The following is a 72,089-nucleotide window of genomic DNA, read 5'->3' on the forward strand; positions in this document are numbered from 1 at the left end:
TAATAGTTCCCGACAATTCTGGTTGTTCTCGGCAGTTTCGACTTCTGCCCTCTCTGTCAACTTTCCCAGCTACTGTATTGATCCTCCAGCACTATCTCTACCTATCTGCTTCTGTATTCACTACCCCTCAGCTGGAACTCCAGATTGCTGTCTCAACTTTCTCAGCAAACCCAACCCTAGAAAGTCGAAATCTTAATCTCTTGGTGTGTTCTCCAGATCCTCAAGCCTCCTCTTATACTTTTCTCGTTGACAGATCAACGACTGAGATTAAGTCCCTAATAAATGGTTAATATTAGATCTGGCTTTATCCATGACTTTTGGACCATTCTAACTAATGGGACTAGCCCGTACTTCTGTTTATGACCCTTATTGATATCAGTCCGGTGTTTTGATTAACAATGTGTTTTGATAGTATTGCGGAATTATTTGACTTATGATTAAACACTAATCACACATTAATCAACTGATATTTTCTTGATGGTAGCTGGAAGCATTTATGGTAGCTCTTAATGTGGTGGTTGAGCTGTACTTACCTCGATTCTTGTTTCCCGCTCGTTGAACTTGGCAAAACCCTTGGCATTCGGCATTCGGTCATTTTGGTTTTTCGCTCTGCATGGTGAATACAGTGAGGGTTTGTTCTGGAAGTGGTTTTCTGTGCTATATATGGACGGAAATGAGCCACAGGCTCTGCCTGCGTCGGCTATGGGCTGTGCTACTTGCTAGTGTGGCTTTGTCGCTCATTCTGGTGACTTGTTTGCTCGGCTCCTTGGCACAGAGTGATGGTTTGCTCGTTCGTGTAAGAAAACGATCGCAATACTTGTTTTGTCTAGTCTCTCAACTCGATTTTGTTTTGTTGTTCTCTCGTTTTATTATGGTTTTGTTTGCTAAATTTGGTTAATGGCTTCGCATGCTTCAGGTTGCAGTCGTGGTGGCCTCCTTCTGCTCACAATGTCTCTTCAGGTAAGCTTTCTATCCATGTTTTATTTTTTCCCTCGTCTTTTTCTGGTTCTAACAATGATTGCTCCTCGGTCTCAGGTTGTCGTCGTGGACTGTGGCTCAATGGCTTGCGTTCTCTCCACGCAGATAAACCTCCAGGTAAATGCTTTTCTCACTATGTATAAAGTTCATTACCCTTCGTTTGTTTTCCTCTGCTTACAGTTGGCCTGACAGGATTGCCCTGTTTTGGTCTCGCAGGTCAGGGGTTTGCTCCTGGACGTGGTTGGTGTGAGCGCCTCGGCTCTTACCCGGTAGGCTCTGCCACTGTCATCAACTCGTGTTTAAGATTAGGGTCTGTTGGTTTTTGTTGGACTGAGTTCCCAATACTTGTTCGTTTATGCCCCTCTGTCGTCGCTATGTGACCTGGGTTAACTTGATACAATCCTTGTTTATATTTCACTCTTTTGTAACTGTAAATTTGTATTGAAGGGTGGCCATCCCAAAACCCTCGTCTAGGGTTTTGCTGGTTCGTTGGTTTTGTTTTCTTTTCACTCTGTCCGGTGGGTTAACCCTGGACTGTCATATGTAAACAAATGTATGCCTTTTTCGTTGGAATGAAAAGAAAATTACGATGGATTGAGTTTATACTTGTTACCTCTGTCTGGGTTTGATTACTTAGCATTCAGGTTCTCATTCTTGCTCAGACTGTTTGTAATGCACTTGACTCTTCCGGCCGTGGGCTTTATTTGTTGATTGCCAACCTTCGTGTTGGAAACTTGTGTGCAATTCTTGCTATCTACGTTCTGTTCTTTAGGAGAGAAAGCAAATGAAAGTATATGCATGCACCATATCTGCTATTCTGGTTTATTTAATGATTAGGGAAGAAAAATATAGATAAATGTTACAAGACTGTTACAGATGGATGGATTCGAAAATGAAAGAAAATTTCTCTGTCTTCTATTACTGTACTCGTATGCTGAACCCTCAGAATGATTTACAATTTTGTATTTGTACTTGTTTGTCCACAGTTATCTGAACTATGCGTAGTTACTTTTCAGTTGTTTATTCTATTAGTTACATAACTGTTAGTTCATTCAGTTCTTCTTGCACTGCAAGATTTTTACATTTTGACATGATTGTCTTTTTCTTTTCCAAAATGAAAGAAACAGTTAGAAGACCATTACTCACTAAAAGACAGATAGTTGTGATAGTGACCCTAACTAACTGTATTGTTCCCTAACTAATCATGAAATTAAAAAAAACAAAAAGTCCCTACATTTTGTTTTGAATAATTAAGCATAAAGAGACCAAACACTGATAAACTTTCCACCTTGGTGGAGACCAACACCCAGTCATGATGCCCTTAGCTAGATGCTCCTACATCACTAACATAGTTTTATATTAATTCACATTAATATTTTAATTTCCCTAAGTTTAGACTTAGGGACTCCATTAAAAATATTAATTATTTTAATATCTCCCACACTGTTTAGAATTTGCCCAAACCCTTTCTGGATATTGGAGATCTCATGTTCCTTAGCCTCTCCAACAATTTTTGTGGCTAGAGCACATTCGATACTACCCCAAATCAACACTAATAACTTCCTTGTGAGACCTATGGTGTAAATACAAGTATAACACTTGGATCTCAATATCTCTTTTAGGAAGCCTCTCCAAGAGAAACTTTTATGGTATTCATGGACTTTTTTAGTTCTTCCTTATTTTAAGTCATGTTTTCCATTTCATCCATCATTTGTATTTTAATATTTTCCTGAGAACATTATAAATCCACCTTTTTCAACAAACTATCATCCAATTCTTTAACTTTCCGCTCTAATTGGGAGAACGTAAATTCTAAACCTTCCCTTTCTTCATGAGTCATGAATGAGTAGTAGATTTCTTTAGACATATAGTAATAGTACTTTTGTTTATCGGAACTTTCAATCACCAAAAAAAGAAATTAGATCTTCTAATTAAACGTTATTTTACTTGTAAGTTATGTACCTTTAGAATCTTAAATTGGATAGTATTTGAATGGGTGACCTTTTTCTTGATATATATCTTTGCAACTTGAGCACTTGTGAATATGAAATTTCGACCTGTAATACTCTGATATGTCTTCTACACAATTTGATAGGTGTGATGAGAATTTGATGTGACAAGTTAAACTTATGGTAACTTTCCAAAAATGTGCTAATTTTTTGCCACTTCCCAAGAGAAAACTTAGATGGAATGTCATTTATCGAATTATTCATATGTAATTATGAAATTTTTATGTAAGGTACTTCATTATGTATTCTCATATCTCTTAATGTTTCATAGTTTAAGGTGTCCTAGGAAAGAAATATACCGAATATGCCATGATCACTCATTTGAAACTAATTTCAAGACCATTTACAATCCTCAACTTCCACAAGGCATATCTTAGAAATTATGGTGAAATAGAATCTAATTTTTTTACCAATAATACCTTATGATCCCTTCTCAATCACCTAAAATTTTCACATTTTGAAGAATCCCAAAAAAATTATTATAGTGAAAATGTTTAGATGTCTCATTTGACACAGATTTCAAGACTAATAACCAACCTTAACTTCCACAATGTATATCTAATAAAATCTAGCAAACCAAATTCTTAAATTTTAGCTAAATGTGCCTTGAGATCACTCCTCAATATCCTCCAAATTTCAACATCTCAAGCAAAACCCTAGTTTTGTATGCTCTCATACTAATTGTTATGAATTTTGTGCCTTAAAATGATAGGAAACCAATAATTACAATCCACTTCAATGGAACAACCTCCTTTTATAATGAATACAATGTATAATACAACATTTATAATCCTAAGAGTAGGCCTGCTTATTGTATATATATATATATATATATATATATATATATATATATATGACACATATGGTACAACGAAAGGTTCTAACCAAACTACCAATATGATAGTAGAAATGTAATAACTCAATATATAGTGATAAATAAGGGGTTTAAGGGCTAACATGGGGCTTGTATAAGGCTTAAAATCCGAAATGCTTTTGTGGGCTAAAAGGACAAGGGGGTAACAATTCCCAACATCATTCTCTCGCCAAAAAAACTTCATGTTTGCAGATTACCTAAGACACCCTACAGAATAATTGCAATAACAAACACTTTTTTATGTTTTTTAGGATAATTGGAAGGAATTTTTTTGACTTCTTGTGTAATTGGTAGGTGATTTTGTGTAATTGGAAGGCCTTTTTTTCCTTTTATATAATTGGAAGACAACTTTCAGAACATATTTCTTGTCTTCTTCTGTAATTGGGACGTAATTTTTCCCCTTAAACATGTACATTGTACATAATTGAGGTAGAAAGTCTTGGAGGAAAGAATATCCCATTGAAAATGTTATTGAGGAAAAAAATGAAAGGTTAGGTATGGCAAAATGTACGTTTCCAAAAGAGACCAATCCAAACTGTGACATAATATATGTCATTATTTTGCCATTATTTTTTCTCCTCCATCACCGTAAGTAATGCAAAAGGTTTTAGTAAAGACCAATTTAGTTTAGACCTAAACAAAACCCCATTTCTTGTTTCATCAAGACAAGTTGCACCAAATGACCAAATCCATCTTAAATATGGATCTAACATGAGCAGAGAGGGATCCAATTTCTTCCCTTGCAATTTTTTTTATGAGGAGACATTATTTAAATATTTTGTATAGTTATTTCATATTTTTATTTTATTTTTATTTTAAATTAGTCTCGTTGACATGAGAAAAAATTCAACGTTAATGATGAACGGACATGCTAACACATCATACTGAGTTGTAGAGTAAGCCTTTGGGCTTAACTAGGCTTCTATGGTCGTGGAGTTGATTATAGAGTTGATTATAACTAACACATCAAGCAAGTAGCCACAAAATTATAACTTAAATAAATAACCAAAACAAAACATTTGTTTAAATTAGCCAATACACACATAAATTTAATGAAAATATGAGAACCCTATGCAATAGTGCAAAAACACTTATTGCTCGAGGAAAAACGTTATATGTCAACATAATTTATAGAAGCAATGAAACTTTTAACATTAACTAAAATATCAAACTTACAATACAACATATAAGAATAATACATAAATTTGTGCCCTAAAAGTGTGTTTGCTACTAAGAGCTCATAACGGCCAAGACATTTCATAGGGGTCTTCTTCTCCCTTATGAATGACGAGCAAGTCATTCCAAGTGGCATGGTTTTCCGTGGATAATAATGAATAGCAACTAGAAACGGCAACAAATATACAACATGTTATAGGGCATTAAAGGAACCGCATGCCCACAGTTAAACATGTTATACATGCTACAGCCCTGCTCATTTAATGCCTTATAACAGAGTACTTATTCTTGAGTATTGATTTGACAATTAAATTATAATAAATTTTCCAACTTTTCAAAAAAATATACTTTATAAATTTAAAATTTCCTAAACTTCTAAGTAGTCAACCTAAACAGTCATAGTCAATGAAGCAATACGAATGATATCATAGTCAATGAAGCAATACGAATGATATTATAGGATATTTAATATATCCAAAAAAATTACAAATGTGTGTGAACAAAAGCATTGACTCCTGTAGTCTCGTCACCTGCGTGATCGTACAATTCTACTCGGGTAGACTAGATGAACAAAAATTTTGGTGTATAATAGAGGGTTACGTCATTGTCATTACCGTGAATGTGACTATTTTAAATCTAATTCTGAAGGGAGAAACGAGTCAGATTGTGGAAGATTAAACATGTCAACGACTGAGTTCATCGATGGCCTGAGATTCGGTGCAGATCGAGTGCAAAGTGTGGCAATCTCCATCATCTTCCTTATTTCATCCTTCTCATTTTTATAATCACTGCAACTTCTCAAATCCTTATCAATTATTTCATCCATTCTCCCTTCCTTCGCCTTCTTCGCAACCCATGCAGTTAGATGTACAAATTCCTGATTCTCCTCTTCTACCACAGGAGGTTTTCCGCTTACCATTTCTAACAATACCACTCCGAAACTATACACGTCTTGCTTCGTCGATGCCTTCACTCCATACCCACATTCTGCACATAACATTAATGAATTAGCGTGACATAGAATATGATGATCTCTACGATTACATTTCAAAACAAAAATAAAAGCGTGACGATCAAAGAGAAAATGCATGGAGATTTAGTACCCGGAGCAATGTAGCCATGCGTCCCTCCTAAAAGAGAACTTGATTCAGAATCTATTGACGAATTCTTCACTAGCCTTGCAAGTCCAAAGTCTGCGATGTGTGCTACGTATTCGTCATCCAGCAATACGTTGGCAGACTTTATGTCGCTGTGGATAATTGGAGGTTCGCAGTCGTGATGTAAATATTTGAGTCCCTCTGCCACGCCCAAGGCAATGTTACACCGGGTCCTCCAGTCCAGCATGTGATTGGGTTTCGATGCCCCGCCCAGAAATTCCCACAGTGATCCATTAACCATGTAGTCGCACAGAAGAACTATTAAATAATTCATCTCATCGTGTGCAGTTATCAGGTCCCGATGGCGTAAGATGTTTCTGTGACGGGCGTTCTTCAAAGTTTCGATCTCGCGCCTCACACTGCGATATTGAATATTGTCGTGATGATGATTTGCTAATTTTAAGCATTTGGCAGCAAGGATTTTGTCCTGTCCTGGAATCATCACCTTGTAGACCATGCCGGATGTGCCAGAGCCGATGACGTAATCATCACTGAAGTTGTCTGTCGCTTCCACTATATCTCTGTATTTGACTATACCGAGTTGTCCATCTCCTGAAAAAATAGTATACTTGTCGTGTCTATTACTGTTCAACTTCGGCTTTGACGCTTTTAAAACGTATAGCAACGCAAGCATGAGAATAGTTATGGTCCCAATACAGGCAACGGTAATCCCTGCCACTTCGGCTGAGCTTAATTCTTTCTTTTTACCTGCTACTTCAGAATCGGAACAATTGTTCCTTGTTGGCGGTCCACAAAGTCCTGGATTACCCTCAAATGCATTCTCCAGGCCTTTTGAAAAAGCCCTTAATGAAGGAATGGCCCCTGTGAATAGGTTGAAAGAGAAATTGAAATGATCCAGGCTTATCATATCTGTGAGGGATTGAGGGATATTACCAGACAGGCGGTTATGGGAGAGGTCCAAGGATTCAAGTAACTGCAAGTTTCCTATCTGAGGAGGAAGAGATCCCGATAGATTATTCCAGCTTAGATCTAACCCGTATCTGAGACTGGCCGCAAGCTTTCCCAACTCCGAAGGAATGCTCGTGCTTAATCTGTTTCTAGCCAGGTGCAGTTCGCTCAAACCCCTGCAATCTCCCAAGGAACTGGGTATTCCTCCCGTCAATGTGTTTACACTCAAATTCAATGTCGACAGCATCGCAAGATGGCCCAAAGCTGTGGGTATTCTGCCCCTTAAGGAGTTTCCGCTGAGATCTAAAACCTGCAAATTAGTTAAATTTCGTATTTCTGGAGGAATCGTTCCAGTGAGATTATTGCGGCTCAGAATGAGCTTTCCTAGTTTTCCCAACTCTCCTATTTCGGGAGGAATGGCACCAACGAGATTATTGTCCGCAAGGAGTAGATTGGTAAGATTATGCATCTGTCCCACGGAAGAAGGTATACTTCCATGGATGTTGTTTGAAGAAATGTCAAGGTAATCCAGTGCAGAAAGCTTAGAGATATTACCTGGTAAGAAACCCGTGAAGAGGTTGTTCTGCAGCCGGATGCGTTGAAGTGAGACGCAGTCTTGTAGAAGGTTGGTGATGTTCCCCTCTAATCGATTATCGAAGAGGGCAAGACGGATCAAAGAGTTACCGTTGCATAGCCCAGAGGGAATCGATCCGCTCAATCCACTGGAATATGAATTAAGCCTCTCCAGGTTCCCGAAGCTTCCAAGTCTTGCAGGCAGCGGACCTTTGAACATGTTTTCACTGAGATACAGCCTTATCAGATTGGGAAGAAGGCCGAGTCCTTCAGGCAAAGTGCCATCAAAATTATTGGAAGATAGGTCTAGCTCCTGCAGGTTTGTAAGATTGGGAAAGGATGAGGGGATCGACCCTGACATGTTATTGAATTCTAAGTGCAAGACTCTCAAATTCTTCAGATTGCCCATTTCATATGGTATAACCCCCCTCAGATTATTGGTGGATGCATCAAATGCCTCCAACTTCAGCAGTCTAGTGAAAAAGCCTCCGGGGATAGAGCCTGTAAGATGATTGTCATAAACCCACAAATATCTCAAATTTTCCATCACGGCTATCTCCCATGGTATCGTACCTTCTAAGGAGTTCTTATAAACTGCAATGGCTTCGAGACGGCTGCAGTTGGCGATGGAAGAAGGGATGGTACCGGTCAAATTGTTTTGGTACAGCGTCATCTCTACAATGTTTTTCAGATTCCCAATTTCCCGTGGAATCTTTCCTTGCAATCCCGCAGTGTCGAAATACAGAATTCGCAGCCGACTGCAATTTCCGATTTCAGGCGGCAGAGAGCCACTGAAATAGTTGGAATATGCGGTGATTGTGTCAACATTGGCAAGCTTTCCAATAGACGAGGGAATGATACCGTTGAGATTATTTGTATCCACGGCGAGCGTAGTCAGGCTTCTTAGATTACCCAGTGCAGGCGGAATTATACCTGATATATTGTTGGTACTGATATTCAGAACTGTAAGAAGGCTACAGTTCATGATTTCGGGAGGGATGAAGCCCGTGAAGAAATTGTTGGCGAGATTGAGTTCTCGAAGCTCTGTGCAGTTCCCTATCTGGCCAGGAACCGTGCCGGATAACCCATTGCCCGAAAGGTCGAGCTTCTCCAGGGCAGCAATCTTGCCTATTGCACTGGAAAGACGACCAGACAGCCCTTTGTTTGGGAGGGAAATTGATGTGACCCGCCTTCTATAACTGCTGCAGTGGACACCTTCCCAGCTACACGGGTTGACGCCAGAATAGCTGTCGTTTCTCCAACTTGAAAGAACATTAGGAGGAACCGCAAAATATGACTTTATTTCTAAAAGCGCCACTCCATCGGCCGAGTACAGATCGTTAGCACTGCAAATAAGTGCAGGTAATCGGCCAAAACAATTGATAATAAACAGTATTAAACACGGAAGATTACATAGTTTCATTCTCATAGTTTCATTCTCATCTTGCTTCCTCTGCTGCTTGGATATCTTGCTTCCTCTGCTGCTTGGATGAAGAAACTTGAAGAACATCATGAACCAATGTGGTTTGGTTTTTTTTTTTAATTGCATTTTAAAACTGTTTATATTGATAAAATAATTAGAAATTATTTAGATTTCAAAATGAATGAAAAGAAAATGGGCAAGAATCCAGTATGCATATCTAAATGTTATATGGTATGGAATTGAAAAAATTTCACCCAAATTTTTATGTTTATCGTATCAAATTCAAAGTCAAACTTAGTAATTATAAGGGAAATTATAATTATGTGATGGCGGTGACTCGGTGAGAATATCAACCAAAGTAATGCTAACCCTTTCGACCAAAGTACTTTCCACACAATTCACACCAGAATATTTCGTGGAGTCTGTTTTTATCCAGTAATTAAGCTTCACATAACATTCCTTCATATGGAAATTTGGGCTGTAACAGCACCTTGGTGACTTTAGTCGTCGGCAGTGTTACGTCCTACTACATCGGGTTATCTCGATCGCAACTTATTATTGGAAGAATTTCTCGAAGTCTTTGAGGAATTGTTATCTCGATCGCCGCCGGCCACCAAAATCAACGAGGTAGGTTGAATGTAACATATACATTTAATAAGCAGGATGTCAAATGTCACATGTTTGATTGGTGCGCCAACCCGCAGCAGAATGTCAAAGATCACATGGTTGGTTGGTACGCCAACGACTTTCGCAAGTGAGAAAGTTTGCGTGCAGCTTTTGAGCAATGAAAAGTCACACTGACGTAGAAATATCGGCAAATATTGAATTCGATGATGGTTTTACTCTTTTAAGAATATGATAAAAACAAGTTCATTAGTTTAGTTATTAATTTTAAAAGGTATAAAATAATTTACACATTTGAATAAGGGCTACATTGTAGATATTCTTGTTTAGTTTAAACATTGTTATCTTTAAGTTAGTGTCAAAGACATACATGAATGAGCAAATAAAGGGTTTTTTACAAGTCTTACAAAAATGCTAATGACCTAGGACTAGGAATAGTACCTCTAACAACTAGAGTGGTGTAGATCAGAAATAATACATCTAACAACTAGAGTAGTGTGGAAAAATTAACAATAACTAGAAACTCTTAATCATTTTGACCTTGGACAATTCACCTAGTAACTTATTTCCTTACAAGGAAAAAAGACTAACTCAAAAGGTTAACTCTAACTCCATGACCTAATACTTAATCATCTAACGAATACTTAGATCTGGTAATGGGCTAACGAAAACAACTATGATTCTAAACATCGAGCAGGTAGATACACTACTGAAGTAAATGGCAGCCAAGTTGTATAATTTTTTTGTGCAGATTATGCTTTATGTCCCATAAGGTCATGGATTTCCATGAAGTAAACAAAAATACTCTACTGTATCTAAGATGCATAGGTAAAAGATGGATATAGATATGCACCTGATTAATTGTGACCTCTGGGAGTCTCTTCGCACACTGCTCCATGGTATCCTTGTCCAAGGGTATTGCTCCACTAACAATCTCGTTCGAAGAAGACAGATCATATCGTGCCACAATATTTTGTTTTGCAATAGCATGGCATAATGGGTGGCACAGTTAAATAGGATATTTTGTATTCTTGAATTTCTTCCAGCATCCTTACAAAGGTAAATTTCCCCATTGGAACCACATCATTTTCTCTCTAGAGCTGCCCATATGTGACACATGCCAACCAATACACATGAAACATGGGAATAACACATAAGACAGTCCAATGCTTCACGCCTTTCATTTCTTGGTCACTGGTCACCATCAAGGCAGCCGCCATGAAATTCCTATGAGTTAATATCACCCCTTTATTTTTCCCAGTAGTCCTAGAAGAATAGAACAATGCAGCTGTGTCCGTCTGCTTCATAATAACATCAGGTGGATTCTTCTAGACACTTATGGTTAAGACCTTATAAAATAAAATAATGGTTAGTGATAGACTCTAAAGCACGGTTGAACATATATTTTTTCTTGCTGCAGTTCTTTTTAGATGCAGAGATAGACTTTGTCTCTCCATCTAAGAAGCACTCCTGAACTTTTTGTTTGTAATTTTATTTCTTTACTGCTGTGTCTGTGTAATAGATCCATGCATGCCTTGGGATTGTGATTTTTTTTTGTACAATGTATATATTGCAAGATACAGTAGTAAAGAAACATATGGAAAAACACAAACAGTTACAACAATAATTAATATATGTTTTGGAGTGCTTCTTAGATGCAGAAACAGTCTTTGTCACTGCATCTAAGAAGCACTATTGAACATATAATACTTCTTGTTGTAACTGTTTCTGTCTCTGCATATGTTTCTTTACTTCTGTGTTTGTGCAAGATAGACCATATACAAAAAAAAGCCAAAATCCCAACACAAGTTGACATCAAAGTTGAGAAGTCATGTTAAAATATCGATGAAAAATTATTGGAGTTACAAAGACCTACATGTCCAACTAGATTTTCTTCAATACGAGTGGGATCAACTACCAAATCAAGTCTAGAAAAATTTAAAGGGTTCTATTCAACAAAATCAATGAAAGAGAAGTTCTGTGAATTAAAAAGGAGTTGGTGTACCTTAATCCTCTCTCCTTTCTTGGCATTGAGGATTATTTTCCTATATTTTAAATTAGATGAATGTGGAAATTATTTTTTGAAGAGGGACTTAAAGCTATAGAACTAACCTTGATGAATTTAAAGGCATATTACGATGTATTTTTTGATAATTTGTGCTACTTTGGATATACATAATAAGTACTATATCTTTGCTTGCTTCTACAATTTTCCAAGTAAGGCATAGGAAAATTAACCTTCATGAATTTAAAGGCATATTACGATGTATTTTTTGATAATTTGTGCTACTTTGGATATACATAATAAGTACTATATCTTTGCTTGCTTCTACAATTTTCCAAGTAAGGCATAGGAAAATTTGCATGGTGAATTAAACTTGACATTAAGAAACATGCTCATCTTCTTAAGGGCATGGTGTTTTTCTTGACATGAATGTATCTACTACACTCAAACCTTTGCACTACTTGCAAAGACAAACTATGTTTCACTGATTATTTAAATAGTGACAATTTATCAGTGTATTTAAATAGCTTTTTAAAGCTCTGTCTTCGAGATGTTTCCGATATTTCCATGCCAACAACTTCTTCACTACTTGTACAAATCCACCAATCTGTCCAGTTCACAATTTTCTTCAAGCTATTCCTGCAAAAAGGTTATGATTTTGAACGGAGCAAGAACCTCTTACAACATTGATTACAAATCTGCCATACCTGTCAATGCTCAGCATTAATTATAAATCAGTCATATCTGTCAATGCTCCTGTATTATGCACATCTGCCTAACCCTCAAAGGATGGTGTGGCCGATCTTTTGAGTTCAAAAATAGATAGCATCCAATCATGCTCTTTTAAAAAAATAATAAGAAGTTGCTCCTGTATTATGCACATGTGCCTAACCCTCAAAGGATGGTTTGGCCGATATTTTGAGTTCAAAAATAGATAGCATCTAATCATGCTCTTTTAAAAATATAATAAGAAGTAAGAATTGGTAATAGCAATTCGAACACGTTGCATGACTGCTTATTTCTTCAACAACATTTTTCTTTGCAAATTACTTTCTGCTTACTATCTTCCATCTCTGGTATACCTCCTTGAAGTTTCAATAGAGAAGGATCTATAACAGTTGTCTAAGCTGGAATGGAAATCACAGTTGTTATATTTGGGGTTGTTTAACTATTTTATGTTTTGGAGTGTTTTGTCTAAATTTTGGAAAATAATTTCTTTGTCCGATCTTGATTTTTTGTTATTTTGCATGCATTTATAGATTCAGCACCCTAAAAAAAACCCTAGACACTTAGATTGTATAAAATTCGTTGCTCTGATTGTATAAAATTTACTGCTCAAACTTGTAGTTCTAGCACATCCTTCCCTAATTTCAAATAAATTTAACCAAAAAACATAAAACAATTAAACTACATTGTTTCTTTAAAAAAAAGCACAAATCTTGTCTGAGTCTTTATATGCGGTCTGGATCTCAGTCATGATAAGAAATCAATGGTTTACTACCCTTCTCTCAACCCAGAGATTTGTTATCTCAAGCAAACCTTTCTTTTTGTGTGATGATAACCAATCAATTGCAGCTACAACAGATCTGAAGTTCCAAAAATTGGTTTTCATCACAATGTTTTCTACTTGGGTCTTCTACACTGAGTAAATAGGAGATAAATACCATGTATATAGCCACTTATCATAGGCAATTTCAAATTCATGGATGGTAGGGACATTACCACTACAGTGGCACTTGTTTATTTATAATATGAGGATGGCAAAGAAAGCTATATACTAGTTTTTTAATAGCGAATAGGGAATCAAAGAAACCACTAGCAGAACCTAAAGAAGAAACTGAAAACCCAGTCTACAAAATTAGCAGTGGTTGGATTTTAAAACCCTATTTGAAAATGGAAAAGAGGGGCAAGGGTAATTGAGTTGAAGGGCCTGGAGATATATACTAAGAAGGCACACAGATGGGGGCACTGAAATTTGAACATGAGGAATTAAGCATTAATTTGTGAACAATATCTTTTCATTCAGTTAACTAGTAAACAAATCATTAAAAAGTCATGTGGGTTGTGATGTTGTGGTAACTTGTAAAATTGTCCTTCAATTTATGTGCTATATCAATTTATGACAACAGGGTATAATGCTGTGATATATATATATATATAATATATATATATATATATATATATATATATATATATATATATATATATATATAATGTTTTGGCCAAATTGAAAACGAAAATTATTCACACAAACAAGATTGTAACTGAAATAAGCCATTAAGAAATCATATATGTAGCGGAATAAACTGGGTTGGAAGTAATATTGAATAAAATTTACAAGAGGGGTGAGGGTTGGATATGGATGTTATTACCTACATTCAACCAATATGTTGGCATTATGATATTGGTTTTGTCCTTGATGGAAACTCTCTCAGATGACAGTTCATAGTGCAGCATGCTAACAACAGAGGATTACAGATCAGACTCCAAAGAATGAAGAAAGAGAGGTATACACTGGTTCACTTTGTCCAAGGGGCATATACACGCAGGTTAATAGAACAAAAGTAGTGTATAATGTATACACGCACTTTCACAGGAGGCAAAGTGCGTACATGTTGGAAAACCAAGTTTTTGGAAAAAGTTATTTGATCCAAGGTATTTCTTGTCCAATGTATTTGGTCCGAGGTATTTGGTCCAAGGTATTGACCCTAGGTATTTGGTCCAAGGTATTGGTCCTAAGTGGTTTTGGTCCAAGGTATTGAAAAAGGCCTAAGAGTATATAAGGAGGAGAAGATCATTAGGCCAAGAGTGCAAGCAATAAGATTCTAAGGAATACTTTTCTCTGAAGTATATTTTATGTTGCAGGGTTGTGTTTGGGACTAGATCTGAAATAATTATGTGCACATTGAGTTCAATGTTGGATAAGGATAATGTGACATGAAATGACTTATTCTTGAATGATCTGATATTGGTTGGAACTAGATTTGATGTTTGCGCCTGTTTTACTCATTATCCATCAAGATCTAGTTTGTCTAAAGTCAGGAATTGCAACAAAGTTCTAAGTCAATATTTACAGATCTCTATGCAGATTCGTCTTGTTCAAATAGCGTATACATGCAAGTTCGGTTCCTTCAAGTAGTGTATACAAAAGAAAAGCTTCTTTTCAAGATCTGACTGAACTATCTGATCAAATTCTGTTATTTTACTGTTGTCTGTCAATGAAGTCTTCTTAGATCTGGATGAAAAAAAATTGAATAGGTAAGGAGGATGGAATTTGATTGATTGATTGTATAAGTAAGAAGAAGTGATCTCTGTCCCTGCCTGTGTAAAGCTCTGAAAGTTGACAGCAGATATTCAGTATATTGAAACCAATATGAAACCAATGAAAACAATGCCAAAGCTGTCAATACTTTAGTGGGAAGTCTGTTGCAATCAGAGTTTGTCAACGTCATGCAGCTCAAATTAGCCAAAGAAATATGGCACAAAATTTTTCTGAGCTACGAAGGATATTCTCAGGTAAAACGCGCTAAGCTTCAAACTCTCAGAATTCAGTATGAAACTCTTAAGATGCATAGTGATGAAAGTATAGCTAGTTACTTCTTACGTATAGATGAGGTTGTTAATTGTATGAAGAATTTGGGTGAAGAAATAAAGGATTTTACCTTAGTTGAGAAAGTTTTGAGATCCTTGTCAGCAAAATTTGAATCCAAAGTTTTTGCAATGAAGAAAAATAGGATCTGCAGAATATCACTATGACACAGCTTCATGGAATCTTAACTGCCTTTGAGATGAGAAAAGGAGGACCATCATATATGAGAGAAGCCACATTTAAAGCTTCTGAGCAAAAGGAAAGGAAGAACACATTGAATCAGGACATATTTCAGAAGAAGCAAATGAGGTAAACTTTGTAAAGAAGCTTCAACGGGGTTCTGGAAGGTTTAGAGGTAAGCTACCCTTCAAATTCTTTGCTTGTGGTAGAGTCAGTCATTATGCTGCCAGATGTCCTCATAAAGATAAATATGAAAAAGGAAAGGAATATGTAAAGGGAATAGAAAACAAGTTGTGAATAAAAGGAGTTATTATATTCATGAATATAGCGATGGTTTATCTAATATTGATGAAGATGAAATGGGACAAGATTACAGACTTCTCATGGCTTATGACAATGATAATTTTTGGGATGCTTTAGAAGAAGAAGACCTTCATGAAGAAAGATCTAAGCTCCAAATCTATTTATAAGAAAAGAATATGATTATAGATACCTTGACATACCAACTTGCTGAAAAGAAAAAACATAATGAAAAACTAGAATGTGAAATTGTGGGTCTGAGAAAGGATCGTGAGAAAACAAAATTACTCAATCTTCGATTTGCTAAAGGATCAAAAACTTTAAATGGAATTATCAAAATTCAACATTCTCCTCTAATAAATACAAGTCTTGGATATACTGAAGAAGCATCTCAATCACAAAAGTCGTCAACTTCCACCAAAAGCTATCTCTATGTAGCAAAGACTAGTGAATAGTAAGACAATTGTCAGCAAAGGTATAAAGCAGATCACCAGGTAAATCATACTCAATTTACTCCAACGATAAATAGAAGACGCAACCAACCTTAGGCAAATCATATGCAATTTTCTCCAAAGATGAATATCAATAGAAACTATAATCACCAGGTTAATAGATTCGATAGTCGCAGGAACTTCTTTAGTGGGCAGTGTTTTTCATATTATAATTTTGGGCACAAAGCTGCTCAATGCGTTGCTTACAAAACCATCAAGACTAGAGAAGCATGAAATCAAAGGAATGTAACAGGAATCAATAGAAGTTCCTATAATAAATTTTCTCCTCTTGAAAATGAGATATAATGCTCAATCTGTAACAACTTTGGTCATGAAGAATCTAAATGCAGGAGCAAATTTCAGCAAACATCTCAAAAGGAGCAAACACCATTAAATCCCAAGATATGGAGAAGGAAAGAATCTCAAACAAAAATATGTGGTATAGCCTTGTATGCAGAAGGATAAGAAAATCAGTGGTACATCGACAGTGGATGCTCAAAACACATGATAGGTGACAAAAAAAAACTTCACTCATATAATGCCTTAGAAAAGGAAAAGAATGTCTCATTTGGAAATGGCACTCCTTCTGTCATAAAAGGTAAAGGCTCCATTTTCTTGAAAGAAAAGGTTAAAGCTGGACATGTTATGTATGTAGATGGTTTAAAGCATAACCTGTTGAGTGTCAGTCAAATGTGTGATCAAGGAAATGAAGTGGTGTTTCGATCAAACGAATGTGTTGTTCGTGAGCTTGATACAGGAGAGACCGTGATCAAAGTTAAAAGAACTCCGAACAACTTATACATACTCAAGGGAGGACAACAATAGTGCTATCTAAGAAAAAATGATGAAAATTGGTTGTGGCATAGATGATTGGGACATCTAAGATTTTCTCAAACAAGAAAAGCATGTAGACTCAAGGTTGTTTGTGATCCTCTAGATATCAACATCCCAGAAAATACAATATGAAAACCATGTAAAATCGGTAAGCAAACCAGAGTTCACTTCATGGAAAAGGAAGGGTCAACAAGTAAGCCTCTTGAACTTGTCCATACTAATCTATGTGGAACATCAAGGGAAAAGTCGCCTCGTGGAGAAGAATACTTTATTTTGTTCATTGATGATTTTTCCAAAATGTGTTGGATAGGTCTTCTAAAGCATAAAGATGAAGCATTTGAAAAGTTCCAAGTCTTCAAAGCCTTCAATGAAAATGAATCAGATCGAAAAATCAAATGCCTCAGATCTGATTGAGGAGGGGAATTTACATCCGATGAATTCTTTCACTTTTGTGAAAAACATGGAATAAAAAGGCAATTCTCCACTGCAAGGACTCCTCAACAAAATGGTGTGGTAGAAAGAATGAACATAATAGTTCAACAAATGGCTCGAGCTATGCTAGATGCATCTAGAACTCCTACAACCTTCTGGGGTGAAGCAGCATTCGTTGCCGTAACTATTCTCAACAAAGAAAATGTTCGGTTAAATAGCACTCAAACTCCACATGAACTTTGGTATGGCAAGACTCCTACTGTAAAGTACTTTAAAGTTTTTGGAAGCAAATGTTTTATCAAAAGGGCTGATGAAAAACTGGGTAAGTTTTAACCCAGAGCAGATGAAGGTATTCTTCTTGGTTATTCCTTCAAAAGTAAAGGATATAAATGTTATAATAAAATACGTGGGAAAGTTATTGAAAGCATTGATGTTGTAGTTGATGAAGCATGCAAAAATCCAAAACAGATGTAATCAACAGAAGATTATGACAATGAAGAAGATGGAGATTATTTTCCCTCATCAAATCAAAATGATATTGAAGAAGAAACCAATGAAGCACTAGAAGAAGAGACAATGGTAGAAGACAAAAATCCATCTAGGTATGTTCAGAAAAATCATCCAAAAACTCAAATTTTATGGGAAAAGAGGCAGGTGTACAGACATGAAGAACTATTATAGGGACCTCAAGATATTTAGAATTACTATCTTCCACCGAACCTCAAAATGTAAATGAAGCATGCAAAGATGAATATTGGGTAAAGGCCATGGATGAAGAACTTGAGAAAATTGAAAAGAATGATACTTGGAAATTAGTTCCTATACCTCATGACAAAAATATTATAGGAACTAAATGGATATTCAAAAACAAGCTGAATGAAAATGGAGAAGTCATTAGAAACAAGGTGAGACTTGTTTGTAAAGGATATGCTCAACAAGAAGGTATAGATTTTCAAGAAACCTTTGCACCTGTTTCTAGAATTGAAGCCATAAGGATGTTTCTTACTCTTTCTAGCTTTCAGAAATTCAAAGTATACCAAATGGATGTAAAATCAGCCTTCCTTAATGGAGATTTAGAGGAAGAAGTTTATATTGAACAGCCAGAAGGATTCATTCTTAGAAATGATGCAAAACTTGTATGTAGACTCAAAAAGGCTCTCTATGGTCTGAAACAGGCTCCAAGGGCTTGGTATTACTGCCTTGACAAATATCTACACCAACAAGTTTTTACAAAAGGTTCAACAGATAGCAATCTATATACAAAGATTGAAACTGATAAATTGCTAATTATTATTGTTTATGTTGATGATATCATTTTTGGTACCAATGAAGAATCCATGAGTCAGAATTTTTCTTTAGTAATGCAACAAGAATTTGGAATTTCTTTGGTTGGTGAACTTACCTATTTTCTTGGTCTACAATTTCAACAAACTAAAGATGGTATTTTTCTATCACAAACCAAATGTCTCAAACAGATCTTGAAAAGGTATGGAATGGAAGATTCTAAACCTGTACGTACCCCAATGATAACAGATTGTAGTCTCAGCTCAAATGATGAATCAACAACAATACATCAACCAACTTACAAATCCATGACTGGAAATCTGCTTTATCTAACAGGTACCCGACTTGACATCATGCATGTGGTAGGAATAGTTGGAAGATTCCAAGCAAATCCAAAGGAACCACACCTTCAGGCAGTCAAAAGAATTTTCAAATATCTTCAAGGATCTCAGGACTTTGGTTTATGGTATCCTAGAGATACAGATCTTACTCTTCATGCTTATACAGATGCAGATTGGGCAGGAAGTTTTGATGATAGAAAAATCTTTAGTGGTGGTGCACTTTATATGGGTTCCAGGTTAGTGTCTTGGTTTAGCAAGAAACAAAGTTCAATTGCTTTATTTACAGCTCAAGCAGAATATGTGGCTGCTACATCTCGCTCCACACAACTACTTTGGATGATGCAAACTTTGCAAGACATTCAAATCACATGTACTCCACCTATCTCCATTCTATGTGATAATACAAGTGCCATCAATATTTCAAAGAATCCAGTCATGCACTCCAAGACCAAGCACATACCCATCAAGTACCATTTTCTACGTGAACAAGTTCTTGAACAAAAGGTCAAATTGGAACAGGTTCCTTCCAAAGAACAGGTTGCTAATATATTCATGAAACCACTGACTAAAGAAACATTTGAATATCTCAGACAAAAGCTGGGAGTAGTTGCTGCATCATCCTGCTGTTAAACCCAATTTTTTAGAGAAAGGTTATTATACGTGTGTTTCATAAAGTGTAGTCATGTACACACGTGGGTTTTTGTGGGTTAAGGAGCGTATATGTTTTTCAGACAAGAAAAATAGTGATGCATGCTCTGATATGGGTGCTTTTTCTGAGTTTGATGATTACTATCTATCGATATGCTTTGTTCATTAATTTTTATCTGACTGACAAACATGCCTTGATCATTTACTTGTTAACAATGCACAGGTAGCACATGTTCAAGGGGAGCATTAGCGTTCACGTACATTCAACATTGTTGGCATTATTATTGCTGAGTCCAACTATGGCTTCAGATATTTATACCATTTGTTGCTTAAGTCATGTAAAATTCTAGGGTGTGATATGCCTTCTCATACATTTGAATGAGTCCTCTTAGACAAATGATGTAATTTGTATCCCCAATTTGCATGGGATGGATGATGTAATATTTATTATTTCTTTCATGTATAAATAATTGGTATATCCCCACTTGGTTGGGTGGATAAGTCAAATTTAGAATATGCCCACTTGGTTGGGAGATAGATGTATGTATGGGTCATTAGTGATAGGAAGGTCATACTCACACAGTTGAGTTATGGAGTCATGTTATTCTTTTGGAGAATATTTTTGTGACTCTGCATGTGCTCAGGGGGAGCATGGAAAACATAATGTATGTCAAAGGGAGAGAATATCTTGGTCCACCCTTTAACCTTGATGTCAAAGGAGGAGAGTGTCTTGGTGTTGTTGTTGCCATCAAGTCAAAAGGGGGAGATTGTTGGCATTATGATACAGATGTTGTCCTTGATGGAAACTCTCTCAGATGACAGTTCACAGTGTAGCAAGCTAATAGCAGAGGATTACAGATCAGACTCCAAAGAATGAAGAGAGGTATACACTGGTTCACTTTGTTCAAGGGGTATATACACGCATGTTAACAGAAAAAAAAGTAGTGTATAATATATACACACACTTTCATAGGAGGAAAAGCGCGTACATGTTGGAAAACCAAGTTTTTGGTCCAAGGTATTTGATCCAAGATATTTTCTGTCCAAGGTATTTTGTCCGAGGTATTTGGTCCAAGGTATTGGTCCCAAGTGGTTTTGGTCCAAGGTATTGAGAAAGGCCTAAGACTATATAAGGAGGAGAAGATCATTAGACCAAGAGTGCAAGCAATAAGATTCTAAGGAATACTTCTTTCTGAAGTATATTTTATGTTGCAGGGTTGTGTTTGGGACTGGATCTGAAATATTTATGTGCACCTTGAGTTCAATGTTGGATCAGGATCATGAGACATGAAATAACTTATTATTGAATGATCTGATATTGGTTGGAACTAGATCTGATGTTTGCTCCTTTTTTACTCATTATCCATCAAGATCTGGGATTGCCTGAAGTTAGGAATTGCAACAAAGTTCTAAGTCAATATTTTCATATCGGTACGTAGGTTCGTCTTGGTCAAATAATGTATACACGCAGGTTCAGTTCTTTCAAGTAGCGTATACAAAAGAAAATCTTATTTTCCATATCTGACTGAACTATCTTATCAAATTCTATTATTTTACTGTTGTCTATCAATGAATTCTTCTTAGATCTGAATGAAAAAAGCTGAATAGATAAGGAGGATGGCATTTGATTGATTGATTGATTGTATAACTAAGAGGAAGTGATCTCTGTCCCTGCCTGTGTAAAGCTCCGAAAGTTGACAGTAGATATTCAGTATATTGATAGTTGGTACAGACTTGATTCAAAATTTTATGTTTGCAGTAATTTTGAAGGTATACATAGGTTCAATTAACGGAAGTAGCATATACACACAGTTTGGGTGCATCCAAGTAGCGTATACATTCTAATGCATGATTTTTGAGGTCACAGATGGTTCTGAATGATGATGCAGGGTTCTGGGTTCAGTAGAGTATTCTGGTGTCAGTGATCTGATTGTTCAGTTTAAGTTTAAAATATTTGATGGGTCCAGTGTGAAAATTCGATGAAACAAGGCCTTCAAATGGTGGTGTTGTGATCCACGAGTATGTAGTCTGAAAATTCATGAAACATGGTCCCTGGTGGAAAAGTGGAGTTTTTTGTAGGCTAGCACGTATGTACTAGTAAACATATTGGCTAGTACAAGAGCTAGGGGGTTGTAACTCCCTTCCAGTAGAAGCTGGAGAACGACATAAGGTTGGAACCTTCTGCAGGTAAGAGCCTCCATACTGGTATGAGTCTGCACCAGTACAAGATTGTAAACAAATTTTCTTATTATTAAAGTAAGACAGAGACGACAACAGTAGGTGGTTTTTACCCACATTGGGTTTCTTTGGTGTTCATGTGTGTTTCTTATGTGTAATTATTTATTCTACTTTTACTGCACTGTCTAATAAATCTCTGATATACCGGTTTAAGATAAACACATGATCATTGTCTAAATCACAAGTTCTCTACATATACGTTGGTTTCTTTTATCACAGTCGCGTGTACAGACTAGTTCACTTCACTGAAGTAGCGTATATAAATCTATTTGGGAAATAATTATTGATCTGATAATATTGATTCACCTCCTCTCAGTATTATTTCCAGCATAATATGGATGTTTTGTTGAAAAAATTCAGCCAATAGAAATGTGTTATCGAAGAAAAAATTACAGATTTCAGAAATCCAGTTGCAGCTAATGATGTATTCTCGAGAAATAATTACATAATCGAGATAAGGAAATAATGGGAGAACTAGCCCTCTTACCATACCCGTCATCCCCAATCACTATTGTAGGCAAACCTAGATCTTTAACTGTATCCCATAGCTCTGGGACAATTATTACGATTTTGGCTTTCCAATCCTGGACCAGTTTGGCTACATCCATGACGGTATACACAGGATTGACAGTATTTTCCATTGCCCCAATTGAAACAATCCCAAAGAAACACAAGGGGAAATAAATAGAATTGCGAGAAAAAAAATCACCACGTCTCCTTTTCTAATACCCAATTGACTCAATCCACTACCCACTGTGCTTACCTTGTCTTTGAATTCCCTAATACTCAGTTTCTCACCGAAATCTGCATCTGCGAGTGCTAATCTGTGAGCGTAGGATGGTGAATCTTTGAACATAAAATAGAAAATTTATGTGTTCTTGTCCTTTGGAAGCTTCAAGGGTGGCCTCATGGACTTGAATATTCCATCCTTTCCATAACCAGATTGGGTCAAGCTTCTCCACTGCAGGCCTGCATTTTCCTTCAGTCTTCAAGCCCTTCATTGGGAAGAATCTCTCAACAATAATACTGTTGACGGTTGTTCACAGTTGAAGGTAGGAAACCCAGCTGACAATCAAACCTATAATTGAGATAATGCAGGGCCATACTACATTCTATGTAATAGTCACATAGTATGTGTTCTGGTAGGCTGAAGCTGGTCATTATTAACATAGTCTTAGCTTTGTTCAAATCTGGTTCCTGTTCCATTAAGTGCTATTGTTTACAGCTGGGTTATTGCAGTTGCTTTGGGGTTATTCTTGTAAATAAATGTACTCCAAAACTTGAGTCTTGTGAAAGTCTTCAATTATTTAGATAGGCCCGAACTAAGAATCTTCACCTCTATATGTTGTTGACAACTCATGTTTTATATACAGGATGACATAAAATATTAGATAATGGGGTAGTCGTATACTGTTGCAAACGTTGCACAATTGTGTGAATAATTGCCAATAGCTGACAAAAATCCCTAAACAGAGAGCACATGCACTATACTTCTTTTAGTGAATTGGATGGCTTTGTTTTTATCCGCCAGACTGTTTCTTTCTCTTCACAGTTCACTGATGGCACCTCAACCATCTTTTCAAATAGAGATTTTTCCAAATTTGATATTGGACCCCAGATCATTAATGGAGGAAGCTTGCATGCCATGATGATGACTGGGAAAGCGAGGGTTGGATAACTAAAGATACAACTTTCAAATGATTGTGCAGGTTGGGGAAGCCATGGGCGAAGAGGAAGCTTGCTTTGAATGGAGTCCTGATGGTCTTACTAACACTTGTGAGATTAAGGATCATAGCCAAGTAAGTCATATGATTTCTCTTTTGTGTGTTTTGCTTTTGGAGGAAATGATAAATAGAAAGGTAACTGAGTGTAAAACCCACCAAGTTGTTGAGGTCCCAACTCCCAGACAAGGGGGGATCCTTGTATGGCTTAGGTTTCATGTGCACCCCAAATGTATTCATGGGTTTCACATGGACCATAAATGTCTTCATGGGTTTTGAACCTGTGATTAGCTCTAGGAACCTAAGAACCTAACCACACAAGATTCAACAATTTGACCAATTCATTGAAGGGACTCTCGGTATGTCCTCAATGGATGCAGGTGAAAATCATATCAGCTTTAGCTTTTGGAAACTTGTTTCTAGTTTTGTAGGCCTTGTCCATTTTATGTATTCTGGTGCCATTTTACCTCTAGTAGTTATGGATCTAGGATAGAATCTAAATATCTTCTATTGATCTATGTGCATTTAGATATTATATGCATACTTGATACTGCATCTTTACATTGACAAATCTACATCTAAAAGTGGCTTCAGTTACAAACTTTACATTACAATTGTTCTTATGTAGCAGTTTACTTTAATCTCAGTTGCATAAGTTTGATTGTTAGACTCATATGAATTTATGTCAGTTTTGATGTAATTGTATTCAGCAATCAATCACAGGTGGAAGCTTCTCCTGAGTGTTTGGTGGATGGTTCGGTATCCTTTGGAAGATTCTCACTTGATACATTATCATGGGAGAAATGGTCAGCATTTTCGCAGAACAGGTATCTGGAAGAGGTGGAGAAATGTTAGACTCCAGGTTCAGTTGCTAAAAAAGTGGCATACTTTGATGCCCATTACAAAAATATTGCCACTCAAAGAGCTTTGCTACAATAGTCCCTAACAAAAGAAGAGAACAACCCGTACAAGGATATGGATGCCCTAGCTCCTGAAGTGCACAATGAACAAGTGTCTAATGGTGATCCTACATTGTATATTGACAATAACACATGCCATGGATCCAACACAGAGGGTGGGGTTCATGACATGAATAAAGATGAAGAGTCTAACGAGGAAGTAATCCAGGATACACCTTCTTTACAAATAGATGAAGCTCACAATGAAGAAATACCTCTAGAGGTAGAGGTATCTTCTTTAACTACTAAAACTAATGTACCTTCACAAAATGATGAAGTCCACCATGAAGAAGTACCTCTAGAGGCAGTATCTCCAATTGCTGAGGCCAAATTAGACATTAATAGTGTCCCAGAGGATCTGAATATGAATGGAGTAGAGAAGCTTTCTTTGCCTAAACAAGATAGTACCCTTGCAAAGGTGGAAACCATTCCCAAAGGCCTGGAAGCGGGTGCAATGGGAAAAAAGAAATCTTTGAAGCATGCAAAAGAAGAACCCAGCGAATTCAAACAAAAGAAAAAGCTCCCTTCTAAGGTGATCTTTCATCACGTTATCTGTGAAATGTTATGTCTTTTCTTAACATCCCTATTTTTTTACTGCACTGGATCTCTTCTACCTAAAATGAAAACCTTGTGTGTAATAATTTACTTAAGTACTATGTATTTCTCTTCTATGAATCTATTATAGTAGTTCATATTGATCGAGGAATGAATGCAATCAAGCTATGGGTTTTGCAGCGGATCTCTTCCATTATAAAAAACTTATTTTGTTCTTCGTCTTATTGTGTTTATCTTTGTTCAGGAGACTGTTGCTTCAAACAGACACGTTTTAAAGCCAAAATGCCTGTTAAAGTTAATCAAACACAGAAAGTTACTCTGGGCCCTCCCACACCCGAGCTCAATCATGGTAGATAGAAAGGGACAAGCTTATGTCATTGGATTGAATTCTCTGTAAGTAATATTCCTCCATTGGTGATAATATTCACTAACAATTCTAATACAAAATTACCATGATTTTCGCGATTGCTAATACAAAATTACCTTAGAAATAACTTAAACCCTAGTTCGGCAGCATTTTATTTCAAGGCATTCCATGATTTCTTAACTAGGGCTCCCTACTCCTCTGTAAAAGCCCTCGGTCGTACGTTTGTAATTCTGCTTCTCCTTCTGATATGGATGTTACTACTACCTACATTCAACCAATATGGATGTTTTGTTGACAAATTTTGGCCAATAGAAATGTGTTATCGAAGAAATAATTACAAATTCTAGAAATACACTTGCAGCCAATGATGTATTCCCGAGAAATAATTACAGAATCGAGATAAAGAAATAATGGGAGAACTAGCCCTCTTACCATCCCCATCATCCCTAATCACTATTGCAGGCAAACCTAGATCTTTCACTATATCCCATAGCTCTGGGACAATTATTATGAGTTTGGATTTCGAATTTTGGACCTCTTTTGCTACTTCCATGACGATATACACTAGATTTACAGTGGTTTCCACCGCCCCAATTGAAACAATCCCAAAGAAACATAGGGGGAAATAAATAGAGTTGGGAGAAACAAAAACACCACGTCTCCTCTTCTAATACCCAATTAACTCAATCCACCACCCACCATGCTTACCTTGTCTTTGAATTCCATGAAACTCAGTTTCTCACCGAAATATGCATCTACCAGTGCTAATCTATGAGCATAGGATGATGAATCTTTGAACATAAAAGAGACAATGTCGGTGTTTTTTGTCCTTTGGAAGCTTCAATCGCGGCCTCACGGACCTGAATATTTCATCCTTCCCATAACCTGATTTATCCATATCAGTTATGTTTGGTTGTGTGAGAGATTGTGCCCAGTAATTGGAACCGAGGTTACTATTAACTGAAGATCTCAGTTCAAGGATATGATATGAGATTTCTATGGGAGAAGTTGCTACCAGTTTTACATTTCCAGGCATTGGGTTCCCTATTTTAGTTTCTGGGTTTGTAATTTAAAACCCCTTGAGAATTCCCCTTTTATGAATTTCGATCATATTTTTATGAGAATCCGAAAGCATGATTCCACTTGTTGAGCCTCAAACCTGCACCTTCATATACACTGATCCAGGTGGATGTTGGTGGCCACCCACCTATCCCATTTGGACCCCCACAACTGTCTCTTTCAGCTCTTTCAGTTTCCTAAATTGTAGCACAGTTTACTATTTTTAGCAGTTTCTCGGGTCCTGAACTTCCGGAGCCGTTTTGAGGCCCTAAACGACGTTTTTTTGGGAATCTGGGGCAACATGGGTCAATGGACCGATGTTGCCTCCCAAAGTGGTAGTACTCGGATAGATCTTTCTAACGAGCTATCGTACGCGTCAAACGGAGATCGTATGCCAAAGTTACGACCCCGGGAATTTGATGTACCAATTTACCCAAACGGGGCCCACAATTTGGCGTTTCATCTTCTAGAGTTAGATTTCGGAATGTTAAGGGTTTTACATTGTTTCTCAACAATAAATAGGCCTTCGAGCCTCATTGTAACACAGTTCGGAACAGTTCAGAGGCATGTAGCCGCACATCTCTTCTCAGAGATAGCTACCATCGCCCTAGCTGGTTTATTTCCATTTCTGGTTGTATTCAGTATTTTCCATTAATGAAATGAATCATTATTTCCGCTGCATCTATGTGGTTATGGTTATTGCATCTCTGTATTTATGGTTGTCTCTGTAATTTGTTGCGTTCCTGCTTAAATCCGGATCAGTGGTATCAGAGCGGTCTGCTTTTTCTCTGTTTTTCTTTGCATGTCCCCAACGAGGTCGGGATATAAGGAGTTAGGGCTTGAACTGGTCGAACCTTTGCAAGACCTGCCTCGCAAATCCCGACGGCCTCCCATGGCGGATGAGAAGAAAGACGAGGGGGCAGGAGATCCTATCAAAATCTTGCTTGAAGAAGCGCTCGAGCGGCAAAGGAACGCGATGATGGATAGCTTTGCACAGATCCTTCAGCGGCTACCCAGAGGCGACGCATCGGATTCCAACAGCGACTCTGGAAATGCCACACTGTTTAAGGTACAAGTGAATTTTGAAATCCCCATATTCGAGGGTCAAATAGACGCAGATGTCGTAGATAAATGGTTAAATCTGCTAGATGGGTATTTTTCTGTTCATGAATTTTCAAGTCGGGAAAAGATTGTTTTCGCTCTTCTCAAAGCAGCCCCCCACGTCAAGGACTAGTGGGAAACCTACTGCGAGCAGAAGGATGAAGGTACAGGCTCACTATTTTCAACTGCACCCACTTGGAATGACTTTCGAGATGCCATCAAGGAGCAGTACTACCCTGTCGGAAGCTATGAGGACAAATACATCAAATGGACCACACTGCGGTAGGGACGAGACCAAGATGTGCCGGAGTTCACAAACATTTTTCATACCCTTCGCACACAGTTGGGTATCAAAGATTCTGAGCTGCATCTGGTACTCAAATACCGCGGCTGCCTACACAGATACATCCAGGAAGAGATGGGGTTCTTGAACATCCCCTCACTCGGCACAGCATACCGATACGCTGTCGAAATCGAGCAAAAGTTCAAACAGAAGAAGCGAGACTTTGGATCTGCAAATCCGAAGCCCAAAGGACAAAGCCAAGGCGGGGTGACCCAAGACAACCCGTCGAAGCCGCAAGAAAAGAACAACACCATGAAGCCGAAGAAGGACACAGGAAAGTGGTGTGAGTTCCACAAGAGTCCCACTCATAACACAAGTGAGTGTCGGACCAAGCAGTCACTGGTGGCCGAGTTGAAGGCTTCCGAATCAGATGCATGTTCCGACCCTGAGCCAGAACCCGACAAGGGGAATGGCAAAGGGAAGCAGATCATTGATGCGGATCCCAGTGCCACTGTTGCCACCGCCAAGATCCAGAAGAATGAACCTGCAGATCCAGAAGAGGGGGAGCGCCTTTTCCACTCACAGATGTGGGTGAAGGGTTCGCCGCTGCAATTCATTGTCGACAGTGGCAGCCAAAAGAACCTCATTTCAGCAGAGGTCGTGAAGTGGTTGGGCCTACCGACTACACCACACCCACAGCCGTACAGTATCGGGTGGCTTCATGAAGGACGAGATCTGAAAGTTCGCCAGCAGTGCCGCCTTCCCTACAGCATCAAACCCTTCACAGACGAGGTATTATGTGATGTTACACCTCTGGATGTTTGTGATGTATTATTAGGCCAGCCATACTTGTGGAGGCGACATGCTGTGTATGAGTCAAGGCCTCGTGCTGTCATTATTTCTTTGAATAATTCATTATACAGGATACTAGAGGTAGCCCCACCTACTGCCACATCCTTGATCACTACCAAGAAAGGCAGCAAGCTCATATCACAGACCAGGAAATTCATCTGTCTGGTTCACTCCCAAAATAAGGGGAAGATCGTTGCTACATCCATGACCCCTGCAAAGGGTTCCTACACACAGCAGCAGCAACAAAGGGATACGGTCATGATAGAACACAGGAACAACTTCTCCTCACCCACAGGGGTACCACACAAGTTTCAGGTGGGCAACAAAGTTTGGTTACATCTGCAGAAAGAACGCCTTACAAGAGCCCATCAGAAGCTTCGACCACTCCGACATGGTCCTCACAGCAGTACCAAGGCTATGGGCAGCAATGCTTTGAAGCACAACATTCCTCCATTCCTTCGCTTGCACCGAGTATTCAATGTGGACCATCGTCGACCATGCTTTCCACCATTCCTGGACACATCAGAGATTGCAGAACAACTCACCAGAGAACCAACTCTGGAGAAGCTTCCTCATCTCAGGGAGGAACTCAACGCAATGGGGACCATTGCTTCCTAAGGGGGGAGGAATGATCCAGGTGGATGTTGGTGGCCACCCACCTATCCCATTTGGACCCCCACAACTGTCTCTTTCAGCTCTTTCAGTTTCCTAAATTGTAGCACAGTTTACTATTTTTAGCAGTTTTTCGGGTCCTGAACTTCCGGAGCCGTTTTGAGGCCCTAAACAACGTTTTTTTGGGAATCTGGGGCAACATGGGTCCATGGACCGATGTTGCCTCCCAAAGTGGTAGTACTCGGATAGATCTTTCTAACGAGCTATCGTACGCGTCAAACGGAGATCGTATGCCAAAGTTACGACCCCGGGAAATTGATGTACCAATTTACCCAAACGGGGCCCACAATTTGGCGTTTCATCTTCTAGGGTTAGATTTCGGAATGTTAAGGGTTTTACATTGTTTCTCAACAATAAATAGGCCTTCGAGCCTCATTGTAACACAGTTCGGAACAGTTCAGAGGCATTTAGCCGCACATCTCTTCTCAGAGATAGCTACCATCGCCCTAGCTGGTTTATTTCCATTCCTGGTTGTATTCAGTATTTTCCATTAATGAAATGAATCATTATTTCCGCTGCATCTATGTGGTTATGGTTATTGCATCTCTGTATTTATGGTTATCTCTGTAATTTGTTGCGTTCCTGCTTAAATCCGGATCATACACCCTCTCAGCCTTCCTTTTCCACTTATTGCATCCACCCAGCTGCTAAATCATTGCATTATAGTTTAAAAAGAGTTCTTTACATGGTTTTCTGACTATACTTATGATTGTTGTTTGGTTTAGTTTTTTGTTCATGCAGCTGCGGAAACTTGTCAATTTCCGCAGCCAGCACAGGTTTCCGCAGCCAGCACAGGATTCCGTAGCTATTTTGTTAAAAGTTGTGCTACAGGTGTCCTATGAAGAAACGAGCCACATGGGAAAGCTCCAGGCGACGAATACATGGAACGTGTCCCTTCGAAGCAGCCAAATCATCCATGGAAGGTCACGGTCAACGAAGGTCAAAGGTAGAGCCAACCAAAGAGTTCAGCGGTGGCATGTCTCTGTTTTGAGCACGTGAACGTTACGTGGCACAGTCCTCAGCTCACGAAGACACCAGCACACCTGGAGATCACTTCTGTAACCGGAATCTAACAGCAACCACTCCAGAGATTTAATAAACATGATGACAGTTACGCTAGATCTCGGCTGAAGGGATCTACGTGTCTTTGTCAATACAGTCAATAGCGTAGGAGTTAGTTAGCTAGTCTCAGCATTTTGTCATTATAAATAACGCGTCGATGAACGCTGTAAAGAAGTTTTTTCTTGATATGTAATTTCTGAACTATCGTGTTGTCACCCCACTGTTTATACATATTGCTGTTTTAATATATGTGGAGACTTTTCTGAGCTTATTCATGTGATTACTTATGATCGGCCGAAGTGGCAGAGGGCCCCTGCGCGCTGAAGCCTTGTAAAGTTGTCCTTTGGTTTTATTATGTTTTTGTATCATTAGCTTGTACATAACATACTTTTGATGTTTCTTAACTCACTGCTGTTTAGATTTTAATCTTTGTTTTCTTATAATTGTCAACTGATCAGTGCTTTTCTGCAGGTTTTCTTAGGCAACCCGGGCCATTTTTCATCTTTTTGATAACTATTGGCATATGAGATCATCTTGTCCTTCCTGCTAACTTTCATTTTCTGAAGTTCTTTCATTTTCTGAAGTTTTATTTCAGCACTGTCTTTTCCAAGTTGTGATTTGCTTACTTATTTTCTTTGTTATTTAGATATCATACTTCTCATCAATTTATGGTTTCTTTCTATAGTGAAGTGTCTCTATTAGCAAGAAATCAGAATATCACTAACTGTAGTGTGATTTAGTTATCATATTGCTTAAACTTATTCATGATTGCTTCCCACAAGGTAGATTGAGTTGAAGGGTAAAGGATCAGAAGAGTTGAAGTAGTGTGATTAGTTTCTTTTCTGCAATTTACTTTCTTGCAATTTAGTTATCATATTGCTTAAACTTATTCATGGTTGCTTCCCACAAGGTAGATTAAGCTGAAGGGTAAAGGACCAGAACAGTTAAAGTAGTGTGACTAGTTTCGTTCATGCAATTTAATTTCTTGTCATTTAGATAGCATGTTGCTTGACTTATTCATGATTACTTCCCACAAGGTAGATTGAGCTGAAGGGTAAAGGATCTGAAGAGTTTGAGTAGTGTGAATTAGTTGCTTTGCTTTTGGTTTGAGTTGCTTTAAGTTCAATTTTTACTTTCTTTTCATTCAGCAGCAAGGATACTGGGCCATTCTCATTAGTTCAATTTTTGATGCATTTACTTTCTCTTAAGAATTGATTTTAGTTTAGCTTTCTTATTGAGCACTTTCAAGTTTGAGAAAATCATTGTAGAAACCACCATCATTGTCCATACTTCATACTTCACTTTCACTCTCACTATCACACATTAGGGAAAGATAAATCCAAAAATAAACTAAAAAAAACTCAAAAACGACAAAAGATTAAAGAAATGGTTATCTAGTACATATAGTACACTTCACTTCGTTAGTTTACGAACCCCAGATTGACATTACAAATAGCAATTTAGATCACACTAAATTGACCGAACATTTTGGCGCCGTTGCCGGGGAAGTGAAATTAGGTAGCCAATTTCTAAAAAAAAAAACAAGAAAATTTCAAGGAAGGAAAATTGATAACCTCTCAAAGTATGGTCTCCTCTTGCACTTAGTGTGATCTGGAGGATCAGAAAAGAGAAATTTATTGGTTTAATAGTTTCTTGAGTATGCTCTCTTCTTGCACCTAGAGTGACCTGGAAGATCAGAAAGAGAATTATTAGCCCGACTTGAAGAAAAACAAAAAAATGACATGCATAGAGCAAGAGATTCTAGGGGAAGGTTTTTAGCTAGAGCCAATAGTTCGATTTTTATAACTCCATCTACTTCAAGGAATAGACAAGAGACACCTCCATCATCTCCAACTTACACTCCTAGCCCTAGGATTCCTGGAATTCAAGAGGCAGGAGTCGACTCTCCCACACCTTCCATCGAATCTGAATTAGAAAGAGATCCTTTCCTTCCTTCTACAGAGAGACAAATTGTAATTGAAGAAGTAGAATCATCTGAAGAAGAAGAGGGAGAAATTCCTTCTCGTTCACCCTTAGTAGAAGAACCAGATCACTCTGAAGTCTCCAGGGAAACTGCCATGACAGAGGAAGGAGCAACTGGATTCGGTAGAGGTAGAGGTAGAGGAGGAGGAGGGAACAATGGAGGAGGCAGAGGTAACATTGGGGGAAATAGGGATGGAGATAACTCATTCGGATTTCCTATAGTCGATGAGGACTCCCTAGCCACAATGAAAAACATCTCACCATCTGTCCTCCCAAATTTCCATGGGTTAAGGAATGAGGACCCTGAAACATTTCTATTTGAGTTTGAGGTCGTGTGTCAAACTTATGATTATCTGGAAGACTCTCAAAAACTCAAACTGTTTCCTTCAACATTGAAAGGAGCAGCCTTGAAATGGTTCATGGGATTACTCACTCAATCCATTAGGACTTGGAATGATATGAAACAAACATTTTTGGATAGGTACCTGGACTATTGTATGCCCACCAATCACAAGGATGAGGTATTCAAAATAGTGCAAAGAGAAGATGAAAACTTGGAGGATTTACTTGAAAGATTTCAATACAACCTGAAAAGAGAAAAAATTAGTAACTTAGATGAGGAGACCTTGAAAGCCCTTCTATTAAAAGCCATTAGAGATGAATGGATAGATATTTTGAACATGATGGGAAAAGGAGACATATCTCAACTTCCACTTCATGATATAGCAGAGCTATGTGTCCATCTCTCAAGGGGGAAATCTAAAACTCAAAAAGGGCCTAGAGATCCTTCTCTCATCAAAGCAAACAAATCTGCAACTGGATCAGTAAGTAGGGCTGAGATTGGAAACATGCTTGATGAATTCAAAACTGACATCTTAGGGAGTCTTAGTGAGCAACTAGACACCCTTAAGATTCACAATAAGTAGGAAGCAGAAGCTGAGGCTTTGGCCATCTTTTGCCCAAAGTGTAGGAAGAAACATGCTCTAAGGGAATGTCCCTTGGATGCAAAAGTTGTAGAAACATGTGTAATTTGTTCAGAGAATCATGAGACCAAGGATTGTCCTTCAATTCCTGGGCTCAAAGCTGTCTTTCAAGAAGATCCAAATACAATCGAATCTCTCTGTTTTGTTGCTAGGAGACCTTGGCAGGGGCAACAAAATCAAGGGTTTAACAACTCTATGAATTTTCAACCCCCACCAAATTGGAATCCTTGGCAACAACCTTGGTCCCAACCTCAAAATCCTTTTCAATCATGGGTACAAGGTATGCAAAATCCTTATGGGAGATTTGCTCAATTTTATCAATATCCCCCATCTTTTCAAAACCAACAAGCTCCACAACTTCCAAATCAAAACCCACAACTATCATTCCCATTTCCACAACAACAACAACCTTCTCAACAGAATCCAAATTCTCAACTCTTGCTTCCATTCCAACAGAAGTCAAATCAACTTCCTTCTCAGCCATTGCCAAACCCCAATAAAAAAAACCCTCAAAATGCTTACATGATGGAAGTTCAACAATTTCCTGCCTATATGATTGTTCCTCTCAATGATGTACAACTCAGATCAGGTAGAGTCCTAGATAAGCCTTCTATAAATGCTCAAAAGCAAAGCATTTTTGAGGAAGATTCTCTTGAAGCCAATAAGGGTTCTGAAGCATCTCTTCAAAACCCAAGTACTCAAAAAGAAAAAGAAAAAGAGTTAACCCCCACAACTCCTATAGTTGAGCAATCTGCATCTTCATCCACACCTCCCTTTCCTGAAAGATTACAAATTGACAAAGGGGTGGAAAAACAAATCTTGTTGCCTGACTATGATTTTCTAGATGAATTGAAGAATGTCTGTATCAAGATTCCCTTGTTACAAGCCATTAAAGAGATTCCTATTCTAGCAAAAACAATAAAGGAGTTGAGTCTTAAAAGACCAGGAAGGAAACCAAGAGATACAAGAAGAATCCACCTGGTAGGGAAAATTGTAGATATCATTGTTGGCATTATGGCTAAAGTGTTGTCCTTGATGACAACCCATTCAGGTGATAGATCACAGTACTTCAAGTCAGCAGCAGAGATTGATGATCAACTATCAAATATTGAAGAAAATAAGGGGTACGCAGGTACACCTTACATAAGGTGCGTACACGCAGGTCAGTGTTACATAAAGTGCGTACATACTCACAGTTATCCCGTTCAGGAGGTGCGTACCCCCAGTGCACACATTTCAAGGCAAAGAAATTCACATGTGGGGTTTTCTTATGTTTTACTCTTGGTATTTAGCCGACGGTATTGTGTTATTATGGTGTCGGCTCGTGGTATTGATCCATGATTTAAGGAAGAGCTTTCCTATATAAAGAAAAGGAGATAATTTGGCTTGAGCATGTTTTTGGTTGAATATCTTATGAGGGCTAGATCTGAAATATTATGATCTCTTGGGAGTATGTCAAGATCTAAATAAGGCGAATCTACTGATGGATTGAGATCTCTTCGACGCATGTTCAGATCTATAGATCTGACTGTCTGGGTTATTTCTGAAGTCTTGAAATCATCTATGCCCGAAGGTATGCAGGTACAGTGAAAGAAAAGTGCGTACGTACGCAGGAACGAAGCGTTTCAGGTGCGCCAGTATGCAGGCACAGAAGGGTTGCAGGTGCGGAGGTACGCAGGCACAGAAGGGTTGAAGGTGCGGAGGTACGCAGGCACAAAAGGGTTGTAGGTGAGTACATACGCAGGCACAGAAGGGTTGCAGGTGCGTACATACGCAGGCACAGAAGGGTTGCAGGTGCGGAGGTCTGCAGGCAGTTCAATGGACTCAGAGTGAGGTACGCAGGCGAACAGTTGAGCAGGGTGCGTACTGTAAGCAGGTGAGCAGTTGAGCAGGGTGCGTACTGTAAGCAGGCAAGCAGTTGAGCAGGGTGCGTACTGTAAGCAGGCAAGCAGTTGAGTAGGGTGCTTACGTAAGCAGGCGAGAAGTTGAGTAGGGTGCTTACTTCTCTTAAGATCTTTGTTTATCATTGCTGTGTTCTAGGTTTGGTTCTATTATTGTTGATCTGGTTACTACAGTTGACTGGGTGATTTTCTTATACTTTATGATCATTTGATCAAATGGATCCAGTTTGAAAATTTATGAAAAGTGGTCCTTGTAAGAAACGAAGTAGGGGGTTGTAGCTCCCTTCCAGGAGAGACTGGAAAACGAGAGAGAGTTGTAGCTCTCTGCAGGTTGCAGCCTGCGTACTGGTAAAGGACTGCACCAGTACAAATGATCCAGGTGGATATTGGTGGCCACCTGCCAAGTCCACCTGGACCCCCACCATTGTCTTTCTCAGCATTTTCAGTTTCCTTAATTGTAGCACAACTTACTATTTTTAGCCGTTTTTCGGGTCCTGAACTTCCGGAGCCGTTTTGAGGCCCTAAACGACGTTTTTTGGGGAATCCATGGACTGGTGTTGCCCGTTCCAACAATGATAGTGCTCGGATAGATCTTTCTAATGAGCTATTGTACGCGTCAAACGGAGATCATATGCCAAAGTTACGACCCCGGGAAGTTGATGTACCAACTTACCCCCAAACGGGGCCCACAGTTTGGCGTTTCATCTGCTAGGGTTAGGTTTTGGAATGTTAAGGGTTTTTCCATTGTTTCTCAACAATAAATAGGCCTTCGAGCCTCATTGTAACACAGTTCAGAGGCATGTAGCCATCACATCTCTTCTCAGAGATAAGCTACCATCGCCCTAGCTAGTTTATTTCCATTTCTGTTTGTAAGCATATTTCAGTATTTTCCATTAATGAAATGAAGTATTATTTCCGCTGCATCTTTGTGTATATGGTTATCTCTGTAATTTGTTGCGTTCCTGTTTAAATCCGGATCAGTGGTATCAGAGCGGTCTGCTTTTTCTTTGTTTTTCTTTGCATGTCCCCAACAAGGTCGGGATATAAGGAGTTAGGGCTTGAACTGGTTGAACCTTTGCAAGACCAGCCTCGCAAATCCCGACGGCCTCCCATGGCGGACGAGAAGAAAGACGAGGGGGCAGGAGACCCCATCAAAATCTTGCTCGAAGAAGCGCTCGAGCGACAACAGAACGCGATGATGGACAGCTTTGCGCAGATCCTTCAGCGGCTACCCAGAAGCGGCGCATCGGCTTCCAGTAGCTCCTCTGGAAACGCCACACCCTTTAAGGTACAAGTTAATTTTGAAATCCCCATATTCGAGGGTCAGATAGACGCCGATGCCGTAGATAAATGGTTAAATCTGCTAGAGGGTTATTTTTCTGTTCATGAATTTTCGAGTCGGGAAAAGATTGTTTTTTCTCTTCTCAAAGCAGCCCCCCACGTCAAGGACTGGTGGGAAACCTACTGCGAGCAGAAGGATGAAAGTACTGGCTCACTATTTTCAGCCGCACCCACCTGGGATTCGTTCCGGGATGCCATCAAGGAGCAGTACTACCCTGTCGGAAGCTATGAGGATGAATACATAAAGTGGACCACGCTGCGGCAGGGAAGGGACCAAGACGTGCCGGAGTTCACCAATCTTTTCCATACCCTTCGCACAAAGTTGGGTATCAAGGATTCGGAGCAACATTTGATACTCAAATACCGTGGCTGCCTGCACAAGTACATCCAGGAAGAAATATAGTTCCTAAACATCCCCTCACTCGGCGCAGCATACCGGTATGCCGTCAAGGTCGAGCAGAAGTTTAAACAAAAGAAGCGAGACTTTGGATCTGCGAATCCAAAGCAGGGGAAAGGTGCCCCTAAACCACAGAACAAAGGACAAAGCCAAGGCGGGACAGCCCAAGACAACCAGCCGAAGCTGCAAGCAAAGAGCAACGCCGCGAAGCCGAGAAAGGACACTGGAAAATGGTGCGAGTTCCATAAGAGCTCCACTCACAACACAAGTGAGTGTCGGGCCAAGCAGTCACTGGTGGCTGAGCTAAAGGTTTCAGAATCAGATGCATGTTCCGACTCTGAGTCAGAACCCGATAAGGGGTATGAAAAAGGGAAGCAGATCATTGATGCGGATCCCAGCGCCACTGTTGCTACTGCAAAGATCCAGAAAAATGAACCCGAAGATCCAGAGGAGGAGGAGCGTCTCTTCCACTCCCAAATGTGGGTAAAGGGCTCCCCGATACAGTTCATTGTTGATAGCGGGAGTCAAAAGAACCTCATTTCGGCAGAGGTCGTGAAGCGGTTGGGCTTACCGACCACAGCACATCCACAACCATACACCATTGGGTGGCTTCACCAAGGGCGAGATCTTCGCGTGAGCCAGCAGTGTCGCCTTCCATACAACATCAAGCCCTTCACGGATGAGGTATTGTGTGACATTGCTCCCCTTGAAGTTTGTGATGTATTACTAGGACAACCATACTTGTGGAAGCGACATGCTGTGTATGAATCAAGGCCCCGTGCTGTTATTATTACATTGGGAAATAAGTTGTTCAGGATACCAGAGGTAGCACCACCTGCCGCCATCTCTTTGATTACTGCAAAACAATGCAGTAAGATCATTTCCAAAACCAGGAAATTTGTTTTCCTGATGATACGCCCTCAAGGGAAGAAGAAGACAGTGGCCGCGGCCTCCAAACGGGGTCCCTCTGCATGACAGCTACAGATGGACAAGATTGTGGAGGAGTACGAAGACATCTTCACCTCCCCAGCAGGGGTTCCTCTGCACTGTCAAGTCAAGCACTCCATCGATCTGACCCCAGGTGCGCCACTACCCAATGGACCAATTTATCGGCGCTCCGTTCTGGAGAACAATGAAATCAAGAGGCAGATTCAGGAGCTCCTGCAGAAAGGTCACATCCGTCCGAGTTCTTCGCCCTGTGGGAGCCCGATAGTGTTGGTACAGAAGAAGGATGGGACGTGGAGACTCTGTATTGACTATCGGGCGCTGAACAAGATCACTGTCCGTAATAGGTACCCGATCCCGCGGATTGATGACCTCCTAGACCAACTAAAGGGGGCGAAATATTTCAGCAAGATCGATCTGAAGTCAGGATATCACCAGGTACCAATTGAACCCTCAGATGTGTGGAAGACTGCCTTCAAATCCAAGGAGGGCCTCTTCGAATGGTTGGTCATGCCTTTCGGATTGACGAATGCTCCTGCAACCTTTATGAGGCTAATGGATGACATCTTGCGGCCATTCACCAACTCCTTTGTAGTAGTATACTTGGATGACATTCTGATCTTCAGCCAGAGTTGGGAAGAGCACCTCCACCACATCCGACAGGTTCTCCAAACACTGCGGCAACACAAGCTATGTGCCAATTTGGAGAAATGCACTTTTGGCATGACCGAGGTTCAGTATCTGGGATACATCATTGATGAACAGGGGGTGCATGTCGATCCAGCCAAGGTCCAAGTCATTCGGGATTGGCCCTCTCCAACCACTCTAACAGAGCTCCGCAGCTTTCTAGGTCTTGCCAACTTCTACCGCAGGTTTGTGTTGGGATTTTCTCATATTTCTTGGCCCTTGAGTCAAGTCACCAAGGGCGGGGCGAAAGCAAAATTCTTTTGGTCTGAATCTCAACAGAAGGCATTCAGGGAGTTGAAGGATCGCCTCTGCACGGCACCAGTGCTCGCGTTACCAGATTTACAACAACCATTTGAGGTCGAGACAGATGCCTCTGACTATGCTATTGGGGCAGTCCTTACTCAACATGGACATCCAGTGGCATATCACAGTGAAACACTTTCAGACACAGTCCGGAAGTACCCCACTTATGATAAAGAGATGTATTCCATTGTACAGGCCTGCCGACAATGGAAGCATTACATTTTGGGGAAGGAAACGGTCATCCACACAGACCACCGACCTCTGCAGTTCATACAGACCCAAGGGAAATTGCAGAATGATCGCCATCAGAAGTGGTCTACATACCTGCAACAGTTTCACTTGAATATCAAGTATAAAAAGGGCAGCACCAATAATGTTGCAGATTGCCTCAGTCGACCACCGATCATGGCGCTAACCACCGTGCTCAACTCTTGCGGGCACGAGACTTCTGATTGGCCACTTCTCTACAAAAGCGACCCAGAATTCGGCCACACATACCAGACACTCTTGGAGGGTCGGCAGGTTGCAGATTTTCACCTCCAGGATGCCCTATTATGCCACCTCGGTCACCTTTGTGTTCCTTCAAGCGAGCGTGCCAAGATGATTTGGGAAGCACACTACAGTCGGGCTGCTGGGCATTTCGGGGTCGAGAAAACAGTGGCAGTACTGCAAAATTATTTCTATTGGCCGAATCTTCGACAGGATGTTGGGAAGTACATCCGATCATGTACTGCCTGTGCCATTGCCAAACCGACCATTAAGAAGCAAGGCCTCTATACCCCGTTGCCTACCCCTAGTCGACCTTGGGAATCCATCTCCATGGATTACATGTCAGGCCTTCCTTCCACTAAGCATGGAAATGACTGTGTTTTTGTGGTCGTCGACAGGTTCTCAAAGATGGCCATTATGATGGCCTGCAAGAAGAATATCACAGCAGAAGCCACTGCTAAACTCTTCTTTGAACGAGTGTGGGTGCACTTTGGGATCCCACAGTCTATCATCTCAGATCGGGACAGTCGGTTTCTCAGCACCTTTTGGTCCAGTCTCTGGTCAATGCTGGACACCAAACTCACGAAGTCCACAGCCTTCCATCCTCAAACTGATGGCCAGACAGAGGTTGTCAATAGGATGATTGTGCACATTCTGCGCATGTATAACTCAAAGCATCCACGCACATGGGACGAGAGCCTCCCCTACGTTCAGCACAGCTACAACCGAGCTCTTCACAGCTCCACTGGCCATAGCCCTTTTCAGGTGGGTTTGGGATTCCAGCCACTATGCCCCATTGATGTGGCCATGCCACTTGCAGCTACTCACATGAATTCAGCTCATGTCCAGTCCGAAACAGATAAGGCCACCAGCTTCATTGAGCGCATCCAACATATTCGCCAGCAGGTCCATGACATTCTTGAGAAATCAAATGCCAAGTACAAGCAGCGACATGATCAACATCGGGTGCCACACAAGTTTCAGGTGGGCGACAAAGTCTGGTTGCATTTGCAAAAGGAACGCCTTACTGGAGCCTATCGGAAATTGAGACCACTCCGATATGGTCCTTACACCATTACTAAGGCTATGGGAGACAATGCATTTGAGCTCAGCATTCCCCCATTCCTTGGCCTGCACCCAGTATTCAATGTGGACCGCCTTCGGCCATACTTTCCACCATTGCTAGACACATCCGACATTGCAGAACAGCTCAAACCCACAGAATTAAATCCAGATTGCATGGAACAAGCTGCAACTGATCGGATCATGGACACACAGATCAAGAACACTCGCCAACAGAATATCCAACTGTATCGAGTTGTCAAAGCGGGCCAACTCCTTCAGCAGGGCAAGTGGCTCACCAGGGAACAAGTTCAGCAGAAGTTTCCTCATCTCATGGAGGAGCTCAACGCAATGGGGACCATTGCTTCCTAAGGGGGGAGGAATGATCCAGGTGGATATTGGTGGCCACCTGCCAAGTCCACCTGGACCCCCACCATTGTCTTTCTCAGCATTTTCAGTTTCCTTAATTGTAGCACAACTTACTATTTTTAGCATTTTTTCGGGTCCTGAACTTCCGGAGCCATTTTGAGGCCCTAAACGACGTTTTTTGAAATGGACTGGTGTTGCCCATTCCAACAATGATAGTGCTCGGATAGATCTTTCTAATGAGCTATTGTACGCGTCAAACGGAGATCATATGCCAAAGTTACGACCCCGGGAAGTTGATGTACCAACTTACCCCCAAACGGGGCCCACAGTTTGGCGTTTCATCTCCTAGGGTTAGGTTTTGGAATGTTAAGGGTTTTTCCATTGTTTCTCAACAATAAATAGGCCTTCGAGCCTCATTGTAACACAGTTCAGAGGCATGTAGCCATCACATCTCTTCTCAGAGATAAGCTACCATCGCCCTAGCTAGTTTATTTCCATTTCTGTTTGTAAGCATATTTCAGTATTTTCCATTAATGAAATGAAGTATTATTTCCGCTGCATCTTTGTGTATATGGTTATCTCTGTAATTTTTTGCGTTCCTGTTTAAATCCGGATCAACAAAACCATTGTAAAAGGAGTTTCTAATTTGAAAGAAGATAGAGACATATTGCAGCAGGTGGTTTTCACCCACATTGGGTTTCCACCTTACATCTTGTGTTCTTTGGTGTGACTATCTGTTTTCTTTGTTCATGCTCATTATTTTATGGTACTGACATGCAAAACTAATTCAAAGAACAAATAAGGAAGATTTATTAAAAGAGTTAGATAATACTGATTCACCCCCCCTCTTAGTATTATTTCCAACAATTGGTATCAGAGCAGGTCCTTCAGAGAAGCTTGATCGCTTGAAGGTAGATCGTTCATCATGAGCAACTACGAGAGAGAAGCATCAATCAGGCCACCAGTTTTTGATGGGACAAACTTCAATTATTGGAAGGTAAGAGTTACTGCCTATCTTCAATCTCTTGGTACAGAAGTTTGGGACATCGTAGAGACAGGCTACGCTTTTCCTTCGGCTACTCCTACAGATGCAGCCGAGAAAAAGAAGTATGAAACAAATGCGAAAGAAGTCAGTACTCTATTAGGATGTATATCTCAATCAGAATTCATGAAGGTAATGCACTGTAAATCCGCAAAAGAGATATGGGACAAAATTGTCACGAGCTATGAAGGAGATGAACAGGTAAAGCGTGCTAAACTTCAAACTCTCAGAATTCAGTATGAGACTCTCAAAATGTATAAAGATGAAAGTGTGGCTAACTATTTTCTTCAGGTAGATGAGGTTGTTAATTGTATGAAAAATTTGGGTGAAGAAATAAAAGAGGCTATTGTGGTTGAAACGGTTCTAAGATCATTGTCCCCCAAGTTTGAATCTAAAGTATCTGCAATAGAAGAAAAGGAAAATCTACGAATTCTTACTATGTCTCAGCTACATGGAATTCTAACTGCTTATGAAATGAGAAAGGGAGGTCCATTAGACAGAAGAGAAGCTGCTTTCAAGGCATCAGGCAAAGGAGATTATTATGAAGCAAGCCACGTCCCAGAAGAAGAGGAAGAAGAATCAAATTTTGTCAGAAATCTTCAAAGGGGCTCTGGAAGGTTCAGAGGTAAGTTACCTTTTAAATGCTTTGCTTGTGGAAGAGTAGTTCATTATGCTGCAAATTGTCCTTATAAGGATAAAGGAAAGGAACCTGCTAGATGGAACAAGAAACAGAACGCAAATAAGAAAAGCTACTACACTCATGAAGATAGTGATGGTATATCAAACAGTGATGAAGATGAACAAGGTAATGAATAAAAGTTGTTAATGGCATTTGAAGATGATGATTATATGGATGCTATAGATGTGGATAACCTTTATGATGAAATTAATAGACTCAAGAGATGTATAGAAGAAAAGAACATGATCATTGATACTCTACAATTTCAAATTGATGAAAAGGAAAAACATCTTGAAAAATTAGAAGGTGAAATTGTTGGTCTTAGAAAAGAGATTGAGAAAACAAAAGCTATTAATCTCAAGTTTGTCAAAGGATCTGAAACTTTGGATGAGATTATCAATGTGCAGCGGTCTCCACTAAACAAGACAGGTCTGGGCTATAATGGAGAAACTTCTCAAGCATCCACCTCAAAAAGTTATCTTGATGCAGCAAGAATAAATGAGCAAAAGCACAATGAAGATCATCAGGTAAAGCAGGGACGAATTACAAACAGAAACTATCAGGGGCAATCCATCTTAAGGGTGAACAAAAGCTACAACCAGCCACAGGTAAAATCTTCTCAATTTGTTTCAAGAATAGATGACAATAGAAATTACAATCGATTGGCTGGTAGATTCGATAACCGCAGAAGTTTCTTCAATGGACAATGCTTTTCTTGCCATAACTTTGGTCACAAAGCAGCTCAATGTGTTGCATATAAAACAATCATGACTAGGGAAGCTCAAAAACAAAGAAGTATGACCGGGATTACAAAAAGGACCTATAACAACTTTTCGGTTCTTGAAAATGAAGTTGAATGTTCTATTTGCAATAACTTTGGTCATGAAGACTCTGAATGCAGGAGCAGGTTTCAGCAGAAAAAGGAACAAGCCTCAAGCACCAAAACATGGAGAATAAAGGAACCACAAACAGAAAGATGTGGGATAGCATTTTATGCAGAGGGACAGGAAAATCTATGGTACATTGACAGTGGATGTTCGAAGCATATGACAGGTGATAAAGAAAAACTTGAGTCGTATTCTGCTCTAGAAAAAGGAAAGAAAGTCTCTTTTGGAAATGATACTCCTGCAACTATAAAAGGAAAAGGCATTGCTCAGTTAAAAGAAAAGGTCAAGGCTGGAAATGTTTTGTATGTTGATGGATTGAAGCATAATCTTCTAAGTGTCAGCCAGATGTGTGATCAAAGAACCGAGGTTATATTCAGATCAAATGGATGTCTTGTTCGTGATCTTGATACAGGTAAAACAGTGATCAAAGGCAAAAGAACTCCAAATAATATGTACATATTTGAAGAAGGACAACAACAATGCTATCTGAGCAAGGATGATGAGCACTGGTTATGGCATCGGAGGTTGGGACATCTAAGCTTTTCACAAATAAGGAAAGCATGCAAATATCAGGCAGTTCGCGATCTTCCAGATATCAAAATTCCTGACAACACCATATGCAAATCATGTCAGTTTGGAAAACAAACCAGAACTAACTTTCCAGAGAAAGAAGGATCAGCTAGCATGCCTCTTGAGCTAGTACATACAGATACATGCGGCCCTTTCAGGAAAAGAACACCTCGAGGAGAAGAATACTTGATATTATTCATTAAAGATTTCTCCAGGTTTGTCTGGTTAGGACTTATGAAGCACAAAGATGAAGCATTCGAAAAATTCAAATCCTTCAAAGCCTTGGTTGAAAATGAATCAGGTCACAAAATTAAGTGCCTCAGATCCGACAGAGGTGGGGAATTTACTTCAAATGAATTTTTCGAATTCTGCGAAGAACATGGGATAAGAAGAGAATTCTCTACAGCAAGAACTCCTCAACAAAATGGAGTTGTGGAAAGAATGAACAGAACAATCCAACAAATGGCTCGTGCTATGCTTGATGAGTCAGGAACTCCCGCAACTTTCTGGGGTGAAGCTGCACATGCTGCAGTTGTTATTCTCAACAAAACAAATGTCTGGGTGAACAAAACTCAAACTCCTCATGAGCTCTGGAGTGGTAGGACTCCTTCGGTAAAGCACTTCAAAATCTTTGGGAGCAAATGCTATATCAAGAATACTGATGAGCAGCTTGGCAAACTTGAACCTAGAGCAGATGAAGGCATTCTTCTTGGTTACTCTCCACATAGCAAAGCATACAAATGCTACAATAAAAGACTTGGCAGAATTGTTGACAGCATTGATGTAGTGGTTGATGAGAAGGGATACATTCCTAGGCAAGTACATCATGAAGACATCGAAGAAGATGAAGGCTACCCCAAACGACAGAATGATGAAGAAGAAGAACCTCAAGAAGAAACTCAAGAAGAACCAGAGGAGCAAACAAGAATAGAAGAAAAGACTCCATCCAGATATGTCCAGAAGAATCATCCAAAATCTCAGATTATGGGGCAGAAAGAAGCAGGTGTACAAATAAGAAGAACAGTTGCAGAAGCTTCAAGCTATTTGGCATTACTCTCCTCTACTGAACCACAAAATGTGAAAGAGGCATGCAAAGATGAATGTTGGGTGAAGGCAATGGATGAAGAACTTGAGCAGATCGAAAAGAACAACACTTGGGAGCTGGTTCCTAGACCAAAGGATAAGAATGTTATTGAAACAAAATGGGTCTTCAAAAAAAAATTGAATGAAAATGGGGAGGTAATTAGAAACAAAGCCAGACTTGTTTGTAAAGGGTATGCGCAGCAAGAAGGAATAGACTTTGAAGAAACCTTTGCTCCTGTTGCAAGACTTGAGGCCATCCAAATGTTCCTTGCTCTCTCAAGTTTTCAAAACTTCAAAGTATTTCAAATGGACGTGAAATCAACCTTTCTGAATGGAGACTTGGAAGAAGAAGTATACATTGAACAGCCAGATGGGTTCATTCTTGGAAATGATCCAAATCTTGTTTGCAGATTGAAAAAGGCTCTCTATGGTCTCAAACAAGCTCCAAGGGCTTGGTACTACCGTTTGGACAAATATCTTCATCAACAAGGCTTTACAAAAGGATCAGCAGATAGCAATCTTTATATAAAAGTTGAAAATGACAAATTGCTAATACTTGTTGTGTATGTAGATGACATTATTTTTGGGAGCAATGAAGAAGCTATGAGTCAAAGCTTTGCCTTGGTCATGCAGAAAGAATTTGAAATGTCCTTGCTAGGAGAACTGACATATTTCCTTGGTTTGCAAATCCAACAAAAAGATGGAGGAATCTTTTTATCTCAAACCAAGTATCTCAAACAGATTTTGAAGAAATATGGTATGGAAGATGCAAAACTAGTATGTACACCCATGGTCACAGGATGTAGCCTCAGTGCAAATGATGAATCTACAGCAGTACATCAACCAACCTACAGATCTATGATTGGAAGTTTACTTTATTTGACAGGTACCCGACCGGACATCATGCATGCAGTTGGAATAGTTGGAAGATTTCAGGCAAATCCGAAGGAGACTCATCTTCAGGCAGTGAAGAGAATTTTCAAATATCTTCAAGGGACTCAAAATTATGGCTTATGGTATCCTAGAGATACAGATCTTACACTTCATGCTTATACAGATGCAGATTGGGCCGAAAGCGCGGATGACAGGAAAAGCACAAGTGGTGGTGCGTTCTTTATGGGTTCCAGACTGGTATCTTGGTTCAGCAAGAAACAGAGTTCAATTGCCTTGCCTACAGCTGAAGCGGAATATGTTGCTGCTGCATCTTGTTGCGCCCAAATCCTTTGGATGATGCAGACTTTGCAGGATTTTCAAATCACTTGTACACCACCAATCCCCATCTTATGTGATAACCCAAGTGCAATCAGCATCTCAAAGAATCCTGTTATGCATTCAAAAACCAAGCACATACCAATCAAGTACCATTTTCTCCGGGAACAAGTGCTTGAACAGAAGGTCAAGTTGGAGTATGTTCCTTATAAGGAACAAGTTGCTGATATTCTCACCAAACCATTGCCCAGGGACACTTTTGAATACCTCAGGCAAAAGCTGGGGGTTGTTGATGCATCATCTTATTACTGAACCTCTTCTCATTGGTGGTACAGGTTCAGGGGGAGCATATAATGCATTGTTGGCATTATGGAGGATGTGCAGAAGGAGATCTTGGAAGTAGCTGCAATATGTCTCTATCTCTTTCATGGTGGATTATGGTTCTTCATTGCAGATCTGGTTCATATTTAGGGGGAGCATGTTCTTAGGGGGAGCATAACCCTTTGCCCTTGATGTCAAAGGGGGAGAATGAAGCTGAAGTTTTGAGGTTGCCATCAAGTCCAAAGGGGGAGATTGTTGGCATTATGGCTAAAGTGTTGTCCTTGATGGCAACCCATTCAGGTGATAGATCACAGTACTTCAAGTCAGCAGCAGAGATTGATGATCAGCTATCAAATATTGAAGAAAATAAGGGGTACGCAGGTACACCTTACATAAGGTGCATACACGCAGGTCAGTGTTACATAAAGTGCGTACATACCCGCAGTTATCCCGTTCAGGAGGTGCGTACCCCCAGTGCACACATTTCAAGGCAAAGAAATTCACATGTGGGGTTTTCTTATGTTTTACTCTTGGTATTTAGCCGACGGTATTGTGTTATTATGGTGTCGGCTCGTGGTATTGATCCATGATTTAAGGAAGAGCTTTCCTATATAAAGCAAAGGAGATCATTTGGCTTGAGCATGTTTTTGGTTGAATATCTTATGAGGGCTAGATCTGAAATATTATGATCTCTTGAGAGTATGTCTAGATCTAAATAAGGCGAATCTACTGATGGATTGAGATCTCTTCGGCGCATGTTCAGATCTGTAGATCTGACTTTCTGTTTTATTTCTGAAGTCTTAAAATCATCTATGCCCGAAGGTACGCAGGTACAGTGAAAGAAAAGTGCGTACGTACGCAGGAACGAAGCGTTTCAGGTGCGCCGGTACGCAGGCACAGAAGGGTTGCAGGTGCGGAGGTATGCAGGCACAGAAGGGTTGAAGGTGTAGAGGTACGCAGGCACAGAAGGGTTGCAGGTGCGTACATACGCAGGCACAGAAGGGTTGCAGGTGCGTACATACGCAGGCACAGAAGGGTTGCAGGTGCGGAGGTCCGCAGGCAGTTCAATGGACTCAGAGCGAGGTACGCAGGTGAACAGTTGAGCAGGGTGCGTACTGTAAGCAGGTGAGCAGTTGAGCAGGGTGTGTACTGTAAGCAGGAAAGCAGTTGAGCAGGGTGCGTACTGTAAGCAGGCAAGGAGTTGAGCAGGGTGCTTACGTAAGCAGGCGAGCAGTTGAGCAGGGTGCTTACTTCTCTTAAGATCTTTGTTTATCATTATTGTGTTCTGGGTTTGGTTCTATTATTGTTGATCTGGTTACTACAGTTGACTGGGTGATTTTCTTATACTTTATGATCATTTGATCAAATGGATCCAGTTTGAAAATTTATGAAAAGTGGTCCTTGTAAGAAAAGAAGTAGGGGGTTGTAGCTCCCTTCCAGGAGAGACTGGAAAACGAGAGAGAGTTGTAGCTCTCTGCAGGTTGCAGCCTGTGTACTGGTAAAGGACTGCACCAGTACAAAACCATTGTAAAAGGAATTTCTAATTTGAAAGAAGATAGAGACATATTGCAGCAGGTGGTTTTCACCCACATTGGGTTTCCACCTTACATCTTGTGTTCTTTGGTGTGACTATCTGTTTTCTTTGTTCATGCTCATTATTTTATGGTACTGACATGCAAAACTAATTCAAAGAACAAATAAGGAAGATTTATTAAAAGAGTTAGATAATACTGATTCACCCCCCCTCTTAGTATTATTTCCAACAATCATGATGGGAAAAATTACTATGCAGAAATATGTAGATCCCGGTAGTCCAATTGTCAAAACACATATCAATGGGGTAGAAATACCAAATACTTTGATTGATTTAGGGGCTGCTATCAACATCATGAGTAGACAGACTACGGAATAGCTAAAACTTCCTAATCTTCTTTTTACACCTACTTTACTGCAACTTGCAGATCGATCAATTATTAAACCAGAAGGTGTATTAGAAGATATTTCAGTCTCCTTAGACTCGTGGGAATATCCAGTGGATTTCATGATTTTAACTCCCAAGAGTAATCTAGGAGGACATCCTCTCATCTTAGGAAGACCTTGGCTAGCCACAACTGATGCTTTTATCAGTTGTAGGTCTGGGGATATGTATATTTCTCATGGTAATTCGAAAAAGAAGTTCAATATGTATCCTCCAGCAAAAGCAATTACAGAAATAGGAGATAATGAGTGGGTTGATGATGAAGATACTATACAACCTGTCTTTACCATTTCTGAGATCAGTGAAGATAGTCAAATTCTGAACACATTAGAAAACTTTGAACCTTCCTCAGAATATGACCACACACAATTTCAGTTGGATTCTGACATTGAGTGTCTATCATCTAGAAAAATGTCTCTTTTCTCTATGGAAGAGTTTGGTAGTTCTGCCATTGAGATTTTTCCAGGAAAAACATTGAATATCAACAAAAACTTGGAAAAATCACAACAGGAAGAGCTAACCAAAATCTTGCAAAAACATTCTACTACATTTGCATGGGAGTATACCGATATGAAAGGTATTGACCCTAAGACTTGCATTCATCACATCTACATTGAGGAAAACAGTAGACCAATCAGACAAACTCAAAGAAGGATGAATCCAAACCTTAGGGAGATAGTGAAAGAAGAGCTCCAAAAGTTACTTAATGTAAACTTCATTTACCCAATTTCAGATAGCCGATGGGTTTCTCCTTTGGTTATAGTACCTAAAAAGAATGGTAAATGGAGGGTTTGCATTGATTATAGAGAATCAAACAAAGCAACTTTGAAGGATCACTTTCCTTTACCCTTTATTGATCAGGTATTAGATACTTTAGCAGGCAAAAAGTATTTCTCATTTTTGGATGGTTTTAGTGGTTACAATCAGATTCAGGTAGCACCTGAAGATCAGGACAAGACCACATTTACTTGTCCATGGGGAACTTTTTTTTACCGAGTACTTCCTTTTGGATTATGTAATGCACCCGCAACATTTCAAAGGGCAGTACTAGGAATCTTTTATTATCTAATTCATGATTGTGTCGAGGTTTATATGGATGATTTTACAGTTTATGGTAATTCATTTGAAGAGGCATTAGAGAATTTGGAAAACGTCCTTATAAGATGTAAAGAAACAAACCTTTCATTAAGTCATGAGAAATGCTTTATGATGTTTACTAAAGGGATTGTTTTAGGACATCATATTTCAGGAGATGGGATTAAAGTTGATAGATCAAAAGTTGAAGTCATCTCCAAGTTGCCTATTCCAAATTGTCAAAAAGATGTTAGAAGTTTTCTTGGATTTACTGGATATTATAGAAGATTTATTGAAAACTTCACCAAAATATCATCTCCACTCTTCAAATTACTTACAAAAGACTGTGAATTCAAGTGGGATCCTGATTGTCAATCTGCATTTGAAACTTTGAAAACAAGAATATCTGAAGCACCCATTTTGAGAGGGCCAAATTGGAAACTTCCTTTTCATTTTTCTACAGATGCTTCAGATACAGCTCTAGGAGCTATGTTGGGTCAAAAGGATTTAGTTCCTTATGCCATTTACTACACCAGTAAAAATTTGACTCCCACGGAGTTAAATTATACTGTGACTGAAAAAGAGTTCTTAGCTGTTTTTCATGCAATCAACAAGTTTAGACATTGTATAACAGGCTATGAAACTTTTGTCCATACTGATCATTCTGCAATTAGATATCTCATGAACAAACCTGTTACTAATGGCAAAGTTACAAGATGGCTTTTACTTTTACAAGAATTCAATATTACTGTGTTAGATAGACCAGGAAAACAAAATACAGTAACTGTTTTCTTGTCTAGAATCCAAAATACTAACAAAGATTCTCCTGTAGAGGATAAGTTTCCAGATGAATATTTGTTTGCAGTGACTTCTAAGACTCCTTGGTATGCAGATATTGCTAACTATTTGGTTACAGGGAAGCTACCTCCACACTTATTTCCTAATGAGAAAAGGAAAATTATACAGGAGAGTTCAAATTATTCATGGATTTCTAATGAATTGTTTAAAACAGGGCTAGATTGTGTGATCAGAAGATGTGTTCAGGAAGATGAAATGCCTGACATCCTCAAGGCATGTCATGATGAACCATGCAGTGGACACTTTGCTGACAAGAGGACGGCCTATAAAATCCTTTCTTTAGGATATTATTGGCCTTCTCTCTTCAAAGATGCAAAACAATATGTTAGAAGGTGTGACAACTGCCAGAAAGTTGGGAGACCGACTCTTTCAAATGAAATGCCAATACAACCCCAGGTACTCATCTAACCCTTTGAAAAATGGGCTTTAGATTTCATTGGACCCATTAATCCACCATCTAGACAAAAGAAATATATATTGGTTTGCACTGATTATGTCACTAAATGGGTAGAAGCCAAGGTATTGCCTTCTGCCACTGAAAATTCAGTTGTTCAATTTCTTTTTGAGGATATTTTTACTCGCTTTGGTGTCCCAAGAGAAATTGTGACAAATCAGGGAAGTCAATTCACATCTAACTTGATAGGGAAGCTGATGGAAGAATACAAAATCAAGCACGGAAAATCTACTCCTTACCATCCTCAAGCAAATGGTCAAGTGGAATCTACAAACAAATTTCTTGAGAGCATCATCACCAAAACTGTTCATCTCCACAGAAGGGATTGGACAGAAAGGCTTCCTGAAGCCTTATGGGCCTACAAAACTACATGGAGGAACACAACAGGACATTCTTCCTATGAACTTGTTTATGTGAAGTCCTGCTCCCCATTGAGTTTCAAGTCAAGACTTTCAAGATGGCAGTCCAGTTGGGGATGAATCTATCAGAAGCCCAAAAGCACAGAATGGAGCAGTTGAATGAGCTAGATGAGATCAAACAAGATGCAATTTTAAGGATTGATCTAGTTCAACATCAAAGAACTAAGTGGCATGATAGATATATTAAAGAGAGAAAGTTTCAAGAGGGAGATTGGGCTTTACTGTTTGATTCCAAGTTTAAAGACTTCAAAGGGAAGTTTCAGACTCATTGGCTTGGGCCATATGAGATTGATAAAGTCTTTAACAATGGAGCAGTAAGAATCAAGACGATTGATGAACAACAGACTCCTCTTATTGTGAATGGCCACCGATTGAAAATTTATCATAAGCCACTTTCAAAAGAGGAGTTTGTCAAAATGTTCCAAGAGAATTCTGCAATAAGGTTAGTGGAGAAGAATCCTTCTCTTCCACCAGCCTAATCTTTGTTTCTTTCAGTTTTGTGAGAAAAAAAAAAAAAAGAAAAAAAAAAAAAAAGAAAAAAAAAATGTGTATAAGCCTGAAAACCAATCCCAGATTGGCAGTCTTATGCAGAAAATATAGAGTGAAAATCAGGGATACTTGACACTCTATATTTTCCAAAAAAAAAAAAACTCCTCTCCTTCTCCTTCCATCTTCACTTCATCTCACTTGTCATTTCACTTCACCTCCATCTCATTTTCATCTCCATTCCACTTCATTTTCACTTTCACTCATTCCATTTCACTCCATCAATAAAAGTCCCCTTCAGGACTATTTTCATTCAGTTAGTTCTTTTCTAACTATCTTTGTGCAGACAAGGAGGTGTTGTCTCAGTTTCCGCAGCTGGGAACCGTTTCCGCAGCCAGAAGCAGTTTCCGCAGCCAGAAACGATTTCCGCAGCCAGCATCACTCTGTTTTCAAAAATACAATCAACCGTTAGTGCCATAATCATGAAATGCAAGTGTAATTGAGCTAAGGACTTGGGGCATCTCAAGATATCAAAGAAGAGCAACTGGTTAGAAACCTTGAGCAAGAATTGACAAAGATTCCAAAGGTATGATCAAAAATCTTTATCAAATAACGATTCAAGTCATAATTACGTATAGTTATTAAACCATAACAGGCTCTCCTATGTGCAATGATTTGATATATTAGCCCACTATCACTCTCATTCCGCAATGTCACTCCACACACCTCGCATTTATCTCCCTAACGGTTTCATTATTACTCCGAGTTTGAACTCAAATGTGACTACACTTCTAGTTATTACCCGTACTCTTGAGACGTGATCTATTGTGCTACGGTTCTTCCCAGCTGTAATTTCCGCAGCCGTCTGTTGAGACGTGTAAGATCTCATACACAATCATCCGACTCGAAGGAATCTTGTCATTACTCCACCGCTTATCACTCCACTCATACTCCACTTATATCATACTCTTTGCATGCATCCACATTTCATTTTATGAACTCGTTTACCGCTGTTCACTCACTGTTCTCTATTTCCAACTGCCGTCACTACAGTTTGCTCTAAACCCTGACTACCGTCATTACAGTCTATCCAAAACCCTGAACAGAGCTATTTTTTCCTCTTAACCCTCACACGCAGAAGAACTCTCAGTGGAATTTAAAACAAAGAATGGGAAAATTACTGAGAGTTGAGCCGGAAGGATCGAAATACTTGGAGGGTTATCCGCAAGTTAAGGAACTGCTGAAGAAAGTCAGATGGCTACGGTTTATCCAGAAGTTTAAGGGCTATAACAAGGAAGTGACCAAATATTTTGCAAGGTCCTTTAATGGACAAACAGTGGAGGTTGGAGACTTGAAATTTACAGTGACCGAGGCCACAATAGCAGCTGCCACGGACCTACCTCAAGAAGGTGAAAGGTGGTTTAAAAATAGAAGTGTGGAAGATGAAATAAGGAGAACAATGCTACAAAACCAAGGTATGGATACCACTGTATTCACAAGAGGCATCCCTGTTAATGTATTAAAAGAGGAATGGTCTAGTCTATTGTTAGTCATTCAGAAATTTATCACATGTGAAGGTCGTTTTGGTTCTATGTATATGTATCATGTCAGACTAATGATGAATTTCATGGACGGTCACACTCTTAATTTGCCTCATTTTCTGCTATCAAGTTTGAAAAAGATGAGTTTTACAGTTAAAAAACATGTAGGCAATATTGAACCTCATCTTTACCACCATGGATTCATCAAAATTCTTATTGAGGAACAGTTGAAGAAAACTAAGGATACTTGGGGGAAATTCTTGACAAGGAACTACTTCTAAGAGCCGTCTGAGGCCTCTGGAAGCAGTCCACCAAAAATTCCAAGGAAAAGTAGGAGGAAAGAAAAAAGCATTACAATCCAAGACTCCCCTACAATAGAAATTCAAGAAACAGTCCAAAAAGGAAAAGAAGATAGAGCTAGAAGTAAGGAACAGAAAAAGGAAAAAGGCAAAAGGACTATCCAAGAAGTCTATCCCTCCCCTGAGCAATCCATAGAAGAAGATTATCAACCTCTGTCAGAGATATTAATAGATCTTCAAGCTACTACCATAACCAAGAAAAAGCAAAGAGGAAAACAGACTGCAAAAGGAAAGAGTACTAGTTCATACTTAAGAAGGAGCACTAGGCTAAAAGGGAAGGGGAATAAAACCAAAGAAAAACGGTCTCACTTTATTGATTTAGATAAAGAGACACTTGAGAAATCTCCAACTCCACCAAGCATTGAGTCAAGTCCTCCATGTGAGGAAATCCCTTTTCGGCCGGAAAGAGAAAGCAGTCCTCCTTCACCAGAATTTGAGTTTAGGCCGAGAAAGACACCTGAGGTAGATTCTAATCAGCAAGAAGCATACAATTACCTAGAAACCTTAGAACAATCAGCTGCAAGACCAAGTACCTCTCTGCCGCCTGATGCACAAGTTCAGTCTTTGAAATAGGAAATATTTGAGTTAGAAGTCCTAAATAGGAATATTATACAAGAAAATGAAGCACTCAAAGAGCAGAGTAAAGTAGACAAGATTGTCCATGATAATACTATGCTCCATTTAGGACTGTGGCAAAAGAAAAACAGAAAACTGAAGAAGAAGTGCAAAACGTTAAGCAGAGCATTGATTAACCTCAAGTTCAAATGCCTAGTCAGGAAGCCAAGGATGATGTTAGCATCAAGGAAGAAGAAAAGAGGGCTAGATGTCCTTGCAGAAGCATTAGAACACATAGATTAGAGGGAAATAACTCAATTTTGGTTGCATGAGGACATGCAACACCTTCACAGTGGGGGTATGTTGAGCCTCAAACCTGCACCTTCATATACACCCTCTCAGCCTTCCTTTTCCACTTATTGCATCCACCCAGCTGCTAAATCATTGCATTATAGTTTTAAAAGAGTTCTTTACATGGTTTTCTGACTATACTTATGACTGTTGTTTGGTTTAGTATTTTGTTCATGCAGCTGCGGAAACTTGTCAATTTCCGCAGCCAGCACAAGTTTCCGCAGCCAGCACAGGATTCCGTGGCTATTTTGTTAAAAGCTGTGCTACAGGTGTCCTATGAAGAAACGAGCCACATGGGCAAGCTCCAGGCGACGAATACATGGAACATGTCCCTTCGAAGCAGCCAAATCATCCATGGAAGGTCACGATCAACGAAGGTCAAAGGTAGAGCCAACCAAAGAGTTCAGCGGTGGCACGTCTCTGTTTTGAGCACGTGAACGTTACGTGGCACAGTCCTCATCTCAAGAAGACACCAGCACACCTGGAGATCACTTCTGTAACCGGAATCTAACAGCAACCACTCCAGAGATTTAATAAACATGATGACAGTTACGCTAGATCTCGGTTGAAGGGATCTACGTGTCTTTGTCAATACAGTCAATAGCGTAGGAGTTACTTAGCTAGTCTCAGCATTTTTTCATTATAAATAACGTGTCGATGAACGCTGTAAAGAAGTTTTTTCTTGATATGTAATTTCTGAACTATCGTGTTGTCACCCCACTGTTTATACATATTGTTGTTTTAATATATGAGGAGGCTTTTCTGAGCTTATTCGTGTGATTACTTGTGACCGGCCGAAGTGGCAGAGGGCCCCTGCGCGCTGAATCCTTGTAAAGTTGTCATTTGGTTTTATTATGTTTTTGTATCATTATCTTGTACATAACATACTTTTGATGTTTCTTAATTCACTGCTGTTTAGATTTTCATCTTTGTTTTCTTATAATTGTCAACTGATCAGTGCTTTTCTGCAGGTTTTCTTAGGCAGCCCGGGCAAATTTTCATCTTTTTGATAACTATTGGCATATGAGATCATCTTTTCCTTCCTGCTAACTTTCATTTTCTGAAGTTCTTTCATTTTCTGAAGTTTTGTTTCAGCACTATCTTTTCCAAGTTGTGATCTGCTTATTTATTTTCTTTGTTATTTAGATATCATACTGCTCATCAATTTATGGTTTCTTTCTATAGTGAAGTGTCTCTATTAGCAAGAAATCATAATATCACTAACTGTAGTGTGATTTAGTTATCATATTGCTTAAACTTATTCATGATTGCTTCCCACAAGGTAGATTGAGCTGAAGGGTAAAGGATCAGAAGAGTTGAAGTAGTGTGATTAGTTTCTTTTCTGCAATTTACTTTCTTGCAATTTAGTTATCATATTGCTTAAACTTATTCATGGTTGCTTCCCACAAGGTAGATTGAGCTGAAGGGTAAAGGACCAGAAGAGTTAAATTAGTGTGACTAGTTTCTTTCATGCAATTTAATTTCTTGTCATTTAGATAGCATATTGCTTGACTTATTCATGATTACTTCCCACAAGGTAGATTGAGCTGAAGGGTAAAGGATTTGAAGAGTTTGAGTAGTGTGAATTAGTTGCTTTGGTTTTGGTTTGAGTTGCTTTAAGTTCAATTTTTACTTTCTTTTCATTCAGCAGCAAGGATACTGGGCCATTGCCATTAGTTCACTTTTTGATGCATTTACTTTCTCTTAAGAATTGATTTCAGTTTAGCTTTCTTATTGAGCACTTTCAAGTTTGAGAAAATCACTATAGAAACCACCATCACTGTCCATACTTCATACTTCACTTTCACTCTCACCATCACACATTAGGGAAAGATAAATCCAAAAATAAACTAAAAAAAACTCAAAAACGACAAAAGATTAAAGAAATGGTTATCTAGTACATATAGTACACTTCACTTCGTCAGTTTACGAACCCCGGATTGACATTACAAATAACAATTTAGATCACACTAAATTGACCAAACACCACTCTGGAAAAAAGTTTGGTGGTTTCAGCTAACCTGTGAGAAAATAGTAATAGTACCTATCTTTTGGTTTAAAATATATTATGTGCAAAGCCATCAAATCGGTGAGGCAGACTTGCTATCAATGTTTTCTTCCAGATAAACATCATAATGCATTCATGAAAGGAGAGCACATTAATTGCAGTGATTGACACACTGGTGGTCGTACCAATCCTATCAATGTAATTGGCGACGAGAAGCATAATTACATAATAAGACCCCAAAAAAGATAACCAATCAAAAGTTTAGAATATATCTATATATATATATATATATTATAAAGTTAACATTATAACATGTTGTTTAATTTTTCGTCAGCCCTCCAACTAATTGAATTTCGACGCATTTTTGAACGTGTATATCCACTGCTACGGTAGGGATAATAAAATAACTAAAAAATGTGTGGTGTTTTATATTGTTCTAAGAGAATGAAAAATTGTAAGCATCATGTTGCATTCAATGATGGTTTTACAATTTTTCATCTTAAAAATATGATAAAAATAAAATAAGTAAAATGTGCATGGTGTTTTATATAGGTCTAAGAGGATAAAAAATTGTAAGCATCATGCGAGAAGATTGTAATGGTGTTCTTAAGTAAAAGAATATCAATATGTTTCATAGTGGATGTTTCTATGGATGTCTTGCTTTATCGATGTTTCCTTAACAGTGGATGTTTCTATGGATGTCTTAACAGTGGATGTTTCTATGGATGTCTTGATTTATTGATGTTTCCTTAACAAATTGTTAGGGTTTCACCATTTAAATCTTTATTTTATTTGAGTGCTTTTATGTTATTTTATTTTAAATTTTATATTAATGAATATTTTATTGAATTCACATATATTAGCAAGTGATATCATAACCAATGGTTGAGTTTAATTTACATACCTATCTATTTGTTGCAAATAATGAATGAATAAACTTTTCAAACCTTAGTCGTCCATTCTGCAATAATGTAGGGGAGGAGCAATCCAACAAGCTCTTTCATAAGAAGATTTGAATTGCACAAAAGAAAGGCATGTTTTTTTGTTGGTGAAGACCAATGTGTGTAAGAAGAGAGTTAAGTTTTTATCCTAATCCATGACGCAGCTGGGATACCCATACATAGAGGAACAATGGTTTTTGTTTTTTAACATTTTTCATATTTAAGTTTTGTCCAGTGTTGAAGGAGTTTACATAGAGGTTATTTGTGTTAGTGGAGACACATTGAAGGAGGCTATGTCCAAAATTAAAGGATTAAGCATAGTGGTTATTTATGATTGTGGAAACACATTGGAGGAGTTCATGCAGAGGTTCATGCTTGACTTAATGCGTGTTCATATAGCTCATTTAATAAGTCAGTAGTGTTTTTTTTATGGTCTGGTTGAATCTAATATCTTTTTCAAAAAAGATATGTTTATGAAAATGGAAGTAATGCGATGGAGATTTATTGCCAATATAAAAAATCAATAAGAAGGCCTAAATATTTTCCATTGTGGGGTTTGAACGTGCACATTTTTATGGAGGCCAAGGTATGTATCTTTCTTAATTCCAATTTTTTCTGAATTAACATATTTAAAATATATATATTGATTTAGAGGGAGCTTGTGTGTAGAGAGTTAAAGGAAAAGATAATGAATATAAATTTCGAGGTGAAGAAGTTCAATATAAATAATAACTTCGAATTATGGAAACTCAAGATGCGAAATTTGTTGGTGTTTGAGATACCCCAATTATCGTTAAAAAAAATTAAAATATAATCAAATATATGGCAAGGAAGGACAATATAGAAAATTTGATATTAATATCTTGTTATGACTCCATTAATATGTTTAAGTCCTAACACTCCAACCTACCCTAAGGAAATGTGACTATCAAAATTTTTCTTATTTTAATCACTTTAAATTTCCTTTTAAAGGTCACCACCATCCTCTACTCATTGGGATCTTTCCAACGATATAAATTTCATTCAAATTTGACCTTTGTACACAAACTTATGGCTCTAGTGAATTTCATTATCTTATGTCACGTTAAGAACAATACATTTAACTTATAGCTAACACATGGATACTTATGCCTACATGTCACCACTACATTAGATGATGACATTTGACACTTGACATGCAAAAATGTGTCCATGTCACTACATTGTGCCACTTCCATGTAGCAGGGACTTCAGATTAACCAATCACATCTAGATCTAAGTAAACTAATATAAGAACATTTTTCAAAAGGTTGGATTTCTAGATTAATGGAATTCTACATTTGAATTTTGTTTGAAGAATAGATCACTCCATGATAAGAACAACTGAAAAAAATTTATTTGTATTTTTTCAATCACATCTAGATCCAAAAAAATCTCAAAACTCCATTTTTCCAAAATGTTGAATTTCTAGATCTTGGGTCCCACTTCATCACCTCCATGTCATTCCTGCCACACAAGCACCACATTAATAACCATGACAACTCTTCCATACTACAATGAAACATTGGCATGCCATGTCATCAATCTCTATCAAAACTACCACATTACCTACACATCCATTGCCATGTAACTGGGTGAGTTCATCCTACATGGATCTAGATGTCCACCTCGTGTTATGGCCTGAGGACATCTAGATTTAGGCTTTTCATAATATCATAGTTTCAATAAAGTCTATAATTTTTTAATTTGACAAACTATGCTAGTTCATCTCCATCACTTAATATAATTCATTATTGGTTTGTGTCTCTTAAAAAAATCTAAATCCTTGTGCCTTACCCAGTTCAATTAATGGATGTTGACTAATAAAGGAAAAAAATTCATCAGTAAATTTCCATGGATATTCCATTTAACAATTCAATGATAATAGATCTAATAAAAATATAATGAAATTTAAAATATATACTTTGATGGTTAAGTTTCCTATGATGTTTTGGATTTCTTAAATTTCTATTTTCTTCATATGCATGTAATATGTTGGGTCCCTATAATACTAGTAATTACCCCATTACTATTGTAGTTGCATCCCTTATTAATATTGTTGTGCCCCTATTATCCCCATATTGTTATTACTGTGCCCCATAGAATCCCTCTATTGTTATTTTTGTGGCTTTATATTATTATTGTTAGGTCGGCTGGGTTATATTGTGACTGCTTAGACTCCTATATATAGAAAGGAGGTTTTTTCATTTGAATCATCCAATAATTGTTCATTTATGTAATGTAAAGGAGGTTGCCCCCTCGAAGGGGCTGAATTCTAAGGCGTTGATCTATCTTTTCTATCTTTTTTTGAGCTGGTTTCATAACATTTGGTATCAGAGCTTTGGATTCTAGGGTTTCGCTGCTCCAAACAGGTCATCGTGGCATTTTCAATATAACCTTTTTTCTGCGACATTTCAGAAGTTGCAGAAAAAACCCATTTGATAAGAAATTGCGCTGAACCTCGGGTCCAAATTTCAAAGCTTTTCGCACTATATTTGAGGAGATATGACCTGAGGAAGTTGGTATTTTTGCAGACTCCTGAATTACATTCCAAATAGGTGACCTGGGGAAAATCATCATAACTTTCTCTCTAGGGATCGAATTGAAATTTCATCAAAAAGTACAAAAAGAGGACGGACTGTGTTTTCTTGTATGCATTTTTTAGATCCAAAGTTCGAAACAGTGACCCGTGGCACGTCGTACAAGTTCGCTCTACTGAACTAGTCTATAATCAAATCATTGTGGGAGATTTCGCATAACTCTTCCTTGGATAATCCAATTTGGGTCAGACTTGTGGCATTGGAAAGAGGTGTTATAGACATTTTCGTGCCTTACAGCTCTAAGAATGAAATGTCCATAAACCAAGGGATCCAAAGTCCCTAAAAGTGTTGTTCCGACCCCTGAAGGAACAAGGTCAACAAATTACAGCTTCTCCCAGAAGTTCTCCACCAGAAACTGCTCAGAATCAGTCAAATCAGGATCATTTCAGCTGCTCCACTAGCTAGCTGCGTTGCATAGCACCCAAGTACACTAGCTAGGTGTGTTGCAACGCACCTAAATGCACTACCAGGGTGCGTTGAGCGGGAAATGACAAATGGCAGTGCCATTCTACGAGGTGGAAAGACAATGGAAGCTTCCAGAATCTTCCCCAATGACACTTGCCTCACTGAGTTCAACCAAGGATGAGTAAGAGGCTCTCAGTCTCCAAGTGGAAGCAAGAACTGACAGAGAGAAGCCACTAGTCAAATCATAAGCTGACTCATATTCCTTGCATACATCTATATATGGATCCCTCATCCCAGAGATCCGAAGGCTAGAATTTTGTACATTGCAGAGAATTGCTGTTGGTTTTGAGATAGATATCAGAGTATTGGGTGATTTATGCTTTGTTGGAGGTGAAGAGGGGATTCTATGCTGGGAGGTTGATGCTGGATCAGGAATCACCGGTTGTAACTCCTCCTGGATCTTCTTGTTATATCAATAAAACTATTTGAGTTTCTCCTACATGCTTGTGTATCATTGATGTTTGTTACATTTGTATGTTTAGCTTAAATCTGATCCTAAGCTATTTATGAATATAAATCCATGTCTTTGTGTAGTTTTCTTCTTCTGTGATCTTACAGTAACTTGGTGAAGCTAGGCAAGTAAGGGAGCAGGTAGCTGGAAGTTGTCAAAGAGAAGAGAGATTGGATCAAAGGACTAGCGCAAGACACATGTTGGTTCATCCTATTCCTCTTCGTTTATAGTTCATAAAGAAGAATACGAAAGTAGTTTTCTCTGTTTGTTTCTAAGGTGACTGTCACACCTTAGTGGGATAGGGTTGTTCTGAATAGACACTTTTCCCGTTAACAAAATGGCGACCACAGTGGGAGCGATTGTCTAATTAGTTTGTTTGTGTTTCTCTTGTTGTTTGTTTCATAAACTTAGAAGTAGCAATCGAACTGCATTTGCCATTAACAAATGCAAAGTAGACATCTGCTACTTCAATCCATTCACTGGATCTGTTTATGATTTGAGCAGCTGATTCACAAATGATCTGATTGCCCTTTGTGATAGCTCTTAGACCTTCCTTTAAATATACTCTCTGATTGTGCATTACTGATTGCTTTTACTTGGCCAAAAACCATAGATTAAACTGCAAACCGTGACCCAGAACCTGGATAGAATTCTCATTTCTGCCCCAGCGCAGGCTCTGTGAAGAGGTTCTGCATTTCAACGCACTTCCCGAGAGGGCTACCTGCACTGCAATGCAGTTTCTCTGTGTAACAGGTGCGCTGATCAGCCTAGCCTTGTGCAGCTGAGGTTCTTGTGCTTCATTCCTTCTAGTTTTGTCTCTGATTTTTGCAGCCTGTGATCAGTTTATGTGTCTGTTTAAAAACCCCATTTCCTTGCCGTAATTCCGCCTCCTTTGTACAAAAAGACTGTAGATGTTTTTGTGTGTTTGTTGCGTCATTTACAATTTTCCATTGCAAAAGTAGAATAGTCATACTGTTGTCCTTTGATTTAGATCTGTCGCAAGTGTCGATTTTTGATCTTAGGAGAAAGTTTATTTGCTGTTGACAGTCGATTATGATTTTACTTTTGCCTTTGGTTTGAATTTGTGACTTTCTAGTGTCGAAACGAGTATTTATTTCAAAATCATAAAGTGTCGTAATCATCTCTACCTTTTGATTTCGAAAAGAAGCTTGTTTGTGTTTGTCACTTGAAAGAAAATTCAGATTTGTACATCAACTTTCTCTTTAGGCATCAATATTAAGAAAGTGAAAAACAAAACATGCACATGTGCATTTTCATATTGACAGTCTGTTTGGCTTGATTTAGGAAAGTGCATTTACAGTGTGCTCTTTGCTCCTTGTGAAAAGATTGTGTCTTTCTTTTCCCTTGTAGCTAGGATTTTCATTGCTGAAAAGAGATAAAAGTTTGCTTATCATCTTTAGATTGCATTTTAGGAATTACATCTACATCTCGTGGTGAACCCAAAAGGAAAACTTCATAAGAAAGATCAACTTAAAATAAATTCAATGAATCTAATAACGCTTTGGAACTTAACGCACAACATTTAGAGGTCTAGGCTAGAGACGTATTTCGGCGTCGTAAAGCCTGGTAACTGTTGTCCTCACTGATGGTTGGGTGATTCCTCCACTTTGAGATGATAAGTGCCAGTACGGACTTGTGATCCCACGTACCGTCGAGTATATATTGGGAGACCCCTATAGGCTTAAAACCTTTATCCATAGGAAGTTGTGTCGACCGCCCTACTGATCGCAATGCACCGAACACAACATTCAGGAAGATTGACTGCCGTACTGTAAAAAGTATTATGCAGTTTTGCGATTGGTTTGGTACTCCCTCTACCTAGATCTCCAGAGCAGTCCCTTTCATTCCTTTTCAGACTCCTTAACGGAAAAGGTCCATCTGAGCACTTGTCACTTCAGGCTCATTAAAAATCGAAGGAGACTAGAGTCATCTTTTGTTTTTTCTCGACTCTTAAAAATTGAAAAAACAAGTTGTGTCAAAGCGTCTAAAATTTATTTTAAACAGAATAATCATCACCTTTCCCCTGTTGATCCTCGAAGTTAGTCTCCCTTCATCACAAGTTCTTGTAGAATCGCTAGGAAATATTTTGGATAGACTAGATATGTCTGAACAGCCATCGACATCCAGGCTTGTGTCATCTGACACAGCAGCAGCTGAGTCTCCTACTGCTACTCCAATGATGTTCGCCGGTATACCATCTGTCCCGGCAAGTTATCAACAACAAGCCGGAGTCCAATCAGGGACTGCTTCGACGACATGGTTAGTTCCTATTTCTTCATCCCGATTATCATCTGGTATTTCTTATGTTGAAACTCAACAAATTGATCCAATGTGTCTTCAAAGGCCAATCTACCCTTTAAGTACTGGATTGCCACCATATGGAGGCCAGTATGCCTTTTCATTGTTCCCTCCCAGAGAACAACCATATGGGAGTTTACAACAAAGTTCAGGTCAAAGTGGAATTACATCCAGTGGTTGGGTACCAATACTGCCTCAACAACCAAGGGTTGTATATTCAATGCAACTAGTCCACCCTGTGTCGGATATTCCCACTATACCTTCTATAGTGACTGCATCGCAAGTACAAGCGCTACCTATTGTATGGCAACCCCAAGTTTCTCAGGTTGCAATACAACAACCTCTTGTCTCAACGACTCAATCACAACCTCAGGTTAGTGACTCCTTATCTGGAGTGACTCAGGCTAAAAAAAGTACTATGACTCCTCATCTTGGTCAATCATCCAGTATTGGACAATAGCAAATGGTCCAACAACCAGGGTTGGTTCAATCTCAACAACCGCAATTCCAGCAATCATATCAAGGACCTGAGCAACAAGTCTTTGTAAGTAATGGGCAACTGCATTTCCAAAGCTGTTATCAACAACCATACTATAATGGTTATGCCCATCAACCTTTTCAAAGCTGCCAGCATCAAATACATTATACTGGTATGCAAAGACCCACTGCTCAGGCGATTCCATCCTATCCTGGGTATGCTTCGCCTAACCTGAATCAACAGTTTCCCTTTCTAGCAACTCTAGAATTACCAGATCTAAACCGGATGACGAATGATCCAATTGCTTATGCCCCTTGGTGGCCAGCGATTCCGCATAAACTTCCGTTAGATATTCCTAAATTTAATGGAAATCCGGGTGAAGATTCGTCGAATCATGTGATGACATTTCATCTGTGGTGTTCATCAAACACCCTAAATGATGATTCGATTAGGCTTCGCCTCTTTCAGAGGACGTTAACGGGTCTAGCGGCAAAATGGTACATTGAATTGCCTAGAGCTTTGTTCGACAACTTCAGTACCTTCGCCACAACCTTTTTAACCCATTTTCAATTACCGATAAGGTATGAAACGGGAACAAAACTTCTTACCAACTTCAAGCAGACAACGGGCACTCACATATCCGATCATATACATGAGTGGCGACATCGTCGTAAGATGGTAAAAACGTACGTCCTCGATCAGCTATTAGCTGAATGGTTTATCAAGTCATTACTACCTTCCATCATGGAAGATGTCGCAAAGGGGGGAGTCGTAACGGAAGAGCAAGTTATCGTTCGTGCACAATATCTGGACTTGATCTATACTCAGTCCGGCACGCTCTACGACAAAATACCTGACGCCCCTAGACTAGAATTCTCAATTCCTCCTCCTCCTAAATTGAACAATGACTCTCACGCCGGCGATGGCGTGATTGGCACAACAGACACAAAATCGACAAAGGCTACATCCAAGAGAACCCGTAAGATTTCAGGTCAAAATGCAAAAGATGAACTTCTTGCTTCGGAAGTAAATGCCGTATCGACAGATAAGGGCAAAGAAACCAAACAACCAGGAAGCAAGAAGAAAGGCAAAGGGAAGAAGAAGAAACATGAGGGATCATCACCTGAAAAATCTTCTTCAAACCCTCTTGGAAAAAGGAAACCAAAATATCCATGCTTTATATGCGATGAGGATCATCGGACCTCAGAATGTCCGTACAAAGCTGAGCTTAAGAAACTCTTTAAGAGTTTGAAAACCTCAGCAGTGTTAACTGATCCGTTTCCAAATCTAGGAACAAATCTGGTTGAAAGAGGAAATGCTTCCCTGTCTCAAGTGCTGATGTTGTCGATTTCAAAACAGCAGAATGATGCTTTGATTTCGACAAGGAACAAAGATTATGGGAATCCGCAGCTGTCAAACAACAAGGATAAGGATCAACCAAGTAGTTCGACAACAACTTCGACAGAAGTTGTACCACCCACCATCCCTGAATTGACGATAAAATCGCCGAAGGGAGTAGTACACAAGTCGACATTTAATCCCCGTGCTAGAGCGGCGCAGCATTATAACATAGTGGAAGACCTGGCCCAATCGCCGTCCGCTATGTCGACACTTGAGGTACCACAAAATTTCCTCTCCCAAGAGCAAGCTTTATTATCAACAATGGGTGGGATTGACCCAATGGATTCCAATCTTGTGGCCTTTGATCATAAAGGATATGACCCTCAGTTACTAGCTCAACTAGCTTTCCTTATTCAAGTGAAATCCCTCAACAAAACTGTTCATCGAACAATTATTGATGAGGGGGAATCTACATGTATTATGTCGATGAGTTGCTGGAAAAATTTAGGCTCACCAACCTTGTCGAGATCGTCAACGACATTAAAAGCATTTGATGGACGATCATGCACTCCATACGGGATTTTAAGTAACTTGAAAGTTGAACTAGGGGACAAAATAGTAGAAATTGATGTTGAAGTAATCGACGGAAACCTCGATTACAACATCCTACTGGGAAGGCCCTGGATATATGCCATGGCCGCAGTTGTGTCGACCTACTTCAGGAAGATTGCATTTCCCTTCCAAGGAGGAATTACAATCGTCGACCAACAAACATTTCTACCCAACAGTGCACAAGTTACGGGAAGCATTCCAATGATCCATGGAAGCAACCATTCGCTTCAAAATATTGGAGTAGGCCTCCTAAAAGACCCTGCCTTAATGGGTACTTTTGCCCTACCGCCTCCGAGTAATTTGGTGGAAATGGCCACAATAGAAACCTACAATATGAAATCTTCTATATCTAATGGATTCGGAATATTCCTGAACATTTTGTCAGCATGGATCATCGCCATTTTAGAAATATTGTAGCAATCAATTTTCTTGGCCTGGGGGGCAACCCCAAATCAACGCTCATCAAGCGTTTGGATAGATAGGTCTAGAGAATATGGTACTCCTTCAGATCCTTGGTCGCGAGTGCATGTCACCGATGAAGGAATTGTCCAATCTATGGTAATTGAAGGAGCAACATGGAGTGATTCCCACTATCGTTCTCTTCTTCCAGATTGTGGAGAAGATACTCAAAATGACCTTTACCATCCTTTAGTTTTTGATTTTCTATCAAATACTGTAAATACGGTGGGTGCCGAGGATGGTTCTTATCTCGTGTCAACCTCGTTAAAAAATGAAACGACTCCCTTTCCAAATCGAGTCTTTGATTACGATCTCGTAAAATCAAAGTCGAGTCTTTCAAAGATCTCCAAGGTAAACCTTCATTCCAACCACCGAGTTGAATGCAATGAAGCTTGGGGGGCAGGCACCTCGATCTGAGTTATTATGCTGGGCGCATGCAAACTTATCGAGTAGTTTTAGCACATAGTTCAAGCTCGTTAAAAAATAAACATAAGACATGAGAAAATGTTTCCACCAGCGTTTAAGCTCGTTAAAAAATGAAATATTCCCCGGTAAATAACCACCGTGAATGTAGCATATCAGCCATTAAAGCCTTGGTTGTGTTTGCACCGCCACCTCCACTTTTCCATTGGCCGATCATTCACCTCCATTTGATTGTTTACCCATTTTGAGGAACAACTGCGAAGAGTGATTTCACTAGCCATCCTTGTGACACTGCCGTGATTGGAAAATTCCAAACCTTACCTGGAATCAGCTGCTACCCATTTTATCACTCGTTCCTCAAAAGATGAGTCTTCTTTAAGCTCTTTTCAACTGACTCGTAAAATATGAAAAGATTGCCGAGTTTTGGCCTTCCAGATCGTTAAAGCGACCAGAAGTGCTATCCCTCCTCTAGATTTTAATCTTTTTGGACCTGAGGGATTATTGCACAAAAAGATCGAGCGCTTGTTTTGTTCGGCTCGTTAAAACTATCGAAAATTCATCCCTTCTGTATTGTTTTATAATTTTTCAGACTTAAGGGATTAGATGACGAAAAAGGAATTTTGGAGTTACCTTTACATACCTTTTCAGACTCTCTAAAAATGAAAAGGACCGAGTTATCTTTGTCGTTAGACTCGTTAAAAAGATTAATAGCGACAAAATTGTCTTTAGACGAGAACGAGTTTCACTATCGCTAGGCTCGTTGAAACATAGCGATGGGTTTGCCCGAAGGGCAAATTATAGAACAAGCATATGTTATCCTCCTCAAGCTTGACAAAAATAAAGAGGTACTGGTCAACAGTGACTGGGGAAAAATTGGGAAGAAAACTCAAAGAATCTTTATTGGTAGCGAGTCGCTCTTGAACATGACACTTCCACTCCGTGTCCGAATCGGGTTGGGTTGTTTCATTCACCAGTCACATCACCATGGTCACGCCATACCATCCACATTTGGGGTAAATGCTACCAATCCATCACATAAGTGTCGTCGACATGTTCAAGAGAAGTCATCCAGATAAGTCACCTGTGTCCCATCCACTACCATACATTATACTTCATTCTTTCATGACCGCCATCCTGAACCGTATATCATCAGATTGTTTTCACCTCCATCAAAACCATTTGCTCCGTTCCATGTCATTGATGTGGGATTCATTAAGGCCCTCCTTTGACAGATCACTTCTTGTCGACATCAGCTCATTATCCAAGAAGTTGATCTAGGAACACCCCCTTCAGTACTTTGAAGCTTGCATGCCTCAATGGCAAGTTTCTCACTTCCGGCGACAGGTCTACATCAATGACCTTCGACCGAAAGATTTTGCGTGGCGTTCGACACCAAGTCTTTTATTCACACCACGTGAATTGTACTGTAGTACCTTGAGGGTCATCATCATTATCGGTGATTCCTCTCGTGCTTGTTAACGGTTTACATCATTGACTGTTAATCAAGCGATGTCTTTCCATGTTCGACTTCAAAAAATTTCTCACATGGATCGACTTGTACTTCGAGTGAAGATCGGACGAGATTGAAGACCCCGGATCTAGTTTCATCCATCCGGGCTGCGATATATATTCAGGAAAAATAAAGACATTGAAATGTACAACATTGCAGCACAGATAATCATCCTACCAAAAGGATGATGGCTCTATGAGAATCATCAGTCTGTTATAGAAATTTTTGTGCCTTACAGCTCTAAGCATGAAATGTCCATAAACCAAGGGATCCTAAGTCCCTAAAAGTGTTGTTCCAACCCCTAAAGGAACAAGGTGAACAAATTACAGCTTCTCCCAGAAGTTCTCCACCAGAAACTGCTCAGAATCAGTCAAATCAGGATCACTTCAGCTGCTCCACTAGCTAGCTGCGTTGCATAGCACCCAAGTACACTAGCTAGGTGCGTTGCAACGCACCTAAATGCACTACCAGGGTGCTTTGAGCGGGAAATGACAAATGGCAGTGCCATTCCGCGAGGTGGAAAGACAATGGAAGCTTCCAGAATCTTCCCCAATGACACTTGCCTCACTGAGTTTGACCAAGGATGAGTAAGAGGCTCTCAGTGTCCAAGTGGAAGCAAGAACTGATAGAGAGAAGCCACTAGTCAAATCATAAGCTGACTCATCCTCTTTGCATACATATATATATGGATCCCTCATCCCAGAGATCCAAAGGCTGGAATTTTGTACATTGCTGAGAATTGTTGGTTGTTTTGAGATAGATATCAGAGTATTGGGTGATTTATGCTTTGTTGGAGGTGAAGAGGGGCTTCTTTGCTGGGAGGTTGATGATGGATCAGGAACCATCGGTTGTAACTCCTCCTGGATCTTCTTGTTATATCAATAAAACTATTTGAGTTTCTCCTACATGCTTGTGTATCATTGATGTTTGTTACATTTGTATGTTTAGCTTAAATCTGATCCTAAGCTATTTATGAATATAAATCCATGTCTTTGTGTAGTTTCTTCTTCTGTGATCTTACAGGAACTTGGTGAAGCTGGGCTAGTAAGGGAGAAGGTAGCTGGAAGCTGTCAAAGAGGAGAGAGATTGGATCAAAGGACTAGCGCAAGACACAGGTTGGTTCATCCTATTCCTCTTCGTTTATAGTTCATAAAGAAGAATACGAAAGTAGCTTTCTCTGTTTGTTTCTAAGGTCACTGTCACACCTTAGTGGGGTAGGGTCATTCAGAATGGACACTTTTCCCATTAACAAAATGGCGACTTCGCTGGGGATCGTGTCTAATTAGTTTGTTTGTGTTTCTCTTGTTGTTTGTTTCATAAACTTAGGAGTAGCAATCGAACTGCATTTGCAATTAACAAATGCAAAGTAGACATCTGCTACTTCAATCCATTCATTGGATCTGTTTATGATTTGAACAGCTGATTCACAAATGATCTGATTGCCCTTTATGATAGCTCTTAGACCTCCTTTAAATCTACCCTCTGATTGTGCATTACTGATTGCTTTTACTCGGCCAAAAACCATAGATTAAACTGCAAACCATGACCCAGAACCCGGATAGAATTCTCGTTTCTACCCAAGCGCATGCTCTGTGAAGAGATTATGCATTTCAACGCAGTTCCCGAGAGGGCTACCTGCACTGAAATCCAGTTTATCTGTGTAACAGGTGCGCTGATCAGCCTAGCCCTGTGCAGCTGAGGTTATTTGCTTCATTTTTTCAGTTTTGTCTCTGATTTTTACAGCCTGTGATCAGTATATGTCTATTTAAAAACCCCTCTTCTTTGCCCTAATTCCGCCTCCTTTGTACAAAAAGATTGTAGATGTTTTTGTGTGTTTGTGGCATCATTTACAGTTTTCCATTGCAAAAGTAGAATAGTCATACTGTCGTCCTTTGATTTAGATCTGTCGTAAGTGTCGATTTTGATCATAGGAGAAAGTTTATTTGCTGTTCACAGTCGATTATGCTTTTACTTTTGCCTTTGGTTTGAATTTGTGACTTTCTAGTGTCGAAACGAGTATTTATTTCAAAATCATAAAGTGTCGTAATCATCTCTACCTTTTGATTTTGAAAAGAAGCTTGTTTGTGTTTGTCACTTGAAAGCAAATTCATATTTGTACATCAACTTTATTTTTAGGCATCAATATTAAGAAAGTGAAAAACAAATACATGCACATGTGCATTTGCATATTGAAAGTCTGTTTGGCTTGATTTAGGAAAGTGCATTTACAATGTGCTCTTTGCTCTTTGTGAAAAGATTGTGTCTTTCTTTTCCCCTTGTAGCTAGGATTTTCTTTGCTGAAAAGAGATAAAAGTTTGCTTATCATCTTTAGATTGCATTTTAGGAATTACATCTACATCTCGTGGTGAACCCAAAAGGCAAACTTCATAAGAAAGATCAACTTAAAATAAATCGAATGAATCTAACAACGCTTTGGAACTTAACGCACAACATTTAGAGGTCTAGGCTAGAGACGTATTCTGGCGTCGTAAAGCCTGGTAACTGTTGTCCTCACTGATGGTTGGGTGACTCCTCCACTTTGAGACGATAAGTGCCAATATGGACTTGTGCTCCCACGTACCGTCGAGTATATATTGGGAGACCCCTATAGGCTTAAAACCTTTTATCCATAGGAAGCCGTGTCGGCCGCCCTACTGATCGCAATGCACCGAACACAGCATTCGGGAAGATTGACTTCCGTACCGTAAAAAGTATTTTGCAATTTTGCGATTGGTTTGGTACTCCCTCTACCTAGATCTCCAGAGTAGTCCCTTTCGTTCCTTTTCAGACTCCTTAACGGAAAAGGTCCATCTGAGCACTTGTCACTTCAGGCTCATTAAAAATCGAAGGAGACTAGAGTCATCTTTTGTTTTTTCTCGACTCTTAAAAATTGAAAAATCAAGTTGTGTCAAAGCGTCTAAAATTTATTTTAAACGGAATATTCATTACCCTTTTCCTACATTGGTCTTAGGTTGAGAAAATGGAGTCCACCAACCAAGGAATTCCCCTTGGTGGAAATCCTAGTCCCTTCTCCTCTTGGGGAGATGTTGGTGCACCCCATATGGCAACATTGTCGCTTCCAGGACTGACAATTGGCTTGCCGGTATGGCTCTTCTCAACCAATGTCGTTCAGAACACCACTATTCCTGAACAATCGAATCAGCAATTAGACGAGTCCAGAGTTGACCACCAACCTTCTTCTTCCTCTAATTCTTCCTCTCCTCCTTCCTCTTCGCTTGATGGGGCTGGCAAAGCTAAAATCCGTGTTCCTAAGGAGAAGAAGGAAAAGAAGAAGAAAGAGAAGAAGAAGAAGGAGCCAAAGGCGAATGGGGGAAAACGAGTGTCGGCTAACGAAAATCCACACACTGCACCGACCAGGCCTAAATCGCCATGTGTCATTTGCAAAGGAGACCACTTTCATAGAGATTGTCCTTGCATCCCC

The 72,089-nt window shown here is 39.3% G+C and overlaps 1 protein-coding gene across 1 annotated transcript; it reads right to left on the reverse strand.

Moving 5' to 3' along the window:
- Positions 1 to 5,538: 5,538 nt before the first annotated feature.
- Positions 5,539 to 22,673, reverse strand: LOC149247753 (uncharacterized). Its single transcript, XM_089445366.1, has 3 exons — positions 22,558 to 22,673; positions 6,141 to 9,022; positions 5,539 to 6,024 (listed from the first exon to the last, which is right to left on the reverse strand). Exons 1-3 carry the CDS (start codon positions 22,671 to 22,673, stop codon positions 5,663 to 5,665), a joined length of 3,360 nt encoding a protein of 1,119 aa, XP_089301492.1. The 3' UTR covers positions 5,539 to 5,662.
- Between the last annotated feature and the right edge of the window lie 49,416 nt (positions 22,674 to 72,089).

The sequence above is a fragment of the Pinus tabuliformis genome, chromosome 7, assembly GCF_031772625.1.
Source record: "Pinus tabuliformis cultivar Carrire ecotype Pingquan chromosome 7, CPIR1, whole genome shotgun sequence".
NCBI classification, from domain to species: domain Eukaryota; kingdom Viridiplantae; phylum Streptophyta; class Pinopsida; order Pinales; family Pinaceae; genus Pinus; species Pinus tabuliformis.

What these genes read in the sequence shown, in the direction of transcription:
- LOC149247753 (XM_089445366.1), bottom strand. Translation starts at nt 22,673, where the DNA reads ATGGATGTAGCCAAACTGGTCCAGGATTGGAAAGCCAAAATCGTAATA. An exon ending in ATAGTGATTGGGGATGACGG is followed by an intron (nt 9,023 to 22,557) that starts GTATGGTAAGAG and finishes ACTTATTTGCAG; the next exon opens with TGCTAACGATCTGTACTCGG. An exon ending in GCATGGCTACATTGCTCCGG is followed by an intron (nt 6,025 to 6,140) that starts GTACTAAATCTC and finishes TGTTATGTGCAG; the next exon opens with AATGTGGGTATGGAGTGAAG.